General features: G+C 46.3%; 4 protein-coding genes across 5 annotated transcripts; 1 reads left to right on the forward strand and 3 right to left on the reverse strand.

Annotated features, from left to right (window-relative positions):
- Positions 1-29,253: 29,253 nt before the first annotated feature.
- On the reverse strand, positions 29,254-33,418 carry LOC147310812 (uncharacterized). Its single transcript, XM_086266515.1, has 2 exons — positions 32,336-33,418; positions 29,254-30,491 (listed from the first exon to the last, which is right to left on the reverse strand). The coding sequence occupies exons 1-2, from the start codon at positions 33,324-33,326 to the stop codon at positions 29,977-29,979; spliced, it is 1,506 nt and encodes a 501-aa protein (XP_086122641.1). The 5' UTR covers positions 33,327-33,418; the 3' UTR covers positions 29,254-29,976.
- A 2,147-nt stretch (positions 33,419-35,565) lies between these two features.
- LOC147310813 (uncharacterized) lies at positions 35,566-38,430 on the reverse strand. Its single transcript, XM_086266864.1, has one exon. It carries the CDS (start codon positions 38,032-38,034, stop codon positions 35,566-35,568), a length of 2,469 nt encoding a protein of 822 aa, XP_086122990.1. The 5' UTR covers positions 38,035-38,430.
- Positions 38,431-47,207: 8,777 nt separating this feature from the next.
- Positions 47,208-48,425, forward strand: LOC147310814 (trace amine-associated receptor 8a-like). Its single transcript, XM_086267468.1, has 2 exons — positions 47,208-47,374; positions 47,612-48,425. The coding sequence occupies exons 1-2, from the start codon at positions 47,208-47,210 to the stop codon at positions 48,423-48,425; spliced, it is 981 nt and encodes a 326-aa protein (XP_086123594.1).
- Positions 48,426-62,518: 14,093 nt separating this feature from the next.
- LOC147310815 (trace amine-associated receptor 13c-like) lies at positions 62,519-63,702 on the reverse strand. Of its 2 annotated transcripts, none has more exons than XM_086266026.1 (2): positions 63,619-63,702; positions 62,519-63,331 (listed from the first exon to the last, which is right to left on the reverse strand). In XM_086266026.1, the coding sequence occupies exons 1-2, from the start codon at positions 63,700-63,702 to the stop codon at positions 62,519-62,521; spliced, it is 897 nt and encodes a 298-aa protein (XP_086122152.1). The 2 variants fall into 2 exon arrangements, with proteins under 2 accessions (XP_086122152.1, XP_086122151.1); XM_086266025.1 differs by having other exon boundaries at positions 62,519-63,335; positions 63,527-63,702.
- Between the last annotated feature and the right edge of the window lie 8,037 nt (positions 63,703-71,739).

Here is a 71,739-nt window from a genome sequence, read left to right on the forward strand (position 1 = left end):
TTTTTTCCCCTCTTTTCCCCCACTTTGCAGTCTTTGGATTACGGACATATTTCCCCATTACATGAAGCTGGACCCTAAGGAGGAATTCCTTAAAAGCAAACTTTAAAAAAGAAACTTTAACAAAGGACCAAAAGGACACTTAACAAAAGGACTCTTGCACAGAAAAAAATCACAGAATTAATTTATTAATTAATTGTGGGCATTTATTTATGTTGTGTGTTGTTTTAATTATTTTGTTCCATCTCCCCTTTCCCCCATTTATTCAATATATTTTTGGTTTTTCCTCAACAAGATATTGCAGTCTCTGGTCTCGTCATTCACACCATCTAGGCTGCATAAAGAACTATTTCTTCTGCGCGTCAGTCAGTAAACTCTCCCATTGCAATAAAACTAGCCCTTAAATAACTTTGTGTTACAATGGGGTCTAAAAGACACGTTGATGGTTTGGAGGAAGTAATTATTGAAGTTAACTCAGAAAGATCAATTGGAGAGAAAGAGTCTAACTTAACATCAATGGTACTAAGAGTAGCTGTAGATAATATTACATCTGTGGGATGATTATTGGTAAGTTTTTCTCTAATGATAAAAATGTTATTTGTGAAGAAGTTCATGAAGTCATTACTAGTTAACGTTAAAGGGATGGTTGGCTCAACAGAGCTCTGACTGTTTGTCAGCCTGGCTACAGAGCTGAAGAGAACCCTGGGGTTGTTCTTATTTTCTTCAATCAGTGATGAATAGTAAGATGTTCCGGCTTTGCGGAGGGCTTTCTTATAAAGCCACAAACTATTTCTCCAGGCTAAATGATGATCCTCTAAGTTTGTGACACGTCATTTCCTCTCCAGCTTACGAGTCATCTGCTTTAGGCTACGTGTTTGAGAATTATACCACGGAGTCAGGTACTTCTGATTTGAGGCCTTAGTTTTCACAGGAGCTACAGTATCCAAAGTCGTACGTAGTGAGGAGGTAAAAATTATTAACAAGATAATCGACCTCTGTTGGGGTAGCGTTCAGATAGCTGCTCTGCTCTGTGTTGGTACAGGGCATTGAAGATGATAACAGTGGGTGGATTATATTCTTAAACTTAGTTACAGCGCTTTCAGAAAGACATCTACTTTGATAAAGTCTACTCTCCACCGCTGTGTAATCAATTATTGTAAATGTAAATGTTATCAGGAAATGATCAGACAGGAGAGGGTTTTCAGGAAACACTGTTAAATGTTCAGTTTCTATGCCATATGTTAAAACAAGATCTAGAGTGTGATTAAAGTGGTGGGTGGGTTCTTTTACATTTTGAGAGAAGCCAATTGAGTCTAATAACAGATTAAATGCCATGTTGAGGCTGTCATTTTTAGCATCTACATGGATGTTAAAATCACCCACAATAATTATTTTATCTGAGCTCAGAACTAAATTAGATAAAAAGTCTGCGAAATCAGAGAGAAACTCTGTGTAAGGCCCAGGTGGACGATAGATGATAACAAGTAAGACTGGTTTCTGAGTTTTACAACTTGGGTGGACGAGGCATCAGGCTTTCAAATGAATTAAAAGTCTGTCTGGGTCTTTGGTTGATTAATAGGCTGGTGTGAAAAATTGCTGCCACACCGCCCCCTCGGCCAGTGCTTTGAGATTTCTGGTAGTTAGAATGACTCGGGGGTGTTGATTCATTTAAACTAACATAATCATCCTGCTGCAACCAGGTTTCTGTAAGGCAGAGTGAATCGATTTGTTGATCAATTATTAAGTCATGTACTGACAGAGACTTGGAGGAGAGAGACCTAATATTTAATAATCCACATTTCACTGTTTTACTCTTTGGTTAAGATGTGGATACTGTATTGTTCTTTCTTTGTGATTTTTTAAGTTTAAGTTGTTTATTGGTGGTTTTTATTTTGTCTTTTGTCTGTTTGGGAGCTGAAGAATTTAAGAAGATGGCGCCGGTGAGGTCGGCTGCCGTCACGACCGCTCCGACCACTTTTTCTTTGTCTTTGCTTTTTAAGTTAGTTTTCAGCGTTTCTAAATCGGCAAAATCATCACCATTGGGTACATTAGGTATGACAGTGACACTCTTGTTTCTATTGGTATACAATGTACTCACAATTCGAAGTTTTTAACTCCGGATCCGAGCTGGCCGAGTGAGATCTTGAGGGAGAACAAAGGGAAGCAGCGGCGGCCTAGAGGGAAGCGAGCCGGCGTCAGGAACAGGCTGAGAGCTCGTGCACACCGCACACCTCTGCCTAGCATCCTGCTCGCCAACGTCCAGTCACTGGAGAACAAGCTTGACGACCTCAGGGCCAGGATAAAGTTCCAGAGAGACATTCGGGACTGCAATCTCCTCTGCTTCACCAAGACATGGCTGAACCCAGCGGTGCCGGACCACGCCATCCAGCCGGCCGAGTTCTTCTCGGTTCACCGCATGGACAGGACACGGGACTCGGGGAAGTCAAGGGGAGGCGGCGTGTGTTTAATGGTGAACAACAACTGGTGCAACAGTGCGAACGTTGTTCCTCTCACACGCTCCTGCACACCAAATCTGGAACTACTGTCCATCATGTGTCGTCCCTTTTATCTACCTCGGGAATTTACATCGGTCATTATAAGTGCCGTTTATATTCCACCACAAGCGGACACGGTCACCGCCTTATGCGAGCTGCATGAGGCACTCACACAGCACCAGACACAACACCGGGACGCTGCGCTTATTGTGACGGGGGACTTTAATAGCGCCAACCTCAAACGCGCAGCGCCGAACTTTTATCAACACATCACCTGCCCCACCAGAGGTGAAAGGACACTGGACCACTGCTACACTACGGTCGAGGATGGCTACAAGGCACAATCCCGCCCTCCGTTTGGCAAATCTGATCACGCCGCCATCTTCCTCATGCCAAAATACAAACAAAGGCTGAAACAGGAAGTTCCGGTTCAGAGGAAGGTCGCGCGCTGGACGCATCAATCAGTGGCCGCGTTACAGGACGCACTCGATGACGCAGACTGGGGCATGTTCAGAAACAGCTCCGATGATGATGTCAACGTGTTTACGGAAGCGGTTGTGGGATTCATCGGGAAACTAGCGGATGATACCGTGGAGACAAAGACTATCACAACGTTTCCCAACCAGAAGCCGTGGGTGGATAAAACCATCCGCGACGCTCTGAGATCCCGCACCGCTGCCTACAACACGGGACTCACGACGGGGGACATGGACCCGTACAAAGCCGCGTCATATAACGTGCGGAGGGCGGTAAAAGAGGCGAAGCAGCGCTACGGGAGGAAACTAGAGTCACAACTCCAACAGAGTGACTCTAGGAGCCTGTGGCGGGGACTAAGGACAATAACGGACTATAAAGCACCAACAACCGGTATGACGAACGCGGCCGTGACTCTGGCAGACGAGCTGAACACTTTCTATGCTCGCTTCGAGGCTGCAGCTAAGGACTCCAACGATGCTAGTGCTAGCGGCGCTAACGGCTGCAGACAGGAAGCTACTGCCAGCACCGGAAACGTGCTCGTCATCTCCGAGCATGAAGTAAGGAGAGCCTTCAAGAGAGTGAACACCAGGAAAGCAGCAGGACCAGACGGCATCCCAGGTCGTATCCTAAGAGACTGCGCATACCAGCTAGCTCCTGTGTTCACGGAGATATTCAACATCTCTTTATCTCAGTCGGTGATCCCCACATGCTTCAAAGAGTCCATCATTGTTCCTGTCCCGAAGAAACCCCACCCTGCTTCTCTCAATGACTATCGCCCTGTAGCCCTCACCTCAGTAGTGATGAAGTGTTTTGAACGCCTGGTCAGAGACTTCATCATTTCTTCACTACCAGACACACTGGACCCACTACAGTTCGCTTACCGTCCAAATCGTTCCACAGACGATGCCATCTCTCATCTCCTCCACACATCACTCACTCACTTGGACATTAGAAGGGGGAATTATGTTAAAATGCTCTTCATAGACTACAGCTCTGCATTTAACACCATAATTCCCTCCACACTCACCACCAAGCTGGAGCATCTGGGACTCAGCTCATCTATGTGTCAGTGGATCTCCAACTTCCTAACTGGCAGACCACAGGCAGTAAGGATGGGTGGACATGTCTCAGCCTCCACCACTCTCAGCACTGGAGCCCCCCAGGGGTGTGTTCTGAGCCCCCTGCTGTACTCTCTGTACACATATGACTGCGTGGCCACTACCAGCTCCACCACCATCATCAAGTTTGCTGACGACACCGTCGTGGTGGGCCTGATCTCTGATAACAACGAGACGGCCTACCTGAAGGAGATTAGGAATCTGGAGAACTGGTGCCAGAGGAACAACCTCCTTCTAAACGTCAGTAAGACAAAGGAGCTGATAGTGGACTTCAGCACTAAGCAGGAGAGGAACTACCAGACCCCCGTCATCAACGAGTGCCCAGTGGAGAGAGTGGACAGCTTCAAATACCTCGGAGTTCACATCACGCAGGACCTGTCATGGTCCTGTCACATCAACTCCGTGGTGAAAAAGGCTCGTCAGCGTCTCTACCACCTCAGACGCTTGAGAGACTTCCAACTGCCCTCCAAGGTGCTCAGGAACTTTTACTCGTGCACCATAGAGAGCATCCTGACGGGAAACATCTTAACCTGGTTCGGGAACAGCACCATGCAGGACAGACGAGCTCTACAGAGGGTTGTGCGGTCAGCTGAGCGCACCATCCGCTCCGAGCTCCCTGACCTGCACTCAATCTACAGCAGGCGGTGCTGGACCAAGGCCAGGAAGATCGTGAAGGACCTCAGCCATCCCAACAACAGACTGTTCTCTCTGTTGAGGTCAGGAAAGCGATTCCGCTCCCTGAAGACCAACACAGAGAGACTGAGGAGGAGCTTCTTCCCGCAGGCGATACGGTCTCTCAGTCACAATCACACCACCACACAGTACTGACCCACACATATAGTTCTTACACACACACTGGACATTCTGGACATTGTTTTCACTTCATCACTTAAATCACTGCTGCTGTTATTGTGTATATATTTATTTATACTTCTTGTGTATTTTGTTCATACATTCTTATATAGTTCTATATTGTGTATTTTGTTGTACAGTTATTTTATTTTCAATTTAATTTATATATTTTATCTTATTCTTTCCCAGTGTGTTGTACAGTTATTTCATTTTTAACCTTAATTTATATTTTATTCTTTCCTAGTTAAATTTACCCTTTTTAATTTTTCATATTTATTTCCTATCTTATTCATAGCCTTTTCCTTTTTTGTTTTCTTTAGGTCACGAGCAGTTGTCCAAGTATTTCACTACATATCGTACTGTGTATGACTGTGTACGTGACAAATAAAAATTTGAATTTGAATTTGAATTTGAATTTGACACAGTCTCTATGGAGATGGGTTTTGGGGGGGTAGCAGGAGGAGAGAAGCTGCAGAGAGGCGTGTAAGACTGCAACTCTGCTTCCTGGTCCCAAATAATAAATAAATTTTAATAAATTTGTCCATATTTCTAGAAATGAGAGCTGCTCCATCCAAAGTGGGATGGATGCCGTCTCTCCTAACAAGACCAGGTTTCCTCCAGAAGGTTTGCCAATTATCTATGAAGCCCACATCATTTCTGGGACACCACTCAGACAGCCAGCAATTTAAGGAGAACATGCGGCTAAACATGTCACTCCTGGTCTGATTGAAAGTTTCCTGCTTTCCTGCTTTATTGTGAAGGTCTCTGTCTGATGTGAGTGTGTTCAGTTTACGTTTCCCCTGTCCCGTCAGCTCTGATTCCTCCCAGCCGTGTTGCCCTCCTGTCTCTCATCCCCTGATTGCTGGTGTGTTTATTTAAGCCCTGTGTGTTCTCCTGCCTGTTGCCGGTTCGTCTGTGTTACTCCGTATCAGTCTGTGTTACCCTGTGTTCCACAGTGTCCTGTTCCTCATCTGCGTCTCTCTGCTTCTCATCCCTTTGTCGTATGCTCCCAGGTCTGTTATTTTTAGTTCTCCCAGTTTAGGTGTCTTCAGTTATTTGTCATGCCCCACTGCTTGTTTGCCACTAGACCTTGTAAATAAACTTCACTAGCATTTTCATCCACTGCCTGCATCTTGGGTCCTCCTTCCTCCACACCACACGGCTCGCCTTCCCAGCCGTGACAGTACGAACCGGCCACTATGGACCCAGCAGCATTCAACCCGCCCAAGGAGCTCCGGGAGGATATTGTTTACTCTGTGGACAAATTAATTAACGTTTGGCTGGAGCACGAGGGGAGAGAATTTCGCCAAGCCGTGGCTAATCGGCTACAGCGCTTGGTTTCTGGTCTCCCCTGGCTGCTCAGCTCACTTCACCCACTCGCACAGAATTTCATTCTGAACGAGCTCCGTCTTCACCCCCCGGCTGCTACCACCCACCCTGCAACTCATGCTTCACTGCCCGGTCCGACAGAGGATGTTCTGCCCGGCCCGTCGGTCCAGCCTTTAAGGGGGAAACGGCGCTCACGCTACCGACGCTCCTCGCCACAGTCGGACCTGGGGATTTCTGAGCGGCCGGCTGTGGTGAGTGGACAGGACAATATTATTGGTCTGAACTGTGGGACTGTTTACTCAGGGGTAATGTTATGTACGGCACAGGACAAAGACTGTTTATCGCCTCAAGCTCAGTTAGCCACCCGGCCAGAAGCCCAGTTAGCCGCCCGGCCAGAAGCCCAGTTGCCACCTCCACCACATTCAGCCTCACAATCCACAGCTCAATTACAGTCACAGCCAGACTTATTACAAACCATGTTACAATCCATAGCCCAGTCAGTAGCCCAGTTGGCAGAAGAATCATTAGCCTTATCCTCCGTTCAGTCTCCAACTTCCCCACCATTATTGTCTCAACCTTTACTTCAGTCGCCCTCAGCACAGCCACCTGTTCAGCCATCATCTTCACCAACTCCTCCTGTACAACCAGCTAGGCCAGTTCAATCCGAAAGAAACTATTGTTCACCCATTCGTTCCAGGCAGAGATACAAACCAAACAATCTTGCAAACTTTCCTCAAGAGCGGGCTAGTTCTGAGACTGAGATGCACTCCAGGGCCTCCCCAGAGGCTGGGTTTAAGCCCCCAGCAGACTCTGGACCCCTGGAGGTTAAGAAGCCAGCTGAGGACTGCACCCGGCTGTCGCTGCCTGAGCAGCTGCAGTCTGCTATGTGTTTGCCAGAGGCCACCGTGCCTGCTGGTTCTGATCTGTACCTGCCAGAGGCCCGTGTGCCTGCTGGTTTTGTTCTGTCCCTGCCAGAGGCCCATGCTGGAGGGCCCGAGGAGCCCGTCCAGCCTCCTTCTGCTTCCTCGTCAGCTGGAGGGCCCGAGGAGCCCGTCCAGCCTCCTTCCGCTTCCTTGTCAGCTGGAGGGCCCGAGGAGCCCGTCCAGCCTCCTTCCGCTTCCTCGTCAGCTGGAGGGCCCGAGGAGCCCGTCCAGCCTCCTTCCTCTTCCTCGTCAGCTGGAGGGCCCGAGGAGCCCGTCCAGCCTCCTTCCGCTTCCTCGTCAGCTGGAGGGCCCGAGGATCCGGTCCAGCCTCCATCCGCTTCCTCGTCAGCTGGAGGGCCCGAGGAGCCCGTCCAGCCTCCTTCCGCTTCCTCGTCAGCTGGAGGGCCCGAGGAGCACGTCAAGCCTCCTTCCGCTTCCTCGTCAGCTGGAGGGCCCGAGGAGCCCGTCCAGCCTTCTTCCTCGTCAGCCGGAGGGCCCGAAGAGCCCGTCCAGCCACCAGCTGCTCCACCAGCAGCCTCATCCACGCTTGCAGCAGCAGTTTCATCCACGCCGCCGCCTGCTGCAGCGCCTCCGTCTCTAGCTTCCACGCCGCCGCCAGCTGCAGCCTCCGTGTCTTCATCCTCGCCAGCTGCAGCCTCCGTGTCTTCATCCTCGCCAGCTGCAGCCTCCGTGTCTTCACCCACGCCGTCGCCTGGTCCAGCTCCAGCATCATCAGCTTCGCCTGGTCCAGCCTCTGCTTCACCCACGCCGTCGCCTGGTCCAGATTCAGCATCATCAGCGTCGCCTGGCCCAGCCTCTGCTTCAGCCTCGCCTGGCCCAGCCTCCGCTTCAGCCTCGTCTGGTCCAGCCTCCGTCTCACCTGGTGCTGCAGGGGCCACGCAGCCGTCAGGTCCCCAACTGCCGCCTCAACTTCGTCGGTCATCTGCCAGGCCGCATGTTGGGCGTCTTCGCCACCATGGCCGGCCTCCGGACTTGCATTGTCACCGCCGCTGTTGTGCGCACGGTCGGCCCCCAGAACTGTTTCCACGCCGCTGTTGCCGTCCGCACGGTCGGCCCCCGGAACTGTTTCCACGCCGCTGTTGCCGTCCGCACGGTCGGCCCCCGGAACTGTTTCCACGCCACTGCCTACTGCGTGGCCGGCCTCTGGACCTGCCCCACTGCCGCTGCCTTTTACGCGGTCGGCCCCCGGAACTGTGCTGTTTTGGCCTCCGGCGCCGTCGGCCTCCGGGTCGGCCCCCCGAACTTGTCCGTCTGGGCCTTTTTGGACTCTGTCCCTGCCTACAATTAAACACATTCACCTACCAAAAATCGGGGCATCTGCTGTGGCAGCCTTTGACCACAAACTTAGTCACTGCTCGGTGACATTCGTCTATCCTGGCAAACGTGCAAACGTTAGCGCTACTGCTGGGTTGAGATTCACGAGTCCGGAGCGGAATGAAAAATACGACATTCATTTAAGGTTATCACGTGTTTTGTGAGCAAATGCTTTTGCATATTCGTAGTGTTTCCTCCCTTAAATGAAATATCTACTTTGGAAGTATTGCAAGTTGCCCTGTTGTCATCCGTTCTCGTAAAGTATAACCAAACTTTTGAGCATTTGAGCCGCTTAGGCGCCGTGTTTCCTGCCAGGTAAATGACGCTCCGCAACGTGGTCACGTCATTCCGGTCGACTGGAATCGATAAGGGAATCGTTTGCAAAAATGGCAAACAATTCTAAGGAATTGAAACAGTGGGAACCGGTTCTCAACAAGAACCGGGTTTCGATACCCATCCCTAGTTGCTGGTGTCTCTAGCTTCACATGTCCAATTCAGTAATCCTGACCTCCAGAGCTGCAAATATGCTACATTTGTTACAAGTATCGTTACTGCTAAAGGAGGCCGAGGAGTAACTAAACATCTGACACAATGAGGAAGAAAGTGCAGGAGGGACAGGTGAAGTAGCCATGCTGCTCACGAGTCGGCTACCAGCTAAGCTAAGCTAGTGAAACAGTACAGAGACAATGGAAATGGAAAATTGCACTTAGTAGTCAGTATAAGCTTTTAATGATATAAGTTTACATGTGATAGAATACTGCATGATGACCTTTTCCTTGCTTAGAACTGATTGCTCTTTTCATTGTTTAGAACTGATTGTTCTTTATAAAACGTGTTCTGATATTTTTATCTGAATCTTCCCACAGCGATAGTAAGAAGTTGAACAAGCAGTTCTGACCTCGCACACACACACACACACAATCACATATGCATATGCTCACGTATCAACATTCCACTGAACAAATGTTTTCATTTTTCTTGTGTATAAATAAAGACAAGTGCAAGAACAGAGCGCGCACTTCACAGGGCCTCCACTCTGATGTGAGCACTCTGTGACCGCCCTTGCAAGTAAAATCTGCAGCGTGTGTGTCTCCACTCTCTGACTTTCAGCTGAAGAAGTGTCTCTTGAAATAAATCTCATGACAGACAGTGAGTAAATACTTTGGCTATAAATTAGGTAGTGAGTACACGGAAAGTGTGCTTCGGATGAAGCACGTTAAGATTATATGACAAAAGAATGTATTTAAAAGTTTTTTAATTAAATTGCTAAGCAGATAAGCTACTCAGAAACACCCACTGGCTGTATCCCAATTCAGGGTCTGCAGCCTTAAAGGCCGCATTTTAAGGCCAATTACTTCACAGCGACGCGACGAAGGCTGTCCCAATTCAAAGGCTGCTCGAAATGCGGCCCTCAAATGTGTCCTTCATTTCATTGAGTTGTAAGGATGTGGCGGTGTAGACTTCGTGGCCCAACATATCCCAGAATGCATAGTGCGGCAGTGGGTGTGGATAATTTTGCCGGAAAAAAAAACAGCGGAAGAGGGGCGGCTGAAGAGTAAACTTTTAAAAGTAAGTACTGAATATTATGTTACTTATTTATGTGCGAATGTTTAATAACGAAGAACATTAAAACATTACTGTTGGCCACATGTCGGAAAAGTTATGTGACATTACCGATGTTTGTACTAACTTGGTTTTAAAGCCTTTAAAAAAAATAAGCGACGGCATTCTCTAAAATTTTTGATAAAAACGGAAGCTTCGAGATTGGCCTATAATTGGTAGGGTCTTTCTGATCAAAATTACTTTTTTTTAGAACGGGGTGCACTACCGCATGTTAAAAGGCAGTCGGGACACAGTCCACTAACAATGATAAATTCATTAAGAATAAGATGCAAGGCCCAATTTCCTCAAAACCTTCCTTGATAATTCGGGATGGAAGGATATCGTGCACAGAGTTTGAGTTTCTCAGTTGTTCAATTATTCCCAAGTGGGGAGTGATAACAGCTCAAAGTGAGAAAAGGTGGACATGCATCCTAAAACCAGAACAGGATTCAGCACAAGAGAGTGAGAGTGTGAAGCCTTCAGTAATAAAACCTTTCCACTAAAATGATTAAGAAATTGCTCACAGAGAGCCTGAGAGGCCGAACTCGAAGAGTCCGGACAGGGATTTATCACTGAATTAAAAATTGTGAATAACATTCGGGGATTGTGGCTATTAGTCTCAATAATGTTTGATAGGAAAGCTGCTTTAGCTGCCTTTACAGAGTTCTGGTAGAGAAAGCGGCTCCTACAAAGAATGTCATAGGATATCTGAAGCCTGTCTTTTTTCCACCTCCTTTCAGATTGACGGCAGGCACGACGTAAGGCTCGTATAGTGTCATTTAGCCATGGTTTATGAGAAGTTCTGGGACGTTTCATCTTTATAGGGGCCACAGTATCTAAGATGGAACAACAGGTGGATAGCATAGCATTGGCAAAATCATCAACCAATGGAGGTGTGTAACAGTTTGTATCAGTGAAGTCTGGATCAAAAAAGGCAAAGTTTAGAAAGGCCGTAATGAAGTTAGCCACTGTCTCAGAGTTAATGATACGTACAGGGCGATGACAGCCTTTAGAATTTAAATCAATTGCACATAGCTCAACATCAAACACAACCAAAAAATGGTCAGAAATATCAGCATTATCAATGTCCATAGTACAAATATCCAAAGCATATGAGAGGACCAAATCCAAGGTATGACCTTTAAGATGAGTTGGTACCCTGACCCACTGTGTAAGGTTAAAAGAGTCAATTAGGGCAAGAAAATCCTTGGCTAGGGGGTCATCAGCACAACAAATATGTATGTTAAAATCTCCAGTGATAAGAGCTTGATCATAACTTAATAAAAATGAACCTAAGAAGTCAGCAAATTCACAAATAAAATACCTATTATATTTAGGTGGTCGATAAATCACAGCACATAGAGTCGTTGGGGGTCCGGCAAGCTCCAAAAGTTGAACCTCAAAACTAGAATAGGTAGGAGAAGGCAGTTGCCGAACTTTAAGTTTGTTTTTAAAAACAGAGGCCACGCCTCCACCTCTTCCCGAGGGCCTCGGTGAACTGAAGAATGCACAGTCCGGGGGTAGTAGCTCTGAAAAAGAAGAGGACTCACCAGGACGAATCCAAGTTTCAGTCAATAACAGAGCATCAAGCCAAGAGGTGAGGAAGAGGTCATTTAAGATGAAGGTTTTATTCACCAGCGATCTTGCATTTAATAAAGCCATCCGAGAGATCGGCATCGTATCTCTGCTGGAAGCATGTCTTAGCTGGCTTAAATGCCTGAGCCGTACACCATCACTGGGTGACCCAATCCAAACACGAACAGGCAGAGAGACTACCGGAGAAACTGGACAGGCTTGTTTACCGACCGGACAGATCCAGCGATGGTTGAGCAGCCTGAAGGATGATGGATCCCGAGCAGATGGAAGTCGTATAATCCCCGCGGTGGTGAGGGAATTAGCTGCAGCTGATGCTTTAAGGTAAGCCTTTAAGCGAACCTGAAACCCACTCCGTTTGCCCCTCTTCCTATAGCGCTTCTTAGGCGGGTAGCAGAGAGGGGAACCGTATGAACCAGTAGAAGAAATGATACGTGGAAAGATACATCTCCAAAATTCCAGCCTTGATCCAACCCAGCATAGGGGGGAAATGAAGATTTAACAAAGTATCCCGGTCATAGGTGATTAATGCATAACCTCTCAATTTTAAATACACGTAGACACTGAGGGCTATCAGGAGGGGCTATGTGCTTACCTGCTGCTCTCTGGCAGGTAGCTCCATGCCCTCCTGGGTTTGAAATGCACCTTAGAACACACATGCATCAACACTACATATGAGCAGGCGGAGGGAGGTTTGGAGTCTTCTCTCACCCCCGTTCTCTGTGACCTGCTGGAGCGGGGGGGCTAGGAGGAGGAGTTGGCCGTCCGACTGGGGTCTGGAGTGTGGGGCCTCCCTGCTGCTGCGGAGTCGGGGCGGTCTGCTTCTCCCCACCGCAGGGAAAAGGGTAACACTACCTGGGTTTGGGTGCAGTTTCCCCCTCCAGGGGCAAGGGTACCTAGACCCGGAGCTTAGAGTACGCTTGGGTACTGTGATTGTGTGTACAGTGTCTCTCTATGTCTGTCTCCACGTTGGTTGAGTGTGGAGTAAGTGCATATGAGAGCATGAGGGTGAGAATGGATGTCTGTATCTGTGTGTGCCTGTATGTCTGTGTCTATATGTCAGGTTGGGTACCAAACACCACCTCTCTGGGGACATCTCAGGCCCTCCAAGGTTTGGAGGCCTATCTCCCCCACCACTCCCCCTGCCAGTGGCAGACGCCCTCAGACATCGGTGCGTTGGTGGTTCTTTGTGTCTGGGGATGGGCGTCCAGGTACACACCGGCTCACTCCTGGTGGCTGCTTATCGGGGCCTGGAGCCTGGGGCTCGCTCGGGCCACTTCGGGGGTGGGGTGCCCTCAGCCTCTCGGCCTGGGGCTCGGTCACTCTGGCACAGCTGGCTGCCGGTGGAGCTCACGGGCACGTCACTGCAACCCCCCCTGGCTTCTGCTCCGCAGCTGCTGAGTGACCCCTCATCTGGGACTCTCCTCAGCTCTTTCTGGGATAGTGGCGCGGCTGCCCCTCTGTTGGTCTTCCTTGGTCTCTTGTGTTCTGGGGGCCTCTGGATGTCTGGAGTCTTGATCTCCTCCATACCTGCTTCATGCCCTGGAGGACGGGGCTGTGGCCCGTAATTATACATAATTATAATAAAGGTCAATCAAATGGACCAATATGGCAAGGCCATGATGATCCACTTGGTAAAATAAATCCGCTTGGCATCTTTTTTGGCCTTAAGACAACAATTCTGATGGCTAAAGATCCAAACGGGACAACAACAAAAAAAACAAAACAAAAAAAAAGATTCATCATCTGAATCTCAGAAGAGTTAGTTAATTATAGTTGAAAGAAGGGGTCTTCACAAGATGACAGAAAAAGGAGTTTCCAGCAATAACAGCCAGCCCACCTCCACGTCCAGAAAGTTGTGGTGTGGTCAGACAAATACAATCTGCAGGGCACAGTTGATTAAAATGAGCAAATTCCATACTTCGCTACCAGGTTTAAGTTAGGAACATAAAATCCAGGTTATTCCTAATAAAAAGATCATTAAGAACAAATGCCTTGTTTGAGATTGAACACTTTAATAGGGTCATCTTAATTGGCGAGGCTGAAACATCTCTGGTTGGGGCTCAGGGGCCTGGTGCAGGTTTGCCCTGCACACTCCCGAGGACTTGCCGTGGGACAGTAAGACGGTCACTAACATGGGCTGGGAAAACTGGTCTCAAACACGGCATCCTTATGAAACTCGTGAGGAGAAGCCATGCGTTCAGCTAGAAGTCTGTTTTAGCTAAAACATCCAATGTTGGGAGCCACAAGCAGGATGCTAAATCAGCGTTATTCCTAAATTTCCATAATCTCACTCAGATGCCCACTACCTTGCTTCCTCCAGTGACTTTTTGTCGGGGAATGGTGGCTTTGGTTTCTCACACACAGCTGATTGCCCAAGTGGTGGAGGGAAGCCTCCAAAGTGTTTCCCATATTTATCCATCGACTTTATTGCTGATTTGATCTGAAATAAGGTGTTTCGATCATAAACGTAGGAAGCCATAATGTCATCCACAGAGAGCAGAAGAATAGGTAATACAACACAAAACAGAAGAATAGAGACCCTGACAGCAGCATTGCCGAACAAGGGCGCCATCTTGTCTTGTATCTTGAGAAGACTTTTGAATTGATTGCACATCAGGGAGACAGGATCAAGGTTACCATGGTGTATTAGATGTGTGTTGGTGTATTAGATGTGTGTGAGTGTCTGTCTGCAGTCATCTGTAAAGTCTTTGTTGTGGAGTCTGACAGCAGTTGGAAGGAAAGACCTGTGTAATCTGTCTGTCCCACATCGTGGGTGCCGCAGCCTGCCACTGCAGGAGCAGCTCAGTGCTGTCAGAGTCTCCTGCATGGGGTGAGAGTTGTTGTTGTCCAACACGGATTACAGCTTAGCCACCATTCTCCTGTCACTCACCACCTCCACTGGGTCCAGAGGGCATCCTAGAACAGATCTGGCCCTCCGGATCAGCCTGTTAAGTCTCTTTCTGTCCCCAGCAGAGATGCTGCCGCCCCAGCAGACCACTTCACTCCAAAACACCTGAGTCTCTGCAGCAAGTAAAGCCTGCTCTGCCCTTTCCTGTAGTGGGCGTCCGAATTGTGAGTCCAGTCCAGTTTATTGTTCAGATGAACACCAAGGTACCTGTAGCTGTCCACAGTCTCAATGTCCATACCTTGAATGTTTAGTGGTTCCTTGGAGGATGTTTGTGCCTGTGGAAGTCTATCACCAGCTCCTTGGTTTTACTAGTGTTGATCTGCAGGTAGTTCAGCTGGCACCAGTCCACAAAGTCATGGGTCAGTTCTCTGTACTCCCGATCGTCCCCATCAATGATGAAGCCGACTATTGCAGAGTTGTAAGAGAACTTCTGCAGGAACCACTGGGTGGAGTTGTGGGAGAAGTCTGCAGTGTAGATGGTGAAGAGGAATGGAGCCAGAACCGTTCCCTGTGGGGCCCCCGTACTGCAGACGACCCTGTGCGACACACAGCCCTGAGTTCTCACATACTGTGGTTGGTTTTTGAGGTGTCCAGTATCCATGCTGTGAGGTGATGGTCCACTCCTGAGTTCTCCAGCTTGTCCTTCAGGACTGTGGAAAGAATGGTGTTAAAGGCACTGGAGAAATCAAAACACATGATTCTCACAGTGCTCCCGGCGGTCTCCAGGTGAGAGAGGGAACGATGCACGAGGTGAATGACGGCATTATCCACTCCAATTGCAGGCTGGTAGGAAGTGGGTCCAGTGATGAGATCACCAGGGGCCAAAGCTGAACCAGGACCAACCGCTCCAGGGTCTTCATCAGGTGGGATGTAAGAGCCACCGTAGCTGCAGCAAAAAGAGTGCTGCAGTGGTTATTATTATATTTGCATGCTTCCAGCTCCCGTTTCAGCTCGGTGACAGCTCGTAATTTTCCACTCCCCTCTTTCTCGCTCACAGACACATAACGGGTATGTCAGTCCATTCTCCTTGCAGCACAGAATACACTGCCCATGAGGCTACATTCTTTACGGCTGTGCATGTAACACTCTGCCTGTTGCCTTCATATTAAATCATTTAAAAAAAAATATTATACACACACACATATATATATATATATATATATATATATATATATATATATATAAAACACCCAGCACGCCCCTGCGGGCGGTTTATCCTTCAAGCTCGGGTCCTCTACCAGAGGCCTGGGAGCTTGAGGGTCCTGCGCAGTATCTTAGCTGTTCCCAGGACTGCGCTCTTCTGGACAGAGATCTCCGATGTTGTTCCTGGGATCTGCTGGAGCCACTCGCCTAGCTTGGGAGTCACCGCACCTAGTGCTCCGATTACCACGGGGACCACCGTTACCTTCACCCTCCACATCCTCTCGAGCTCTTCTCTGAGCCCTTGGTATTTCTCCAGCTTCTCGTGTTCCTTCTTCCTGATATTGCTGTCATTCGGAACCGCTACATCGATCACTACGGCCATCTTCTTCTGTTTGTCTACCACCACTATGTCCGGTTGGTTAGCCACCACCATTTTGTCCGTCTGTATCTGGAAGTCCCACAGGATCTTAGCTCGGTCATTCTCCACCACCCTTGGGGGCATCTCCCATTTTGACCTCGGGACTTCCAGGTTATACTCGGCACAGATGTTCCTGTACACTATGCCGGCCACTTGGTTATGGCGTTCCATGTATGCCTTGCCTGCTAGCATCTTGCACCCTGCTGTTATGTGCTGGATTGTCTCTGGGGCATCTTTACACAGCCTGCACCTGGGGTCTTGCCTGGTGTGATAGACCCCAGCCTCTATGGATCTTGTGCTCAGAGCTTGTTCTTGTGCTGCCATGATTAGTGCCTCTGTGCTGTCTTTCAGTCCAGCTTTGTCCAGCCACTGGTAGGATTTCTGGATATCAGCCACCTCCTCTATCTGCCGGTGGTACATACCGTGCAGGGGCCTGTCCTTCCATGATGGTTCCTCGTCTCCCTCCTCTTTCTTGGGTTTCTGCTGCCTGAGGTATTCACTGAGCACTCGGTCAGTTGGGGCCATCTTCCTAATGTATTCTTGGATGTTCGTTGTCTCATCCTGGACTGTGGTGCTGACACTCACCAGTCCCCGGCCCCCTTCCTTCCGCTTAGCGTACAGCCTCAGGGTGCTGGATTTGGGGTGAAACCCTCCATGCATGGTAAGGAGCTTTCTTGTCTTTATGTCAGTGGCTTCTATCTCCTCCTTTGGCCAGCCTATTACCCCAGCAGGGTACCTGATCACGGGCAGGGCGTACGTGTTGATGGCCCGGATCTTGTTCTTACCATTCAGCTGACTCCTCAGGACTTGCCTGACCCTCTGCAGGTACTTGGTGGTTGCAGCTTTTCTAGCGGCCTCTTCATGGTTCCCATTCGCCTGTGGGATCCCCAAGTACTTGTAACTGTCCTCTATGTCTGCAATGTTGCCTTCTGGTAGTTCAATCCCCTCAGTTCTGACTACCTTCCCTCTCTTTGTTACCATCCGACTACACTTCTCCAGTCCGAACGACATTCCAATGTCATTGCTGTATAGCCTGGTAGTGTGGATCAGTGAATCGATGTCTCGTTCACTCTTGGCATACAGCTTGATGTCATCCATGTACAGGAGGTGGCTGACAACTGCTCCGTTCTGTAGTCGGTATCCGTAGCCAGTCTTGTTAATGATCTCACTGAGGGGGTTCAGGCCTATGCAGAACAGCAGTGGGGACAGAGCATCTCCTTGGTAGATCCCGCACTTGATGGTGACTTGTGCTATGGGCTTGGAGTTGGCCTCTAGTGTTGTACGCCACATCCCCATTGAGTTCCTGATGAAGGCTCTTAGGGTCCCATTGATCTTGTACAATTCTAGGCATTCCAGTATCCAGCTGTGGGGCATTGAGTCATAGGCCTTCTTGTAATCAATCCAGGCAGTGCACAGGTTGGTCAGTCTGGTCTTGCAGTCTCGGCTGATTGTTCTGTCTACCAGTAGCTGGTGTTTTGCGCCTCTGGTATTCTTGCCAATTCCTTTCTGTGTCCCGCTCATGTATTGACCCATGTGCCTGTTTATCTTAGCCGATATGATGCCTGACAGGAGCTTCCATGTAGTACTGAGGCAGGTTATTGGTCGGTAGTTGGAGGGGACCGGTCCCTTCTTGGGGTCCTTGGGGATCAGGACCGTCCGGCCTTCAGTTAGCCATTCCGGGTGTCTCTCGTTAACTAGCAGCTGGTTCATTTGTGCTGCCAGACGCTCGTGGAGTGCAGTCAGCTTCTTCAGCCAGTAGGCGTGAACCATGTCGGGCCCTGGTGCTGTCCAACTCTTCATACTGGAGACCCTTTCTTGAATATCTGCCACTGTGATGGTTACTGGACCCTGTTCAGGGAGGTCGCTGTGGTCAGCCCTCAGATCCTCTAGCCACTGAGCATTGCCGTTATGGGTTGCATCCTTCTCCCATATGCTCTTCCAGTATTGCTCCGTCTCCAGCCTTGGTGGTGCTGTTCTCTTATTGTTCCCTTGCCACTGAGAGTACACCTTTGCTGGTTCTGTGGAGAACAGCTGGTTTATTCTCCTGCCTTCTATCTCTCTGGTGTACCTCCTCAAGCGGCTGGCCAAGGCTGTGAGTCTTTGCTTGGCAGTTTCCAAGGCCTCAGGTATGGACAGCTTGCTGTATTTCTTAGGCACCTTATTTGTCGCACCTTTCTGCAACTCCGTTAGTTGGCTAACCTCCCTCCGTGCTACTTTGATCTTGCCCTCTAGCCTCCTTCTCCATGGAGGGTACTGCCCCTTGTCGCTGTTCAACTTGTAGCCAAGCATCTCACTGATCACTGTTGCCGTATTGTAGATCAGCTTGTTAGTGTCGGTAATCGTGGTTGTAGGTATTGTCCGTAGTGCTGCATTAACATCATCTAGCAGACCTTCTGAGGGAACTTCACGTAATCTTGGTAACCGGCTACGCGGGATCCAGGTTTCAAGCTTGGCCATGATCCTATTTTTCAGGTCAGTTCCTCTCGCACTCAACGATCCTTCTCCTATCGCACTTGGGGCTATGTACCCAATCTCGGGTGGGGGTGATGATATCTCCCCCCTGACCTGGCGTCCTGACTCCTCCTTGCCGTAGCATTTGTGTTGTACCTCGTCAATCTCTAGCTGTGAGAGCAGTCCCTTCTTTCGAATGTTGGAACACTGAGCTACTAGTTGTTTCGCCGTCATTGTGGATGTTGGGTATCGAAGAATCCATAGGTCCCTCATCCTATTCATGTAGCCCCTTCCGCCGGGGTTACTTGCATAGTAGCATTCCAACAACGCCCTGTTTTCGTCTCTTGCCCACCGATGCCTTCTTGTTCCAGTAGCCCACTTTTCGTCAGGGTGCCCTGGTTCCTCAACACCTGACGCGGACCTTGTTGATCCGGGCGACGTCCGAGCCGGCATGCCTTCATATTTATCTGTCTCGCTCATGTCTGCGGTAGGCTTGCTTAGCATAGGGGGTCTAGCCTTAGGACCCTTACTGGATACAGACGCCCCAGGCAGGAATCGAACTTGCGATCCTCTGTTCCAAAAGCGTGTAGTCTAACCACTACGCTATCCAGCTGCTATATATATATATATATATTTATACACACATATATATGACTGATTGGCGTCAAGATGGCGGCGCACACAGTTGCAGCAGCTCGATGTACCACTGGTCGGTGTGGTGTTTGGTTATCTTTGTACGTTTTGTGTTTTGTTTTGTGTGCGATCAGTCAAGCGAATAACATCTTCAGCAGACATGATCTTCTTAAGATCGGAGTGAGTTACCGTGTGAGCGTGACCATGGAATTTATCCACTCACACAAAATACCAGAGGAAGTAGCGAGGAGACCAGGTGCTCCTTGGATTACTATCCCGGCGGGAGGAAGACGCAGACGGCGACGAGAGAGAAGGAGGAAGCGAGGATGCCGGGCTGGCGTGCTAACCAGGCTAAGGAGGAAGCCTTTTAGACCACCACTCCCGAGTCTATATCTCTCGAATGTCAGATCCTTGGCGAACAAGATGGACGAACTAAGGTTACAAATAACAATGGACAATCACATCAAAAACTCATGTATTCTTCTGATCACTGAGTCCTGGCTGCATCAGTCCATTCCGGACTCTGCTATTGAGCTAGCAGGCTACACCGCACAGCGCCAGGACACAACAAACAATTCCGGTAAGAGAAAAGGAGGGGGAATCTGTATATACGTGAATAACAGCTGGTGTACTAATACAGTGATCATAGACCGTCACTGTTCTCCGGACATAGAATATCTGACTATCAAATGCAGGCCCATCTATCTTCCACGGGAGTTCACTGTTGTGGTAATAACAACTGTTTACATACCGCCAGATGCAAATACTAATGTGGCACTAGCGCTTTTGCACACGAACATCAACAATAGACTCAATAAATACCCTGACGCAGTGCACATTATAGCGGGTGATTTTAATCAGGTGGATTTAAAAACAGCTATCCCTAATTTTCACCAGCATGTGAAGTGTGCCACGAGAGGGGCTAACACCTTAGATAAAGTCTATTCCAACATCAAGAAGGGCTACAGGGCAAGACCCTTACCACATCTGGGCCAATCTGACCATTTATCCCTGCTCCTAATTCCTGCATATGCCCCAATCAGGAAAACTGCGTCGGCCATCACTAAAACTGTAACAACATGGCCAGAGGGCGCTCCTCAACAGCTACAGGACTGCTTTGACAGAACCAACTGGAATATCTTCCAACATCAAGACCTGGAAATGTTCACAAACAGTGTTCTCTGTTACATCAAACACTGTATAGATACTGTCACAGTGGACAAGCAGATCCGGGTTTACACCAACCAAAAGCCATGGATGACCCGGGAAGTCCAGCAGCTGTTAAAAGAGAGGAACAGCGCCTTCAGGTCCGGAAGCAGGGAGAGCTACAGCAGAGCTAGAGCCAACCTGAGAAAAGGCATTAAGAAGGCCAAGGCGGACTATAGGAAGAAGATCGAGAACCACCTGGAGAGTAAGAACAGCCGGCTGGTGTGGCAGGGTGTTCAGCAGCTGACAAACTACAAGTCCAAATCAGGTATGGCTGAAGGTGACCCAGCGTTGGCGGAGGAGCTGAACATCTTCTTCACACGCTTTGAGGCCACTGCACCCTATGTCTCAGAGGAACAGCTGGATCATACAGCCCACAGCAGCAGTACCATCTTCACTCTGGAGGAGCATGAAGTGAGGCGCACCCTGCGGGCTGTTAACCCGAGGAAGGCAGCTGGCCCAGATGGTGTACCAGGACGTGTGCTGAGAGACTGCGCAGACCAGCTTGCCTATATTTTCACCAGGATTTTTAACCAATCCCTTGAACAGTCAAACGTCCCACCCTGCCTCAAGACCTCCACCATAATACCCTTGCCCAAGAAATCTCATATCTCTAGCCTAAATGACTATAGACCAGTGGCATTAACCCCGGTTGTGATGAAGTGCTTTGAGAAACTGGTGCGTTACCACATCACAGCAGCCCTACCCAGCAGCCTTGACCCACACCAGTTTGCCTACAGAGCAAATCGATCGACAGAGGACGCCATAGCAACAGCACTCAATGTAGCATTAACACATCTGGAGAGACAAGGAAGCTATGTGCGCATGCTCTTTGTGGATTATAGCTCGGCATTTAACACCATTCTTCCATACAAACTGGACGCCAAGCTAAAAGACCTGGGGCTTCCTCACAGCACTTGTAAGTGGATTAATAGCTTCCTCACCGACCGCAGACAGAGAGTGAGAGTGGGACGTTATACATCTCCAGCCCTAAATCTAAGCACTGGGTCGCCACAGGGCTGCGTGCTTAGTCCACTGCTCTACTCGCTTTATACACACGACTGCACCCCCGCCCACCAGAGCAACACCATTGTAAAGTTCGCAGATGACACTACTGTGGTGGGGCTCATATCTGGGGGTGATGAGTCTGCCTACAGAGATGAGGTGGAGAGGCTGTCTTCATGGTGCAAGGATAACAACCTTCTCCTAAACACGAAAAAGACTAAAGAACTCATAATTGACTACAGAAGACATAAGACAGAAATCCAACCACTAATCATCAGCGACGACTATGTGGAGAGGGTGGCGGACTTCCGCTTCTTGGGAGTCAGCATAGAGGGAAACCTATCCTGGAGTGTGAATACCTCTGAGCTACTGAAAAAGACACAACAGAGACTGTACTTTTTGAGAGTGCTTAGGAAGAACAACATCACACAGAGACTGATGGTGTCTTTCTATAGAGCCTCCATCGAAAGTATACTAACGTACTGCATAGGCATATGGTACGCTAGCTGCACAGTGGCTCAGAGGAAAGCACTCCAGGGGGTAATCAACGCTGCCCAAAGGACAATCGGTTGCCCTCTCCTCAAACTGAAAGACCTACACAGTTCCCGCTGCCTCAAAAGAGCCCATAACATCATAAAGGACACCACACACCCTGGACACTCCATGTTAAAACTGCTGCCTTCAGGTAAACGGTATAGAACAACATACACAAGGACTAACAGACTCAAACACAGTTTCTACCCAATTGCAATATCATGTCTCAATGCTACTAAAAGTAGATGACTTTCATTGCCCCTGCTGTCATTTGTGCCCTTGATGTTGGAATGTTTTCAAACATGTTTTGTTGGATGCCCTAACAGATTGACTGAGTGATTGATTGTCTGAGTGATACATCAACTAGGTTGTATGTTGAGTGTATGTATGGGGCCTGAGGCCTGGATTGCTTGGGTGTATTCATGAGAATACTGTATTTTTTTATATATACATATGTATTTTTATCTTTTATATCCTATCTATTATAGTTTTTAAGTATCTATCTTTCGTGATGTTGCATTGACCAGAGACATCTTTCAATTTCATTGTACTTGTGACAATGACAATAAAGAATATTCATTCATATATATATACACATAAAAAAAAACACCCAGCACGCCCCTGCGGGCGGTTTATCCTTCAAGCTCGGGTCCTCTACCAGAGGCCTGGGAGCTTGAGGGTCCTGCGCAGTATCTTAGCTGTTCCCAGGACTGCGCTCTTCTGGACAGAGATCTCCGATGTTATTCCCGGGATCTGCTGGAGCCACTCACCTAGCTTGGGAGTCACCGCACCTAGTGCTCCGATTACCATGGGGACCACCGTTACCTTCACCCTCCACATCCTCTCGAGCTCTTCTCTGAGCCCTTGGTATTTCTCCAGCTTCTCGTGTTCCTTCTTCCTGATGTTGCTGTCATTCGGAACCGCTACATCGATCACTACGGCCGTCTTCTTCTGTTTGTCTACCACCACTATGTCCGGTTGGTTAGCCACCACCATTTTGTCCGTCTGTATCCGGAAGTCCAACAGGATCTTAGCTTGGTCATTCTCCATCACCCTTGGGGGCATCTCCCATTTTGACCTTGGGACTTCCAGGTTATACTCGGCACAGATGTTCCTGTACACTATGCCGGCCACGTGGTTATGGCGTTCCATGTATGCCTTGCCTGCTAGCATCTTGCACCCTGCTGTTATGTGTTGGATTGTCTCTGGGGCATCTTTACACAGCCTGCACCTGGGGTCTTGCCTGGTGTGATAGACCCCAGCCTCTATGGATCTTGTACTCAGAGCTTGTTCTTGTGCTGCCATGATTAGTGCCTCTGTGCTGTCTTTCAGTCCAGCTTTGTCCAGCCACTGGTAGGATTTCTGGATATCAGCCACCTCCTCTATCTGCCGGTGGTACATACTGTGCAGGGGCCTGTCCTTCCATGATGGTTCCTCGTCTCCCTCCTCTTTCTTGGGTTTCTGCTGCCTGAGGTATTCACTGAGCACTCGGTCAGTTGGGGCCATCTTCCCAATGTATTCTTGGATGTTCGTTGTCTCATCCTGGACTGTGGTGCTGACACTCACCAGTCCCCGGCCCCCTTCCTTCCGCTTAGCGTACAGCCTCAGGGTGCTGGACTTGGGGTGAAACCCTCCATGCATGGTAAGGAGCTTTCTTGTCTTTATGTCAGTGGCTTCTATCTCCTCCTTTGGCCAGCCTATTACCCCAGCAGGGTACCTGATCACGGGCAGGGCGTACGTGTTGATGGCCCGGATCTTGTTCTTACCATTCAGCTGACTCCTCAGGACTTGCCTGACCCTCTGCAGGTACTTGGTGGTTGCAGCCTTTCTAGCGGCCTCTTCATGGTTCCCATTTGCCTGCGGGATCCACAGGTACTTGTAACTGTCCTCTATGTCTGCAATGTTGCCTTCTGGTAGTACAATCCCCTCAGTTCTGACTACCTTCCCTCTCTTTGTTACCATTCGACTACACTTCTCCAGTCCGAACGACATTCCAATGTCATTGCTGTATAGCCTGGTAGTGTGGATCAGTGAATCGATGTCTCGTTCACTCTTGGCATACAGCTTTATGTCATCCATGTACAGGAGGTGGCTGACAACTGCTCCATTCCGTAGTCGGTATCCGTAGCCAGTCTTGTTAATGATCTCACTGAGGGGGTTCAGGCCTATGCAGAACAGCAGTGGGGACAGAGCATCTCCTTGGTAGATCCCGCACTTGATGGTGACTTGTGCTATGGGCTTGGAGTTGGCCTCTAGTGTTGTACGCCACATCCCCATTGAGTTCCTGATGAAGGCTCTTAGGGTCCTGTTGATCTTGTACAACTCTTCATACTGGAGACCCTTTCTTGGATATCTGCCACTGTGATGGTTACTGGACCCTGTTCAGGGAGGTCGCTATGGTCTGCCCTCAGATCCACTAGCCACTGAGCATTGCCGTTATGGGTTGCGTCCTTCTCCCATATGCTCTTCCAGTATTGCTCCGTCTCCAGCCTTGGTGGTGCTCTTATTGTTCCCTTGCCACTGAGAGTACACCTTTGCTGGTTCTGTGGAGAACAGCTGGTTTATTCTCCTGCCTTCTATCTCTCTGGTGTACCTCCTCAAGCGGCTGGCCAAGGCTGTGAGTCTTTGCTTGGCAGTTTCCAAGGCCTCAGGTATGGACAGTTTGCTGTATTTCTTATGCACCTTCTTTGCCGCACCTTTCTGCAACTCCGTTAGTTGGCTAACCTCCCTCCGTGCTACTTTGATCTTCCCCTCTAGCCTCCTTCTCCATGGAGGGTACTGCCCCTTGTGGCTGTTCAACTTGTAGCCAAGCATCTCACAGATCACTGCTGCCGTAATGTAGATCAGCTTGAAAGAAGGGACTGCTTTTAAATCAAAGGAACTGTAAAAATTATGAAGTTAAAAGCACCAAAGATTCAGAAATAATGCAGATATATTCCTCTAGTGATAACCTGCGAACACTTTCACTGTCCCTCTGGAGGTGTGCAGGTTTGCGTTTAAATTAGCTCATGCATATTTGTGAGAAACTTTATAGTTATCTCAGTGAGTTTCTCCTAGACTCGAAATAGTCTACCTGTCTCTTTATTTACCTTTAATTTTTTTTTCATTTTGACTTGCCTGAATGTTTGAATCAGAGTTCAAATTTTTCTCTGCTTTCATCTTCCGAGAGTTTACCCCTCTGAGATCTGAACAGTCTCATTGCTGTTCTTCTTTTTGAGGCAAGCAATGATGTCAGTTACTGAAAGAGGATCAGATTTTATAGCTCTCATACTGCTTCATCAGTACCCAGCACATATTCTTCAATTGAAGAACAACATGGCACTCACTCCGCAGAGGCTCGTACATAATGAAAAATATGCAGCAGTTGAGCATCAAGGTCATTGTCGAATAGGATTTCTCAAGAGGGCTGAAAAGTCATCTAAAGAGTGAGCAAATAAGGCCAGGTGGCTGATGAACTCCAGGAATAGTTTGACAAACCCTATCGCCAGTGACAAATTAAAGTGTCAGCGGCCGGCCTGTGTGGCATCACATTACCTGTGTTATTCTGTGATAAGTCTCATTGCCAAGCCAGCAGCACATGGTCGTCTGGAAAACAGCCTGAGACAGCTATGAAGACAGAGGTACAGTAACAGGAGACCTGGGCAGATGCTTGTCGCTGAGTATTGATTGGACCAGACGTCCAGACGACTTTAACAGCCACTGACGCAGGCTGTCGAGCTAGAGTGGAAGCTACCTCTTCTTAGCTCCCACGTCAAACTGAAAAGAAACTTGAATAAAATGTGCAGTTATGTATTGTTACATAGCATCAGCTAATATGCTAATGTTTCCTGGGGACATATAGCCTATTTACACATTCATATTCAAAGGTACTGAGCAGCCATTATGTTAGTTTGTGACACAGGCAGCTTTTACAATACATTTTCATGTAGTACTATTGCACATACTGTGTTTTCTAGATAACAGCTAACTGCTATCATTATACCAAAGAAGCTGGAAGAGTTATTATCCTATGTGTACCACTTAAGGTTGTTTGGAAGTAACATTCACGATTACTCATAGGAAAAGTAGTTTATCATACACCGTGGTCTTTAAACACAGTTTAAAGTTTAACGAGTCAGCTGTTGTTACACTTGCTGTTGTAATAAGTTAACACGTAGCCTCAGATTTTGAGATGTTTGTGATTGGACTGATCCTGTGTCTTCATTTATGTTATAGGAGAATTGTGAGTAGGGCTGAGAATGCTCCCAGGGATGTTAGTGGTGTGATTGCATGGAAAATGTAAGACTGATGCAAATGTTGACATGGTACCTCAAACTACATTGATTTAAATTCTAATGTCTTGTTCTTTATCTCTGAAATGATATGGAGAGTCATCACACCACTTATCTCTATGGACCATGCCAGTGATTTTCTCTTTAGTCTTCATAAAACACCAGAAATGGTGAATGTAGCGTGTCTACTCTAAATCTAGTTCAAAAAAATTAAACGGGGAACATAGAAAATATTTTAAATCGCAAGCTTCTATTTCTGCTGTTTCTTTGCTGACTTGCATTATGAGACTTTGTAAAATTATAAGACATGAAAAGAAATTTGTATCACCTTTAACATAGTATTAAGGTGACACAAAATACAGGGAGTGCAGAATTATTAGGCAAGTTGTATTTTTGAGGAATAATTTTATTATTGAACAACAACCATGTTCTCAGTGAACCCAAAAAACTCATTAATATCAAAGCTGAATGTTCTTGGAAGTAGTTTTTAGTTTGTTTTTAGTTTTAGCTATTTTAGGGGGATATCTGTGTGTGCAGGTGACTATTACTTTGCATAATTATTAGGCAACTTAACAAAAAACAAATATATACTGTTATGGTTCAAAAATATTGGAGATGGACACCAGAGGAAAAACCCACAATAACAACACTGGTCCGGTCGGGTTGAGTCAAACGATGATTTAATGATCACACACGTGGGAGATGGACACTGTATGCAGACAGTCTCAGATCTCATCTCAAAAAACACATCTCCATAGTTTTATGAAATCAGGGTATTAGAACGCCCCCTCATGCGTAGTGACAGGTGTAATACAATCAATGTTGACAATTTTATTTAACACAAAGAATAACATTGTCTCCTTCCCGAGGGCAGACGCTAACTGCCACCCTTCTCCTGGAACCGTCTGTACCCTGCTGAGACACAACATGGCAACTACAAGGACTCTTTCATTTATTAAGACCATCAGTGTGTATTGCTCTAAATCAAGTATATAATATTAAATGAATATTGCTGGATCAGCTACTTCTACTTAAAACATATTAAAACATGACTAAGCACAAAATCACCAAGAATGACATCTTATAAGTGCTGTGTAAGCGCGTGCGGCCTTCCAAGCTCAAAGCCTTTGCCCTCCATAGATCAGCCAGACTCGCGCTGGCTGTAGCTTTTAACCTTTAATTACCTTGAGCACAACTCTAAAATGAGCAACAAACTGCAATGTGTATGGAATGATCATGGTTACATCTGCAATGGAAAATCATGTTATTATTCTGGTACCTGTAAGAAAGATCTTCTAATGAACTAATAATGACATATTAAAATATTAAATGATAATGAGAAAAACATCCCCTCCTTATTCTACAATTCCCTCTGTTGACCTCTGGAGAATCCAGAGGTCACAACCAGCTGTGTCCCTCCTTGGCCTACACATTCAGTTCCACATGCATCATTGGCATCATGGACATTGGAGTAATGACTCCAGGGTCCACTGCCCTCACAGACATACTTTTGAACATTCTTCTGGCACAAGGGATGAGACAACAACAAATAACCATAATACCCACCACAACAGACAAAGAAAACATGACCGAAGCGATGACCCCCTTCCACCGTCCGAACACTGAGGTCAGCCAGCCTTCTAACGGATTACCAACACCGGAGTGATCATGCATAGTTTCAGAAAGGCTCTTTAGGCCCTCCAGAGCCTTGGTTACCGACCCATCTGGAGCAGTATTGTTTGGAATAAAGGTGCAACACTGGTCGGCAAACATAGCACACACGCCCCCCTTTTCCGCTAACAACATGTCAAGGGCCATTCTATTCTGCACTCCCATTAACGAGGTCGGACCCACCTGCTCCGCTAGCCCCTCCAATCCGTCTCTGGTCAGGTTAGAGAGCCTCAGTACATTGTAATGAACATAATTAATCCTATCTACATTCTTGTTTGGAGTCACTGGAAAGAAAGCAGAAATTATTGGAATATTTTCAAACCCGGCTGCTATTTGGTCAACAAGTTTAAACTCATTTGGAACCCCCCTGGGCACTCCAATGGAGTCGATCCAGGTGGGGGAATTCATTCTAGGGTCATAAACATTTGTGTCTTGTATTCCTCTCTTTCTCAAAATGTGTCTTTTGCGCCTGGCTGCCAAAGTGCGCGTATTGTGTGAGGGAATTGATTTTACCTTATTTCCGATTAGCATAAGTGGCGCTCCTAGTCTCACCATCGCGCACGTCCCCACGCTCCCAAGAGGAACACGTACCAGTAGAGTCCTGTGCCCGCAATAGTAATACAGCCCGCTCCTAGCCCAAGTCCCAATTAGGGTGGCTGCATCACTCACATTGTTGGTGGTCCTCCCAATCTGGGTGACCGAACACCAACTGGGGTCAATTTCCCCCAACCGATATTTAACTTTCTCTGTGGTAAACTTAAAGCACGTATAATTATCTTTCCGGGGCATAAACGGCCCTACTTGCGTGAGCTTGCCAATAGGGGGAAATAGACTGGACAACACAGTGCAGTTCCCCGTATTCACAGCTCCTCTAGTTATTTGCAACATACAATTATAGCCCCACTGATCCTCTGGATGCAGAGGTGCAGGCTCTATAAATAAACGCGGCCTTGCTGAAGCGCAGGCTACACAATTAGCCACTTTTTGTTCTCTAGCATTTTGGGCTATCCAGTCCAGCCAGATGTTACTGTCACTGAACCCGGTAGCGCGTTCAATCAAATCCTGAGGTTTCAGGGTGGTGTAGTCCACCGACACTACTCGCCTCTCCCTTGGTTCGTGCTCCTCTGGTATAGCTTCCGATGACCCGCTCCCCTCCTGCCCTGTAAAAGATGCAACAGAGCTGGTGGGAGTAGAAATCACACGAGTTGTTATGTCTTCTCTACCTGACGGTACTCGATTAGTTTTTTCTAGGAAATTAACTTTAATTAACCCTTTTGGATCAACCCCCGCTATTTCCACCCCCAAAATTAAATACATAGATTGTTTGCGATGCCAATTCCCCAATGATAAAGTTAACGCGTTTCCAGAGGGGCTAAAATCCCTCTGTAGTTTAAGCCCGTTTTCTGATCCTGATTCTAACGGTTCCCAATTTTGCCCAGTGTAACCCCTTACCTGGTCCCAATTACGGCACCAGCTGTCATAAGGACGATTTCCCCTCTCACAGTGCGTACTCACTGAATAATCCCAACAGACCCACACATTGTATCCCCTCCAAGCACTGCCGACGTCCCTGCAATTAACAACATCACACAGATCAAACGTAAAGGAAGTTGTGGAGCCAATAACATAATCTAATTCTAAACCACCATATGTGCTGAGACACTCATCCTTTTTACCAGAGACCTCGCGCTTCACTCTTGCCCGCAATCTTAAATCACTATGGACCACGTGTGATGTACTTGGTGTATCAAACAACGCCGGACTGGCATGGCCTCCGTGCTCAGACTGGTTTCCCGGGTCGGTCTGCAACAAACAAATCAAAAAACAAATAGCCATGATTAGCAACATAGTTAACATCAAACTCATAATAATTTTAAACATTGTGATGGCTTTTGAGACTCTTCTTTCATCACCAGTGTCTAATTGTTGTGATGGCATGGTGGTATGTGAATGTTATGGTGTAGTAAAAAGTTCAAAGCCCTTTATCAGAGCCTCTCTCTTGTTTTAGGTGTTCAGTGTGGTACCGCTCCTTTTCGTTGGCGCGGCGATCTCCTCCTTGGCTGCTCTTCTTTCTTCGACCTTCCGGGTAGACTACCGGTCGGTCCGTTGCACAGGTGTGAGGGATTATTGTGCCGCTCAATTTCACCTGCGTCGGGTTGAGATTGATCCTTCCTCACCAAGCCCTCGTGCGCAGCTGCGCACTGCGTCCAGTGATACCAGGTGTCGCCTTTCCCCTTCAGTTGGACCGCTGTCGCCGTCCGAGCCGATACCTCATATGGACCAGTCCAGCGGGGCTCCTTCCACTTTCGTTTGATGACTCTCAGCCACACTGTTTTCGCGTCCGGGACCTCTCCTTCTCCTGTGGGCCCTTTACAAGCCGCCTGTTTCGTGAAACTGGACACTAGCGGCTTTAGCTCGTTCCAGTAGTCTGCGTGGGACCGGTTCCCCTTTTTGTCCCGTTCACCCGAGCCCACCGTCCAAGGTGCCGGAAACTGTCTCCCGGTTTGCAGCTCGTATGGTGTAAAACCTGTGGATTGATTAACAGAACATCTTATGGTCATCAACGCAACCGGCAGGGCTGCGACCCAATTTAGCCCTGTTTGCGCGCAGATTTTTGCCAATTTCCATCCATCCATCCATCTTCATCCGCTTATCCGAGGTCGGGTCGCGGGGGTAGCAGCCTAAGCAAAGAGGTCCAGACCTCCCTCTCCCCAGCCACCTCCTCCAGCTTGTCCGGGGGAATACCAAGGCGTTCCCAGGCCAGCCGAGAGATATAATCTCTCCAGCGTGTCCTGGGTCTGCCCCGGGGCCTCCTCCCGGTGGGACATGCCTGGAACACCTCGCCCAGGAGGCGCCCAGGGGGCATCCTTGCTAGATGCCCGAACCACCTCAGCTGGCTCCTTTCGATGTGGAGCAGCAGCTGCTCTACTCTAAGCCCCTCCCGGATGGCCGAACTTCTCACCCTATCTCTAAGGGAGAGGCCAGCCACCCTTCGGAGGAAGCTCATTTCCGCCGCTTGTATCCGCGATCTCGTTCTTTCGGTCACTACCCACAGCTCGTGGCCATAGGTGAGGGTAGGGACGTAGATCGACCGGTAAATTGAGAGCTTCGCTTTTACACTCAGCTCCCTCTTCACCACGACTGACCGGTGCAGCGTCCGCATTACTGCAGCCGCAGCCCCAATCCGTCTGTCGATCTCCAGCTCCCTTCTCCCATCACTCGCGAACAAGACCCCGAGATACTTGAACTCCTCCACTTGGGGCAGGAACTCATCCCCGACCCGGAGTGGGCACTCCACCCTTTTCCGGCTGAGAACCATGGCCTCAGATTTGGAGGTGCTGATCCTCATTCCCGCTGCGTTACACTCGGCTGCGAACCGCTCCAGTGCGAGCTGGAGGCCCTCACCCGATGAAGCCAACAGAACCACATCATCCGCAAAAATCAGAGATGAGATTCTGAGGCCACCAAAGCGAAAGCCCTCCGCCACTTGGCTGCGCCTAGAAATCCTGTCCATAAAAATTATGAACAGAACCGGAGACAAAGGGCAGCCCTGGCGGAGCCCATCACCCACCGGGAACGAGTCCGACTTATTGCCGGCAATGCGAACCAAGCTCTTGCAACGGTTGTATAGGGATTGAATGGCCCGTAGCAATGGGCCAGACACCCCATACTCGCGCAACACCTCCCACAGGACGCCCCGAGGGACACGGTCGAATGCCTTCTCCAGGTCCACAAAACACATGTAGACTGGTTGGGCAAACTCCCATGCACCCTCAAGTATCCTCGAGAGGACAAAGAGCTGGTCCAGTGTTCCGCGACCAGGACGAAAACCGCATTGTTCCTCCTGTATCCGAGGTTCGACTAGCGGACGAACCCTCCTCTCCAGCACCCTGGCATAGACTTTCCCGGGGAGGCTGAGGAGTGTGATCCCCCTGTAGTTGGAACACACCCTCCGGTCCCCCTTCTTGAAGATGGGGACCACCACCCCGGTCTGCCAAATTTTTGCCAATTTGTTTTTCAAATTTAGGTTCATTCTTTCTACTTTCCCCTGAGACTGAGGATGATAGACCGTTCCAAATTTATGCTGGACGCCCAACATTTTTTCTACTTTTTCCAAATCTTGATTTTTAAAATGGGTTCCATTATCTGATCTAATTCTTTTCGGGAACCCATGACGGGGAATGTAATGATTGATTAAACACTTAATGACAGTCTTAGCATCCTCCTTTTTTGTAGCCCAGGCCTCTGGCCAGCCGGTCAAAGCGTCAACACACACTAGCAAATATCTTACACCGCCCGGCCCGGAATCAATCATATCAGTGAAATCAATAACAATCTCCTCTCCCGGCCTCTCAGGGGGCCGAAACTTACCCACTTCCGGTTTTACTGCTGGCTTAGGATTGTGTGCCCCACAGATTAAGCACATCCTGGCCTTCTCCCTTATCATTCCTCGCAGCTCAGGATGCCACCAATGACACAAATTTCTTTCCATCTGGGCTCTCCCCACGTGGGCAAGTCCGTGGGCTTCATCCACCTTCTGTTCTGCCATTTTGGCTGTCAGCACGGGGCGCCCGTCTGGCCCCCTCCACAAATGTCCATCCTGCCAGGCTCCTTTGTTTTTCCACACCCCCTTTTCCTCTGGGGATGCCTCCTCCTGGGCCCGTTTAACTTCCTCAATCAGGTCAACAGGTATCTCTTCTTCTGATGTTACCTGTATCATTTGTCTCTGTCCTTTGTAGCCTGCGGCCTCCTTTGCGGCTTCGTCTGCTCTCTGGTTTCCTTTTTCCACCATACTGGTTCCTTGGGAGTGAGCTTTGCATTTTATAATGCTCACCTCCTCTGGGTCAGCCAAGGCCTTTTCCAGTTCCTCCATTTCATGTTTGTGGGAAATAGGTGCATTGGTTGCTGTTCTGAATCCTGCTCTTTTCCACTGAGGCAGCTCCACATGCGCTGCTCCAAACGCATATGCCGAATCGGTGTAGATGTTCACTCTCCTGTTCTTGGCTAGTCTCAAAGCTCGAGCTAAGGCTATCACTTCAGCTCTCTGGGCCGACTGCTTTCCCTCAATCCTTCCTGACTCTCTGACCTGATAATCTCCTTCTACTCTGCAAACCACCGCATACCCTGCTTTCAGTCCTCCTTCGTCTCGGTGGCAACATCCATCGGTGAACCAGTCCTCAGCTCCCGGTATGGGTTCGGCCTTCAGGTCCTCTCTAATCTTTTCCTCGATCTGTGCTCTTTTGGCGCAGTCATGTGGTTCCCCTACACCCATTAAATCTGCCATGTTAATTCCTTCATGTGTGAATGTCAAATTTGGGGCCTCTAAGACTTTGCTCAGTCTCTGTTGTGCCCGTGGTGACATACAAAATGCTTGTGAATTTACGTATGCCACTATGCTATGTGTAGTGAGTATTTTTAGTGGGTGTTCTCTCACTACATGTGCTGTTTTTTGGATAATTCTAGCGACCCCTGCTGCATGTTGTGTACATGTAGGATGCTTTGCTTCTGTTGGATGTAGTTTTACACTAACATACATGAGCACTTCTCTACCCCCCCCCTTTTTTCTGAAACAACACTCCATTTACAATTGAGTTTGTTTCAGAAACATCTAAATAGAATGGCTCATCATAATTGGGTGTGGCTAAATCTGAGGCCCTTGACAAATCCTGTTTTACCCTAATAAATGCGGCTTCAGCTTCAGGCGTCCAAGGCAACTCAGCCTTAAAGTTTCGAACACCAACTTGCTTCATTAGGCCCCTTAGAGGGGCAGTTTTTCCTGCATAATCTGGAATGAACTGTCTGCTGTAACCTGTTAAACCAAGAAAAGAAAGCATTTCTCTCACAGTTCGCGGTTTTGGGTGTGTCAAAATTTGGTCTCTGTGTGTGTTCATCAAACCCACTGATTTGTGTGCGATTACCCGGCCCAAAAAGGTCACTTCAGGGCGAACTAACTGCAGCTTGTCTTTACTTACTTTAAAGCCACATTCCGCCAACCTATTCAACACAACGAACGATGCCGCTGAACAATCCGCTGCTGACGGGGCTGCAATGAGAAGATCATCAACATATTGTATTAATGTACAATCATTAGGCAAATTACATGACGACAGGGCTTCTTTAAGCACCTGATTGAAAATGCCTGGAGAAAGTTCAAAGCCTTGTGGCAAACGTGTGTATCTAAGTTGTTGGCCTCTGTATGTGAATGAAAAAATGTCTCTGAGTGACTCATGCAGAGGAAGACAAAAGAATGCATTTGCCAGGTCAATGCACGTGAACCACTTTTGGTCACATGTGATAGCTGATAAAGCTGTGTACGGATTTGGTACCGGTGCAGTAGTAGAGAGCAATATTTCATTAATGGCTCTCAAATCATGTGCCATACGGTATTTTCCTGTTCCATGTTTCTCCACTGGTAGAATTGGTGTGTTCCACAGTGAGTGAGAGGGCTCTAACACCCCGGCCCTTAGCAGGCCTTCTATTGTTTCTGTAATTCCTGCCTCTGCTTCAGGTTTGTGTTTATACTGTGGTCTATTGATTGGTGTGTGTGACTTGAGCTGGAACAAGACAGGAGGACACTTAGCTAGGCCAACATCCGTGGGCCCTTTTGACCATAGACTGTCAGGCAGATTCGACAGTCCAGCAACTGCGTGAGGATGATCTACACACTCCTCACCATGTGTTTTTGAAATTTCTTTATGTTCCAAGATCACTGTATCCTCACAGGCACAAGTTATGCGATAGGTTTTACAATTTGGAGCATAAGATAAGTTAGGAATTTGGGTTCTTTGCCACCCTGTGTCGTCCAGTGCTCGCCTGACCATTGGACCTAGATCACCTGCACCATGACCTTGGTGGACCGCCAATGTAATGTGAGGGGTTGAATTTTCTTCCACATTGTACCAAGGCAGTTGTTCATCAGTTAATTTCACAGCCGCGGCTACACCTTCTGGTCCGATGTAGATGTCATGTGTTTGCACATTCCACGTCTGACCTTCAAGATCAGATTGAAATAATTCACGATAGGTGTCGTCATTCTCTTTATCATAAAACAGGGTAACGTGGTAAGGGTCGCGCGGAGGGGAGTAAACTGCCAAGCTCATTATCCAGGGTCTCCACAGCTGAAATTGCCTCAGAACATCCTCTTTCACTAGTCTCCCCCAGTAGATATTGACTTTTGCTCTTTCACAGTCTTGGAGCAGGTATTGAGTCTTTGAACTTGTTCCCAGGCACGGAAAATGCTGGCCCCCTGGCAGAGTCACAGATAATCCATCTGCTGAACATGTGATTGTGGCGCCCAACTTCACGAGCAGGTCCCTGCCCATAAGATTTACTGGCGCTTGCGATGACACCACATAGTTGTGTTTCAAAGTCTGCTTGCCCAGCTTTGTCAAAGCTGGGTCAGTCACTGGCAGAGTTGTCGGGATCCCGGAAAAACCCACCACGTTCACTGTGTGGCAGGACAACGTTGCACTGTCTGGTGCTGATCTCAAGGTTGAATATGTTGCTCCAGTGTCTACTAAGAAGGGCAATTCTGTCCCTTCTATAGTCATTAACAGCATGGGATCTGCCACCACCATACTGTTTGGTCCCTCCGGGTCCCTTCAGTACTGGTCCTCCCTCCAGTCAGCCACTGGATACTGCGCGGCTGGTGCTGCACTCGGGTTTGGGGCCTGATATGCTCCCCTAGAGCCATCTCTTGCTCTCGGAGCTCCACGTGCCTGGGATTGGTAGCCTCTTCTTTGATTGTTCTGACGACGTTCTGGGCAATTTCTGCTCCAATGACCCTCTGCTCCACACCTCCAACAGACATTCCAAGGCACACTGCTGAGATTCCCCGTGTCACGAGCTCTTTGTACTCCCCCCGCTGAGCCACCACGCCCTCTGTACGATCCACCGGTTCCCCAATTCCCTGTGGGTTGGTTCTGCCTTGGTGCATTGGCGGGCCATCCGTCATTAGTACAGGGACCCGGGCCACTATCTGGCCATTCAGGCCCAGGACCAGGCTGGGTCGCAACTATCATAATTTTTTCTGTTTTTTCTTTTTCCTCTTTTTTCTTTTCGCTGGCTTTGTTTCTGGCCTCCACCAACTGTAGTTTGAGTAGAGACGCTTGTGCCTCCTCCAACTCTTTTTTCTGCTTGTTCGCCCTGTCCTGCTCCAGCTGCAAACGATGTGAGACGTGTCTTTCCCACTGCACCGAATCTGCTACGGCAAAATCTGGGTTTTTCTGTAGATCTTCTGTGACCTGGTTTGGCAGCCCTGCCAGCATCGCTGAACGAAACCATGCCCGATGTTCACCTTCTCTACCCGGATGGGTACCTGTTTCTAACAACCACTGATCTCTGGCTTTTTCTAAAAACTCTCTAGGTGTGTTTTGGGGGTCCCAAATTATTTTAGGTATGGCTCCTGTATTAGGGGTTGGGTACTTTTCACGGACTGCGTCAGACAAAGCACATTGCACTTCATGATAAGGCAAATCATTTGCATGGCGAGTTGTGCGAGCTATAGCCTCTACATCTGCTAGCCCACCACCGAGCATACACCGCGCAGAAATGGCGCGAAAATCGCCAATCGCAAGCTCCTCTCCTTCTGTTAGTCTGCCTAATTCACGCAACCACCTTGCTCCGCCCCCAGTTATAGGTGGAAGCTGTTTAACCAATGCCTCCAAATCTCTTACTTTGTATGCGCGGTACACTGGTTCATTTTTTGCACCAGCCACTAAAGGCAAATTATAATGAGTGCCCGCAGCTTTTTCTGCTTTGGTCACAGTTTTACACTGTCCCAATTTTCCCTTGCCTTTTGAACTCTTAAAAATAGGCCTTCTCTGTCCCTGCTCTTTTTTCACCTGTCTTGACCTAAGATTCCTGGCTATACTTGGCTCTGACGCGACTCCTCCTCTGTCGTTATCTTCATCATCTTCTTCCTCCTCTGTGGTAGATGAATCATTGTCGCTCTCCTCTTCTGCCATGCTTTTGGTCATTTTGTCCTTTACGGTCTTCAGTGTATTTAATACTTCCAATAGCCCTTGCGGGGTTTCAAGCATTTGTCCAAATACTTCTCCTGCCCATGTGTCTGACTTGGCCATTGCTTTGGAGTGTTTTGACCTGGTTTGGGCCTGCTCTTCTCTTGCTGGTGTTGGCAGTCCGATGAAAGCCGGTTGTGCCATCCTTTCCACCGGTGAAATCATTTCCTCGTTTGTTGGGGTCCAATCCGCTTCTCCAGTCTGGTCTGGCAGGCTTTCTCTTGATGCTTCGGCTTTTGGCCTGTCTCCTCCCTCATGTGAACAAGAAGGCAAAGGCAAGCCTTCCTCTGCGGCTGATGTTATCTCTTTCCCTTCCCCATTCAGGGACTGACATTTAACTGTCATAGGCCCTTCATTATGAACCACCCGTGGTGCTCTGGTATATTCAACATCAGCTACTCCTCCCACAACCACTGCCGTCTGTCCATCGGGGCCTTGAACTTGTCCTCCTCTGAGGGTCATTACAGGCATGACATATTGTCGTCCTACGGCATTAGATGTTAATGTGGCCCAAGGAAGAATCTCTGCTGTGTGATACTTGTTAGCATCTCCTGGTTTTGGAATCCAGTTCTTCATTTGGTTTTCCAGCTTCTTATTTTGGTCTTTCAGTTGTTTCAAAGCCTCCATTATGCTTTCCATATCTTCTGTTTCAGGTGTGTCATCCTCCTCCATCCAGGAAGATGCTCCATTCCACAAGAACATCCACTTGCAACACTTTGCATGAGTTTGCTGTAGTTTCTTGATTTGTTGTTTAATCTTCCAGTTAATTGAACGTTTCTCTGCCTCGGCTTGCAGTTGTTCCAATTGCTGCTCACATCTCTCTCCTTCTATTTTGAGCACAAGACTTAGGGCTATTTTGTCATCCAGCCCTCTCTGTTGGGAAGCAATAAGCTTGTTTAGCTCAGCTTCCATTGCTTTGGCTTCCTTCTCAGCTAACTTTGTTGATCCAGGGGAAGCTAAGCGAATAGCTTTTTTTAACTGTTGCTGCTGCTCCTTTAGAGGCTTATAGCCTCTGTGCCCAGTAGGTGTCGTGTTCGGGCCGTCAGCCATTATCCTAGAACACAAGCTTACCTCCCTTTTTTGTGACGTTATACGGCTCCTCCTTCTGGATCACTCCGCAATGTCTGCCTGTTAGCTTTCAGAAATACTTTCGCTCCTCCCAGGGTCACTGTCTCCTTGTGATCTGCTTGGTAAGACACACAGCCAACGCAGTGTGTCAAGACTTAACCAAGCCTCTTTCATTATTCACTTTTAATAACTACTTTTCACTCTGTAACATAAATGTTATAAACTCATACACACTGCATGTTAACTTTGGGGCACAAAACAATAACACAGCTCAAATGCATTCACACAGCCTTAAATTTTTCACAGAAAATTGCTCCAAAGCAATATCATGTTTGCTCACAAACTAACAAATTCACTGTGTTGTTTACCGAGCGAGGGAGCAATGGACCAATTAATTCCAAACTCTTCAATATTTAGCTGTATAGCTCGCTCTACTTCAATGCCAAACCATAGTACTGTGATTAGCTTTATTCAAATCAAATCTATGTTTCAAAGCCTTTCAAACGCACACCCACACACACAATTTCAACCACGCACTCTCAAGCACACATTTGTCTCCTTTAAATCTACTAATCGCTTGGAGACATCTCCACAGATAATTACATTATTTCCCAAGCAAGCATATCAAAATCAAAACCGTCCAGTACCGACTCTATCATAGCCTGAGCAAAGTGGGCAGCCTCTGTGGGCTCCCAATTTGGATCATTTTCATGCTCAGTCATCTCCTTTAAGCCTTGAAATAAAAATAGGCAACGTTGTATATAGGCATTTAGCTCATGCAGCTCAATCACGGACCACACTGTCATCTCATAAGGTGAAACACCTTCCTCAGTCACTATGTGACATTTACAGGTCACCTCCAGTCGACCCTCTTCCTCTGCTATTTGTATGTTACAGGTTGCAAAATAAAGCACAGGCATGTTTGCTTATTCTATTTAAACAACGATTTAACAGTATTAAATGGGACTGTTTAGTGCATGGGACACAATATAATCATTTATTGTTGAAGGGACAAATGTCAAAGGGGTTCTAACAGGTCCACTTTATTGCGTGCTCATAAATTATTGTTATCTGGGTCACTCACCCAATATGCTTTATTGTTTGAAATTATTAATTATGTCACGCTTATTAGTGGCTCATATTTATTTAAGGCCTATGTTTGAACTTGACAACAAAGGCAGAGCATCATTTCATCCTTTCAGGGTGAAACACTCCACTTTCTCTGTGTCATGGCAGCTCAGAAAAGTTCATGAACTTTACTTATTTAAAGATATGGCTTAAAATCAGTTGTGTTATCAGTATAAAATGTTTAAGATTTAATTAAATTGTTTTCAATTGACTTACAGCAGCTTACTCTTATCTAGGAACACTCTCTTATGCTCCTCAAAAACTGAAGTTACTCAGCCTTAAATGAATTTTTACATTACATAAATCAACCAACAAGTGAGATCATAAAGCACATATTCACAACAATAAATCAAAAGCCATTTATATTGTTATAACATCAAAACCAGCAGCTTCTTTACAGGCTTTCAGCAATAAAAGGCCTTCTGCTTCTAAGGCTCACACACACTCTGGGCAGGAAGTGAAAAGCTCTGTTCTCCTCCCAGCCACACGCTCATTTGCATGTTCACACCGTCTAAAAATAGCTCTCAGCGCTGCAGCTGCGCTCTCATCACACACAGGGTCACACAAAGCTCAGACAAAACTCTATTTTATCTCACAAAGACGTCTTATATTTACAACCACTGACAGGCCTGACAAATTCAGCACCTAACAAATTTCGACAAATTTAAATTAACGGGTCCAACCGAAGAAAGCTTCACTTTTTTGTAATCAATTAACCAGTATCTGTTTCCTCCAGAACAGCCTATGGCCTGATTTCTAAAATCCCTAACTCAATTTAACTTTGTCCAAACAAGCACATGACACCGTTTTAAACGATGAGGAGTCTCGGTAACTCCTAGCTTATTTCGGGATGCCCTGTACCCCACAGTTAAACCAAAACTGAACTACCCCTGTTCGCCGACAGGTCAAGACCGCGCGTCCACGGCCAGGAGGGAGCGTAACCTCCGGGCTATGTGCTTCTTAGCATCTTCCAGTGCCGTCCTATAATAATTTTAACCTAACCGATTTTGAAAAATTTTACCATAACGGGTCCCACCGAAGAAAGATAACTTTTTTACGACCAATTAAACAGTCTCTGTTACTTCTGGGAACAGTTTCTGTCCTAATTTGTAAAACTATTAAACAGTATCTGTTACTTCTGGAACAGTTTCTGTCCTAATTTCCCTACCAAACTACCTGAGCCTTTAGCTCAATATCCAGGGACTCAAACCCAACATTATTACTTTCATATTTCTTCAACTTCATTAAATACTCTTAAACAACTTTAACTGCATAACACACGGTGATTCTCATCAAAATCAAAACAGACACCCACCAGCAACGTCAGTGAGCAAACTTTTAATTTAATGCAGCCCAATTTGGCACAATTTGGGAATCAACTCAACAGGCAGTGCCTTACCTTTAGAAGCACCCGCGGAGCTCACTCACATCAGATCCCTGGTCCGTGCCTGTCCGCTCGACAACCTCAGACCGTCCACACCTCGCACGTCCACCCCAATACCACAGGACGAGCCCCCAAAATGTTATGGTTCAAAAATATTGGAGATGGACACCAGAGGAAAAACCCACAATAACAACACTGGTCCGGTCGGGTTGAGTCAAACGATGATTTAATGATCACACACGTGGGAGATGGACACTGTATGCAGACAGTCTCAGATCTCATCTCAAAAAACACATCTCCATAGTTTTATGAAATCAGGGTATTAGAACGCCCCCTCATGCGTAGTGACAGGTGTAATACAATCAATGTTGACAATTTTATTTAACACAAAGAATAACATTGTCTCCTTCCCGAGGGCAGACGCTAACTGCCCCCCTTCTCCTGGAACCGTCTGTACCCTGCTGAGACACAACATGGCAACTACAAGGACTCTTTCATTTATTAAGACCATCAGTGTGTATTGCTCTAAATCAAGTATATAATATTAAATGAATATTGCTGGATCAGCTACTTCTACTTAAAACATATTAAAACATGACTAAGCACAAAATCACCAAGAATGACATCTTATAAGTGCTGTGTAAGCGCGTGCGGCCTTCCAAGCTCAAAGCCTTTGCCCTCCATAGATCAGCCAGACTCGCGCTGGCTGTAGCTTTTAACCTTTAATTACCTTGAGCACAACTCTAAAATGAGCAACAAACTGCAATGTGTATGGAATGATCATGGTTACATCTGCAATGGAAAATCATGTTATTATTCTGGTACCTGTAAGAAAGATCTTCTAATGAACTAATAATGACATATTAAAATATTAAATGATAATGAGAAAAACATCCCCTCCTTATTCTACAATACCCATTTCAATTATTTATTTTTACCAGTGAAACCAATATAACATCTCCACATTCACAAATATACATTTCTGACATTAAAAAACAAAAAAACAAATCAGCGACCAATATAGCCACCTTTCTTTGCAAGGACACTCAAAAGCCTGCCATCCATGGATTCTGTCAGTTCCTTTGATTTAAAAGTTTGTACATTTTTAAGCTGTGACATATTAACAAACACAAGTGTTATAAATGCATTTTCATGATTTGCATGTAATTAGAGCAAAGTCCATCCAAAGTCCAACCGTTCCCTGAAACAGTGCAACAATTCCCTGAAAGTGACTTGAAAGTATAAAACAAAAGCCTGAGACAAATGCAAGCACTCTTGATGAACTCTTATGTGTATATGAGGAAGAACAGTTGTCATTTGTCTTTTTATGTTTGTTTATAAGTCTTTGACATAGATTCACAGTATGGACCCAAACCTATAAACACTCTCTACAATGTGAAAACTGTGAGAGTTTTTTTTTTGTACACTGAATTTTCAAACTTTGCCTGGCCTCCATCCATTGTCCAGAGGTTTGCAAACAAAAACGTCTTTAAAGAAATTGCAAAAGCGGTCCATATTTACTTTCCCTAAAAGGATCCATTAGCCAACCTGAGAGTTGTAATACACACTTCCCTAAAGCTTAAACTTGGACCAGGGGTCAGTTGAGGGCCGTAGGCTGCAGGGCTCGAAGGTATACAAGAAAGAAACATGCCTGCTTCACCAAAGGGCATTCTGAAATTATTAAACTCTAACCTGTGTCAGGGTTCCTGGGTCGTTGACCCAGTGATTTCAGTTTGTTCATGTTCAGTTTAGTTCGCCACATTAATGTTCTCACTTCCTGTTTTTCCCCCGTGTCAGCTTGTCTCCCATGTCATTAGTCAGATTATGTTCAGCCCTGTACTCACCTGTTTCCAATCATTGTCATCATTCAACCTGTGTATTTAAGTTCCTCGGTTTCACCAGTTCTCTGTCGTGTCATTGATGTTATGTCGTCGTCTCCGTCTGTATGTTCAGCTAGTCAGCCAGCCATTCTTCCAGTCTTTCAGCCAGCCAGCCACTCCATCGTTCCTGCTTTATTCATTCACCCTCCAATAAATCTTCTTCATTTCTGCACCGTGAGTCCAGCGTTTGGGTCATCTCTTCCACGCCTCCACACACAACCTCTGACAACCTGAAGTCATCTAGCATAGCTTTAAATTCCAATTTAACATGTTCAGTCATTTTTTGATTGCAGTGCAGTGCTATGTGTTGCACCCCAATCGACAGCTAAAAGCCTATACACAAATGAGGACTTTCTGTAGCAGAGGAATGAGGAAGATTCACTTTAATCTCCATGACTTTACTTCCTTGCTTCTGTCCCAGGGATTTGGTACTACAGATCTCTGTTTTCTATACAAAAGAAAAAAAAAAAAAAAAAAAGAAAGAAAGAAGGGACTGCTATCACAGCTAGAGATTGACGAGGTACACACACACACACACACACACACACACACACACACACACACACACACACACACACATATATATATATATATATATATATATATATATATATATATATATATATATATATATATATATATATACCAGAGGCGCAAAACACCAGCTACTGGTAGACAGAACAATCAGCCGAGACTGCAAGACCAGACTGACCAACCTGTGCACTGCCTGGATTGATTACAAGAAGGCCTATGACTCAATGCCCCACAGCTGGATACTGGAATGCCTAGAATTGTACAAGATCAATGGGACCCTAAGAGCCTTCATCAGGAACTCAATGGGGATGTGGCGTACAACACTAGAGGCCAACTCCAAGCCCATAGCACAAGTCACCATCAAGTGCGGGATCTACCAAGGAGATGCTCTGTCCCCACTGCTGTTCTGCATAGGCCTGAACCCCCTCAGTGAGATCATTAACAAGACTGGCTACGGATACCGACTACAGAACGGAGCAGTTGTCAGCCACCTCCTGTACATGGATGACATCAAGCTGTATGCCAAGAGTGAACGAGACATCGATTCACTGATCCACACTACCAGGCTATACAGCAATGACATTGGAATGTCGTTCGGACTGGAGAAGTGTAGTCGGATGGTAACAAAGAGAGGGAAGGTAGTCAGAACTGAGGGGATTGAACTACCAGAAGGCAACATTGCAGACATAGAGGACAGTTACAAGTACTTGGGGATCCCACAGGTGAATGGGAACCATGAAGAGGCCGCTAGAAAAGCTGCAACCACCAAGTACCTGCAGAGGGTCAGGCAAGTCCTGAGGAGTCAGCTGAATGGTAAGAACAAGATCCGGGCCATCAACACGTACGCCCTGCCCGTGATCAGGTACCCTGCTGGGGTAATAGGCTGGCCAAAGGAGGAGATAGAAGCCACTGACATAAAGACAAGAAAGCTCCTTACCATGCATGGAGGGTTTCACCCCAAATCCAGCACCCTGAGGCTGTACGCTAAGCGGAAGGAAGGGGGCCAGGGACTGGTGAGTGTCAGCACCACAGTCCAGGATGAGACAACGAACATCCAAGAATACATTAGGAAGATGGCCCCAACTGACCGAGTGCTCAGTGAATACCTCAGGCAGCAGAAACCCAAGAAAGAGGAGGGAGACGAGGAACCATCATGGAAGGACAGGCCCCTGCACGGTATGTACCACCGGCAGATAGAGGAGGTGGCTGATATCCAGAAATCCTACCAGTGGCTGGACAAAGCTGGACTGAAAGACAGCACAGAGGCACTAATCATGGCAGCACAAGAACAAGCTCTGAGCACAAGATCCATAGAGGCTGGGGTCTATCACACCAGGCAAGACCCCAGGTGCAGGCTGTGTAAAGATGCCCCAGAGACAATCCAGCACATAACAGCAGGGTGCAAGATGCTAGCAGGCAAGGCATACATGGAACGCCATAACCAAGTGGCCGGCATAGTGTACAGGAACATCTGTGCCGAGTATAACCTGGAAGTCCCGAGGTCAAAATGGGAGATGCCCCCAAGGGTGGTGGAGAATGACCGAGCTAAGATCCTGTGGGACTTCCAGATACAGACGGACAAAATGGTGGTGGCTAACCAACCGGACATAGTGGTGGTAGACAAACAGAAGAAGATGGCCGTAGTGATCGATGTAGCGGTTCCGAATGACAGCAATATCAGGAAGAAGGAACACGAGAAGCTGGAGAAATACCAAGGGCTCAGAGAAGAGCTCGAGAGGATGTGGAGGGTGAAGGTAACGGTGGTCCCCGTGGTAATCGGAGCACTAGGTGCGGTGACTCCCAAGCTAGGCGAGTGGCTCCAGCAGATCCCAGGAACAACATCGGAGATCTCTGTCCAGAAGAGCGCAGTCCTGGGAACAGCTAAGATACTGCGCAGGACCCTCAAGCTCCCAGGCCTCTGGTAGAGGACCCGAGCTTGAAGGATAAACCGCCCGCAGGGGCGTGCTGGGTGTTTTATATATATATATATATATTCATGTCATTATGAGACATGAGATTGAGAACCAGTAGTGATGTGCGATACCACTGATTTCCTGATCCGATACCAAGTAATATTCAGGGTGGTATCGACGATACTGATCCGATACCAATACTTTGTACAAAAACCTTAATATTTCATTGTATTTCATATATAATTGCATTATGTAATTGTAATAATAATATAATAATATAGCTTCATAATGATTACAGGACATCAGACTACTTGTTCTTATTGCTTAATAATGCAGAATAATCATATAGAAATAAAAAACCTGAAGGTGTGCGCTATTTGAACACGTTTCCTGCCTGCAGCACTAAAGGACTCCGTGAGAGACGTCTGTCTCGCCGTAGCAGCACCTGTCCCTCTCCTCCTGTTCAGTTCACCTCAACATACGCTCATCATATTCTGTGATATGATTTACTCTGAGCACGCTAATGGCGCATGCGCACTCACAAAGGAACCTTCTGACCAACTTTACACAAACATCACATTGGGGAGACATGTCAGAAAGGTAGGCTGATAGGAAAAAAACGACGAAAATACATAACATGAGTTGAGAGGAGGAGAACAAAAACTCCACTCAGACTGAGCTCCTAGTGGGAGAACAGTTTGATAACAGAAAAAACACCTCAGCACAAAAAGCACATGACTATCAATACACCATAGAAACACAAGACAAGCAACAGGGGCGGGTAAAGGGTAAGATAGAGCCGGTGTAGACAGCGCATCCGGTCCTGCAGCATGTCTGCGCTGGTCCAGTCGACCGCCATCTTCCCCGGGAGGGGACAAGCATCGAAGGCGTTTGGAAAGGGAGGGGGGATGAGTGTGTGCATATCAGTGTATGTGTGTGTGTGTGTCCAGAGTGCAGCTGAGACAGTGTCCTTCGCCCTGCCAGGCTAAGTAAACACTCTGCCAGCCAACCCAGGTGGCCTTGCATGGAATGGGGGGAACAGTCTAAACACAGTCGTTATCAGGGTGTTGTTGTTCAGCTCCAGCCTTGAGGCCGCAGCTGGCGCCGAAGGGGTCTCCGCATGAAGTGATGATGGCTTTTACTTTAGTGCGAACAACTCATATGAATTTCAAAGCTGTTCTAACAGTCCAACACTGGTCTCTCAATCTCCCGTTGGAGAGCCGCCAGCTTTCTATGATGTTATCCAAACTTACGTTCTGTGATGTTGTCATTCTTTTTGCCCAAAGAGCAGGTTCTGAGAATTCACGACCGCAGTGCACTTCCCCAAGATGTGATCGAATTTGCACTCAAAGGTGTTGTTCCAGCGAGCCCCTCCAGATGTAATCCAGTTTTTCACTCAGAGGTCTTGTTCTGAGTATTCACGGCAACTGTGCGTTCTCCAAGATCTTCTCCGTGCTGCACGCCTCATCCCATCATTTCAATCCCAGCGGGCAGCCTTGTGGGGGGTTTGAACAGCCGGTTCCACTTGATTAATTCTTTGATAAGTCAGGGCCAAGCCAGCGCCGATCAGCAAGAACCCTGTTACCATGGTTCCGAATAGGTAGATATCTTCAGCGCTCAGGCTCACCCGAGCCCCGACTTCTCGTTGAGAAGGGGGTGTCAATTGCATTTAGGGACCAGTTGATCAAATCCATAATTCCTCTTTTAGGTTTTAGAGAACAGACTGTGAGAGAGTGTTCCAGGGAAAAGTAAGTACAAGTTAGCTTGGCGAAACTCCAAAAGCTGGCCACTGTCCTTGACCCATGCAGGTAAATAAAACTATTTTTTAACTTATTGTTACTGTTTCTTCAAAAAGCTCTATAGTTGACAATTATTGTGGAGATTAATATAGACTTTCCTGAACTGTCTACTACAGGTTTGTGACTGAGCTTCTTGGAGGTGAGACATACTTTTTATATTCAGTGGTCTTACCTGCTTTCTGCCACCTGCATCACACCTTGGAGTTGTCCCACCCCCCATGTCCATGTCTATTATTTGATTCTGTCACCCACTAAAATCCTTTTGAATAAAAAAAAAAAGGATTTGTGTTTTGAGGCAATTTTTTTTGAGCGATTAACTGCGATTAATCAAGATTAATTCATTACGAAGCCTGTAATTAATAAGATTGTTTTTTAATTGAGTCCCACCCCTGCTTTTTACATATTTCTATCACTTAGTACTATTTCTGCTTCTGAAGGTGTGGCATTTAATAAAAAGGGGAGGACAAAGATATATGCTGTATGACACAGAATATGATTAGCAGCTCGCCTCACTGTGATGATGGAGGAACCTGAACTCTGCTTTCCAAAACTCCTTAATATCTCCTGCAGGAGGCCAAAGCGTCCTCACTTTGAGATCATGCTAACTTACATTCTGCTCTCCTTCATTTCTTTGCTTACTGTGATTCTTAACCTGCTGGTCATTATCTCCATCTCACACTTCAGGTATGAAAATGTTTCATTATCTCCAAATATTGAATAATTATTTTAATAGTTTAGTTAATTGTGCTGTGTAGCAACATAGCAGTAATAGTAATTAAAACCATAATATGATCTGTATCTACAAGTAAGAGTAGACCTTTTTTTAATGAAGTGCATTTCTATTTCAGTTTTTGTTGTATGTGCATCCACATGCATTTTTTGATGCAGGAAACTAAATATGATGCTCCTTTTTCTCTCCAGGCAGCTCCACACCCCCACCAACTTCCTCCTTCTCTCTCTGGCTGTCGCTGATTTCTTTGTAGGTCTCCTTATGTTCTTTCAAATAGTGCTCATCGATGGATGCTGGTTCCTCGGTGACATCATGTGCACTCTGTATCAGTATCTAGCATTCATTATTACTTCAGCCTCAGTAGGAACCATGGTGATCATATCTGCTGATAGGTATTTGGCTATTTGTTACCCTCTGCATTACTCCACCCAAATCACACAACAAAGAGTTAATATATGTATAAGTTTGTGTTGGTTTTTTTCTGTGATCTTTCAGAGTTTGATTGTGAAGGATAACTTGAAACAACCAGGAAGGTATAACTCCTGCATTGGAGAGTGTGTCTTTGTCGTTAACTACATTGCTGGGCTTTTTGATCTTTTGTTTTCCTTCATTGTTCCCATTACTGTGATTGTAGTTCTGTATCTGAGAGTGTTTGTGGTGGCTGTGTCTCAGGCTCGTGCCATGAGGTGTCAACTTGCAGTCACTCACCAGCGATCAGTTACAGTAACTGTTACGAAATCGGAGCTGAAAGCAGCCTGGACTCTTGGTGTTGTTGTAGTTGTGTTTCTTATATGCATGTGCCCATATTACTGCGTTGCTCTCACAGGCCAAGATAACTTCCTAAATGCTTCATCTGCTGCCTTTGTAATTTGTTTGGTGTACTTTAACTCTTGCCTAAACCCTATCATTTATGTCTTTTTTTATCCCTGGTTCAGAAAGTCAATCAAACTTATTGCTGCTCTTCAAATACTGCAGCCTGACTCCCGTGAGACTAACATGCATTAAGAACACTTTTTAAAACCGTACCCATAAACAGGACAATGTACTTAGTCACAATGAAGACTTGAAAGTTCAGATAAAGCAATATGTTGGCAAACATATTTATATATGTATCTGCTTCCACATGAGTACTTGCAATTACAAAAAAACAGTTTCCTGGTACTTTGTACTCTAAATTAAGATAAAATACTTTCTCGAGCACTTTCTGTGACCGCAGACATTAGCATATACATTTTATTTTGTAATGTTTTCATAGGCTTGAAGGACAGCCATCAACAATATTAGGAAGTAATGTTTTAAAAAACAAGTAAAAAAAAAAACAGTTAAACAATGTTTTTTCTTGCATTTCTTGCATTTTAGATTCTTAAAAATAGCCACTTTTGCCTGCTCACTGCCGGTCAAAAGTTTTTGCACGTAATTTTTCCTTTTTTGTTATTGAATATTATGCAGTTTAATGTCTCATTGCACTCTGAAATGAAAGCATGGTACAACTAAGTTATTGGGATTAAAAAAGAAATCATGGAATTAGTTTATAGACCAAAATGTATTCTAAACTTTTGACTCATTAAAGTACCCCCCTTTGGCAAATATAACAGCTGAACACACCCGTTGCTGTAGGATGAAACCCCGATTAACTAGGTGTATATTGCGGGTATTGCATGGCGCTGCAGAATGCTGTGGTAGCTGTTTTGGTTCAGGGTGCTTCTCACTCTGTAAATCACCAACCCTAGATGGAGCAAATAGCCCCAAACCATCCATTTGCAGCATTCCAACGGTGGTGTTTCATGGCTGAGACAAGCCTCTTTGTCTTATCCTGACATCATACCAGTGGTTTTCTTGCTGCAACTTGTCCTGTCAAATCTGCAGCTCAGTCTTCTCTTCACAGTTGAAACTGAGACTTGCTCATGTTGGGATTCAGAGATTCTTTTATTGCTACCATATAATTTGCCTTATGAAGAATGTATTAATAACATGTTTCACAGTATCATTTATCAGTAATATTTCCTACAGGGTTTATATTGCATTGAATATGTCTGTCATCACATTGACCTTTCTATTCTTACAGGTTGAGTTTATTTTATACACAATGCATAAATGTGCTTGGTTAGAGTTGATGTTCCATTCTAGAAGGTTTTAAGCTTCACTGGCGTGACTGTCCAGATGATACATGTTGAGAGGAGATGAGAACATAGCAGGTTAATTGCATGCACGCTTACGATACACATATTAATCTAGTAGCAGGTCTGAGTGAAGGCCTAAGCGTCTTCTACTTCAGTTTGAGACTGGCTGCAAAGTACTCTACTTAGTGATTAATGACGAGGGTCCATTATTAGCTCTCAGAGATGCTAAGACCTGAAGTTATTACCTTAAAAGGCAAGCAATGTAGAAAAGAGAAGTTATATGTCGGTTTATGGTTATTAGAAGTGTACGTGATGTACCCTTGTCTGTACAAGTTGAACTTTTGCCCGTCTGTCACCATGTATTTTTGAACTGTATTGACGTAGGTGTGATATTTTATCCTATAAAACCAGAACCCATTGTATTCTTGTCAGAGCAACCCATTCCGTATGCTGATGGTTGGTTGTTCTCCTGTAATAATAAAACTCATCGTTTGATTGCACTTTTCCGGAGCCTCCGTCGTTTGTTGTCTGGTCTAAAGTTGATCGATTTCGCAGCACTCACTACGACCACTATTAAGCTGTGCTTGAAGCTGTTGTTCTGTGAGACGCCATCAAACAAGCTGTTAGCTCTCTGAAACTGTCCTCTGATTCAGTTGTGTCTTTGGGTCTGCAGACCTCTTCCTGTCAAAGTTTGTTTCTGAGACTTTGGATGGTGAAGGAAACTGTACTCACCAACACCTTTATTTTCTTTGCAATTTCTCTGTAGGACAGACCTACATTTATAAGTGTTATGATGGTCCGTCTCTCTTCCCTTGTTAATTGGATTTTTCTTGCAAAACACTACTTTCTGCAGTACAATACTGTTCAACTGATGCTGACAAGGGTATGGTACCACAGTGTGTTCCAGCACTGCTTTTATGCAGACAGAGGGGGCTGTAAGTCATCCAGAAAAGTTGGAATACCTGTTGGAGTTAGTAGCAGCAGCTTTCAAGGCCTCATCAACCTCCATTGCACACACACACACACCCACACACACACACACATGCTCGCACATGTATACACACACACCACACGCAGTGCTTTTAACTGTTATGATACACACCATCTATGGTTTTGCAATGGGTGTTTGTGTAACTGTTTGTCACTGAATAAGAGGCAGCATGGGGACACTGGTAGTTGAAGTTGACTGGGATCAGGTGAGGAGCTTTCAGGTCCAAGAGCTGACCAGGCTTCCCTTGTGCAGCAAGTGTAAACTGACTGAGAAGAATTGTCTTGCTTTGTTCACGGTGATAAGTCTCTGAAACAGTGGGGCCTGCGAGTGCAGACCCAACATTTATTTGGTCCTTCAGAGCTGGATCCCAAGAACTGGCCTTCCACCGAGGAGGGGGGAGGACACACCAAAGTCTGTCGACAGCCAGGACACCCAGGGCGTCTGATGAAAGCCCCGGAATATGAATTTGTGGCCAGGATTGCACAGGACCAAGCTGAAGAGGAGAACTGCCACAAGACTGCTGCAAGGTGGAGAGGAAACCAGAGTGGAAGGAGCAGGTGAGGTTGTTTAGTGTGGGAAATCAAAATTGGGTTAGCAAACCTGGGAGAAAAACTGACTGCTGTAAGTGGGAAAATTGAGAAGGTGTCTGAAGCACTGCAAAGAGAAAGGTACAGAAAGTCACACACACAAACAGAAAATGCATTAATCCTACTAACACATACACACATACAATAAAGCTCATGAAGACCAGACAGCATCATAAGCATGTGTTTCTGTTTTATCATCTTGTCCGGTTCACGTAGTGAGATGAAAAGTGATATGTAGACTAGTGGACTAGTATTATATTAGTAAAAATGACTGAATTATAGTAGGGGTGAACAGAATGCTGGAGAGGGGTTCTGAATGAGTGAAACTAATAGATCATTGAGTTTCTTGTTTCTCATGTGTGGCGAAAGTTTTAACATAGCACGCATCTGGTAAGATGGGAAGAAACTCATTGTGTCTCTGAAACTCACTGTTTCAGAGACTTTGAGACAGCTATCCATGCCTTCATTTTATCTCGCCTCAATTTTTGTAATAGTCTTTACTCAGGTGTCAGTCTGTCATCATAGTCAACTGTAACTGGTCCAAAATGCTGCAGCACGGTTACTAACTGGCACACACAAGTGACACCACATATCCCCCATACTGGCATCCTTACACTGGCTGCCAGTTAGTTTTCCAATTGATTTTAAGCTTTTGTTATTCATTTTTAAGGCGTTGCGCAGGTTAGCACCCACATACCTTTCTGCTTTTTTGAATGGAAACACTCTTGCATGATCAATGAGGTCTGCAGATCAATTGCTCCTGGCTGTCCTGAGGTCCAGATTCAAGCACAGAGGAAATCGGACCTTTGCTGTGACTGCTCCTTCAAATCAGGACCACCCCAACATTAAACACTTTCACAACCTGTTTGAAAACCCACTTTAATTCCTTGGATTTTAAATCAGAATGAGTTTGTACTACATTTGTCTTTTTTATTACTCAGACTTTCTCATTTTATGCTTCTTTTCTTAAATTTTGTCATGTCTTCTTATGTTTTTTTCTCTTTTGATTGTTTTAAATGTACAGCACTTCAGTCAACAGTTGTTGTTTTAAATGTGCTGTATAAATAAATTTGACTTTAGCTTTATATAGCGCTTTTCTACTGTACTTGAGCTTTCGATTGGTTGTATACAACATGTCTTATTCACCCTTTCACAGCCAGTCATAAAGGCATTTTTTAATGCTTTTCTACCTAAGTGCTTTCTATTTAAAATGAACTTGCATTCATAATCCAGTGAACACAAGAGAGCAACTTGGGGTTCAGTATCTTGTAGACTGTAGCAACTAAGGATCAAGCCACCAACTTTTCTATTAGTAGATGACCTGGTGACTGACCTACCTATCTACAGGCATCTCTGCAGAACCATCTTTAGCTGCAAGAACTTGAAGACTTCTTGCAGTAGTAGGTGCAGTTGTGAAGTAGGTACAGGTGGTAGTGCTAGGGAGGCGACAGGGCAGATTGGGCTGATTGGATAATCAGGCTTTCACCTATATCAAGAAGTGGCAGGGACCAGAGAAGAAAGCTGTGCTGGAAGCTAAACAGTTGAAAAGTTGCACAAAACAGACTAAAAACAACTGACTGCAAATAAAAAATCCCCAACCCTGCACCTGTGTATGTCACGATTCGGCTGTGTGGCAGGCAGGAGAGGACCCAAACGCACACTCACGGGGACACGGGGAATAAACTCAGAGAGCACAGCTTTATTGCTGGAAAGGCAGATCACGGGTAATACAAAACTAAACTGGGAAAAACTAAATATAAAGCTCACCAAGAAACACAGGGAGAATCACACACAGCATGAGGGAGAACGCGACACCGAACTGAGGGAGACACAGACAGAAATACACAGAGGGTTAACGAGGGAAGTGGGAACACACGGGGAACACAGCTGACACAGATAACCATAACGAGACAGGGCAGGAGTGAACACAACATGACGCATACTGACGAGAGACTGTCAAAGTAAAACAGTAAGTACACGGAGGTTCAGACAGGAGGAGAGAGAGCACGGGGAGAACACAGACATAACGGGCTGGGGAAAAAACGGAATAAAACACAAGGAGAGACGAGGGCTCACAGATACACAGGGGCACACAGGAGGTAACCAAATAAGGAACATCTTAACTAAATAACCTAGGAACCAAGGCATAAATAGGGAACAAAACACAAAACACACAAAAACTAAGAATACTGGGCCAACATGGCCCAGGACCATGACATCACCCCCCCCTCAAGGGCTGGCTCCCGACAGCCCAAACCCGAGAACCAAAACAAGACAAACAGAAAACAACCCACCCAGGGTGGGAGGCGGGGGACCCGGACGGAGGGAACGAAACCAAACAAAAGACGAGGAGCATGAACCGAAACTGAGTCCACAAAGACACAAAAACAGTTCAAAACAGGGAGATAAATGTCCAAAGAGGTCAGGTCGACCCGGAGGAGCGACAGCACAAAAGTTCACAGTTCGGCTGTTCCGGGGACCCTCCAGCGGAGACAGGTGGCTGAACGGGCTCGCCAGAACCCCCAGTGGAAGAGGCGTGAGGCTGAACGGGCTCCTCGGGCCCTCCAGTTGACGTGGCGTGAGGCTGAACGCGCCCCTCGGACCCTCCAGCGGAGACAGGAGGCTGAACGGGCCCCTCGGACCCTCCAGCGGAGACTGGTGGCTGAACGGGCCCCTCAGACCCTCCAGCGGAGACAGGTGGCTGAACGGGCCCCTCGGACCCTCCAGCGGAGACAGGTGGCTGAACGGGCTCGTCAGAACCCCCAGCGGAAGAGGCGTGAGGCTGAACGGGCTCCTCGGGCCCTCCAGTTGACGTGGCATGAGGCTGAACGGGCCCCTCGGACCCTCCAGCGGAGACAGGAGGCTGAACGGGCTCGCCAGAACCCCCAGCTGACGTGGCGTGAGGCTGGACGGGCTCCTCGGGCCCTCCAGCTGACGAGGCGTGAGGCTGGTGCGGTTCTCCTGAACCCCCAGCTGACGTGGCGTGAGGCTGGACGGGCTCCTCGGGCCCTCCAGCTGACGAGGCGTGAGGCTGGTGCGGTTCTCCTGAACCCCCAGCTGACGTGGCGTGAGGCTGGACGGGCTCCTCGGGCCCTCCAGCTGACGTGGCGTGAGGCTGGACGGGCTCCTCGGGCCCTCCAGCTGATGTGGCGTGAGGCTGAACGGGCTCCTCGGGCCCTCCAGCTGGAGCAGTGGCAGGACCAGTAGGTGCAGAGACTTCTGGCTGAGGGGACGCTAACTGTAGCTGCACAGGGCACGCAGTCGGCTTGGGATGCAACGGCTGGGGCTGTGCAGGGCAAACAGTCTTATGCTTAGCAGGCAAGAGCGAAGCGGAGTTTACACAGGCAGCGTCTGAGTTAGCTTTTTCGAGTTGTGGCACAGAAAAAACCACAGCCTGAGAAAGTGACGAAGCAACATTGGGAGTCACAGATACAGGGCTGGTGTAATGAGTAAACTGTTCATAGCAGAGGAATGGATAATGGTCTCTGTGTCGCCTGGCTCAGGCAGAACACTAGGAGTGGATGTTACATTGGCTTGCTCAGCAACACAGGTCTCGTTCTCAGTAACTATTTGAGAAGCTGAGAGAGCAATGGCTGGTTGAGGAGTTGGCTGGGAAACATCAGAAATGTCTAAAGACAAAACAGGCTGGAACATGAAACAGTCACTAGAAGGAGCATCAGCTATGGAACACACAGTTTCAGGGGGTTTGTGCTCCTCAGCATGCACTCTTACATCCTGAGCTGATGATGGTGGTGTGTGGCTGAGCTCAGACTGAGAAACCTCAGAACCTACAGGCTGAGTAAAACGGTTCTGCGGTGCTGCAATGCTGGTAGCAGTATGTCGGTGAGTCTGGTGTAGAATAACAGTCTTTGGTTCCGCTAACTCTACGGGTGAAACATTCATACTGGCTAACTCAGAGGAAATGCTGCGAGCGTTACAAGAATCTGATTGCTCTGGAACACAAAGATCGCTAGGTAGGATGGTCGGTGAATAACTTGGCACCGAGGTGTCACTCGGAATAACGTCTTCAGAGTCCAAACACACAGTGGCGGAGTTATCCAAGTCAGGCAACACAATGGCAGGCAAAACAGAGTTACTCACAGTGGTGGAACAGTCATGGGGTCCGGGATCAGACAACTTGGGCTGAGTGTGTGGCTCACAGTCACTCTCTCCCACGGGTGCAGCCAGCTCAGCTGTACTGCGGCGCTGAACCACTACAGGGGACTGCACTGAAGTCTGCACAGGGGGCTGCACTGAAGTCTGCACAGGGGGCTGCACTGATGGCTGTAGCAATGGTTGTGGTGAGAGTGGAGTAGGTGACTGCACAGGAGAATGAACTAGAGGTGACTGCGCAGGAAACCGAGCTAATGGTTCTGTTGCAAACGTAGCTGCTGCTGATGGAGCAAATGGCTGTGCTACAGGGAGCTGGGACACAGGAAACTGAGCTAGTGGTGGTGGTGGTGAGAGAGGAGACTGGGCTGACCGGACGGGAGGAGACTGGGCTATGGGCGACAGAGTGGCACACTGAACTGAGGGCGACGGAGCTACAGAGGACTGGAGAACAGGAGACTGAATCACAGGGGAGTGGAGGACTGGACTGCAAACTGAACAGTAGGAGAGTTAACTGACTGGGCTGGCGAAGCTAATGGCTGAGCAGGGGTTGGTGAGGCTAATGGCTGAGCTGAGGGCAGATTGTAATCCACAGAGGAAAATACGGCTTTACTCTCGATGGGTATGTTATCATGATGTCTGGGATCTGAACGCTCGAGCGGAACGAGAAAAAGACAGTCGCTCTCGCCAACGGATGAAAGCTGCTCCGCTTCTCGGGAACGCCGGCGACGTGAACGCCGTTTTCTCCGGGAAGGGGGAGGAGACGAGCCGGGCCGCGAATCCTCCAGCGAACCGGGCTGAACGCCCTCTGACTCTTCGTACTGGAGAGGCAGCTCCGGGCAGATGCGTACGGTGGAGACGAGGAAGTCCTGGATGTGGGGGTGTAGTGCACCGAATAGCCATGGGAGTCCGGACACCATCCTCTGTAGACGGATGGCTACGGTCTCCCGGTATTCTTCCCCTGGCAGCGCTACCCACTCCTGACAGTGATACTCCACTGTATAGATTAGATCCTCACGGAGCTCAGCGGAGGGGTTGTGAGCTGCTGGGTCCATGTCGTGGTCGCGTTCTTCTGTCATGATTCGGCTGTGTGGCAGGCAGGAGAGGACCCAAACGCACACTCACGGGGACACGGGGAATAAACTCAGAGAGCACAGCTTTATTGCTGGAAAGGCAGATCACGGGTAATACAAAACTAAACTGGGAAAAACTAAATATAAAGCTCACCAAGAAACACAGGGAGAATCACACACAGCATGAGGGAGAACGCAACACCGAACTGAGGGAGACGCAGACAGAAATACACAGAGGGTTAACGAGGGAAGTGGGAACACACGGGGAACACAGCTGACACAGATAACCATAACGAGACAGGGCAGGAGTGAACACAACATGACGCATACTGACGAGAGACTGTCAAAGTAAAACAGGAAGTACACGGAGGTTCAGACAGGAGGAGAGAGAGCACGGGGAGAACACAGACATAACGGGCTGGGGAAAAAACGGAATAAAACACAAGGAGAGACGAGGGCTCACAGATACACAGGGGCACACAGGAGGTAACCAAATAAGGAACATCTTAACTAAATAACCTAGGAACCAAGGCATAAATAGGGAACAAAATACAAAACACACAAAAACTAAGAATACTGGGCCAACATGGCCCAGGACCATGACAGTGTACAAATAAAGAACTGAAGTAGTGGCAGTCAGCTGGTTCAGGTGGAGCAAGAGGGGATGAGTGACAGAAAAACTCAGATTAATCATAGAATCATTGAGTTAAAGACATGACAGAATATGTAAATGGACTGATTCTTATTTAGCGATTTTCTACTCTTTTGGACCACTCAAAGCACTTTATACAAAATGCCATATTCACCCATTCATACAAGCACGTTTTTCTAAGCTTGTATGCTATCCTGTGCTTTCTATTGTTATGAAATATAATTGAAGAGCCTATTTGCTGAGTATATATTAAAGTATATATTAAAGTGTAATGTCTGTGAAGGTTCTCAGTATTCCAGGTCATTGCACTCCAAGGTGCTTGGAAAGAAAACCGTCTGGACTTCTTTAAGTTGCTTGAAGATGTTTCACCTCTCATCCGAGAAGCTTCTTCAATTTTAGTGTAATATTAAAGTGTAATGTTAAAGGCCAGATTTGAGGGTTTATATTCTGTGCTCTAGGTCATTAGACTGCTTGGCAACATTAAACTGTGATAAACAGGATCTTTTAGTGCAGACTTCCCAGAGAGTGTTACCTATGTTTGTGCTGCTAGATGATAACAACAGGAGACAACCTTCGGGTGGTGGAAGCGAGACGTGAGGAGCGGGGGTGTAGGGTATATCACACACATCCTGTCGGTAATGCATTAGATTTGCAGGAGGCTTTGTGCGGTGCACATCTCCCTTCCATTGTGCACATTTGCAATCAGGTTTTGTTGAATAAAGCATATATTTTGAATACACTGAGTTTGCGTCTTCTCTGACAAGCCTGAGGAAAAAAGAATCGGGTCAATAATTGGTGCCGTGACCCGGATCCAAAACAGGGTGCAATTTGGATGAACTAACGATTATCTGTTGGCTAGTTGGCAAGTTAAATTACATTCGTGAAAAATTCTTCCAGTGTCTGGACTTTAGAGCAAGATACTTTTTTTTTTTGTTTTGGTTTGGTTTGGGGTTTTTTTGCAAGTTGATGTCTAACGTGTCGAGTTTGTCCTGGTTCCCCCCCCCCCCCCCCGGCGTCTGGATGCAGCGTTGGACCAGCGGCGTCTGGAGGTCTAGGTTTATAACCTGAGAACTGAGGACACCCAAACCATTCTAGAATAGTGCAGAGCAAGAGACGTTTGCTAAGAACTGCAGGTTGATGCTTGCTGGCCATAAAGTGTAAAACCCGTTTAAATTAAAAGGACTTTAGGAGTCCCATGTAATGTGACCCGTCCCACAGGCAAATTTTTACTTTGTAGTTTGAGTTGTTGCCTTCCGGCCGCCGTTTTAGAGTGCCTGTGAGGAAGACTAAAAGACTCCAGGTTTCTTTTCTCCATACTGCATTTTGTCTCCTTAATGGCAAATAACCGTTCTTGGACTTTGTATCACTATTATTGCCATTATTATTTTATATTATTGTTCTGTTTATTTTTATCCTGCTGCTAAACTAATTTCCCCTTGTGGGACAATAAATAAATTGAATTGAATTGAACTGAACTGAATTGAATTGAATGAAATTGATAATCATTAAGTAAAATCATTATGGTTGTGGAAGCCAGACGTGAGGAGTGGGGGTGTAGCGTATATCACACACATCCTGTCGGTAATGCATTGGATTTGCTGTATTTTGAATACACTGAGTTTGAGTCTTCTCTGACAAGCCTGAGGACAAAAGAATTGTGTCATTACTATCTAACATTCACACAAATTCATACTACCATAAAGTCAGCAACTGGGGGTTCAGTATATCTTGCCCAGTGATATTTGGCATGCAGTCTGGGGCAGCATGAGATCAAACATCGAACCTTCTGATGAGTAGACTATCTGTTCTACTTCCTGAGTTACAGCCACCTGATGTGGAGTGGAGAGATGTGTGGAGCGACATAGGCCAGAAGTAATTCCTAGTTAAAGGTTTGCACAGTACATCCTGAGGCTATGAAGATGACTTCATTTCTCTATGTTTTTATCCATTATTGTACCAGAAGTGTGAGAAGATTTAAAGATACATATTTCAGCTTAGTCTAATAATAACAATGATCACGTGTACATTCAGAAGTCACTGGGTATTGAATTCTTTTCTTTTCTTCTTTTTTTGTTTAGACATTTCCTATAAAAACCTAGAGACAGCTGTCTGGAAAAAATCCATGCAGACCACCAGCCTGTCTGGCACCTAAAACCAAATTCAGGGTAACACGTTTCCCCTTCCCCTTCTGGTGCTCAGTTTTAACTTTAGCAGGTCATCTTCACCATCTCCACATGCCCAAATGCACTGAGCTGATGCCATGTAGTTGGCTTATAAGATAGTTGCCTTAGTAAGCAGTGGAATATGTGTACATAACAAAATGGTATTTCTAATTTAAATTCTTGTTCTATGATTTGTGTTCCTGAATGTATAAGAAGAATGAACATACATGTGCAGTACATTTCTCCCCGATTTGTGTTTCATTTCTTTACTTGTAGGTGCCACTTTTTTCATTACATAGAGTGGGGCAAAAAAGTATTTAGTCAGCCACCGATTGTGCAAGTTCCATCCATCCATCCATCCATCTTCATCCGCTTATCCGAGGTCGGGTCGCGGGGGTAGCAGCCTAAGCAAAGAGGTCCAGACCTCCCTCTCCCCAGCCACCTCCTCCAGCTTGTCCGGGGGAATACCAAGGCGTTCCCAGGCCAGCCGAGAGATATAATCTCTCCAGCGTGTCCTGGGTCTGCCCCGGGGCCTCCTCCCGGTGGGACATGCCTGGAACACCTCGCCCAGGAGGCGCCCAGGGGGCATCCTTGCCAGATGCCCGAACCACCTCAGCTGGCTCCTTTCGATGTGGAGCAGCAGCTGCTCTACTCTAAGCCCCTCCCGGATGGCCGAACTTCTCACCCTATCTCTAAGGGAGAGGCCAGCCACCCTTCGGAGGAAGCTCATTTCCGCCGCTTGTATCCGCGATCTCGTTCTTTCGGTCACTACCCACAGCTCGTGGCCATAGGTGAGGGTAGGGACGTAGATCGACCAGTAAATTGAGAGCTTCGCTTTTACACTCAGCTCCCTCTTCACCACGACTGACCGGTGCAGCGTCCGCATTACTGCAGCCGCAGCCCCAATCCGTCTGTCGATCTCCAGCTCCCTTCTCCCATCACTCGCGAACAAGACCCCGAGATACTTGAACTCCTCCACTTGGGGCAGGAACTCATCCCCGACCCGGAGTGGGCACTCCACCCTTTTCCGGCTGAGAACCATGGCCTCAGATTTGGAGGTGCTGATCCTCATTCCCGCTGCGTTACACTCGGCTGCGAACCGCTCCAGTGCGAGCTGGAGGCCCTCACCCGATGAAGCCAACAGAACCACATCATCCGCAAAAATCAGAGATGAGATTCTGAGGCCACCAAAGCGAAAGCCCTCCGCCACTTGGCTGCGCCTAGAAATCCTGTCCATAAAAATTATGAACAGAACCGGAGACAAAGGGCAGCCCTGGCGGAGCCCATCACCCACCGGGAACGAGTCCGACTTATTGCCGGCAATGCGAACCAAGCTCTTGCAACGGTTGTATAGGGATTGAATGGCCCGTAGCAATGGGCCAGACACCCCATACTCGCGCAACACCTCCCACAGGACGCCCCGAGGGACACGGTCGAATGCCTTCTCCAGGTCCACAAAACACATGTAGACTGGTTGGGCAAACTCCCATGCACCCTCAAGTATCCTCGAGAGGACAAAGAGCTGGTCCAGTGTTCCGCGACCAGGACGAAAACCGCATTGTTCCTCCTGTATCCGAGGTTCGACTAGCGGACGAACCCTCCTCTCCAGCACCCTGGCATAGACTTTCCCGGGGAGGCTGAGGAGTGTGATCCCCCTGTAGTTGGAACACACCCTCCGGTCCCCCCTTCTTGAAGATGGGGACCACCACCCCGGTCTGCCAGTCCACAGGTACTGCCCCTGATTGTGCAAGTTCCCCCACTTAAAATGATGACAGAGGTCAGTAATTTGCACCAGAGGTACACTTCAACTGTGAGAGACAGAATGTGAAAAAAAAATCCATGAATTCACATGGTAGGATTTGTAAAGAATTTAACCGTAAATCAGGGTGGCAAATAAGTATTTGGTCACCTCAAACATGGAAAATCTCTGGCTCTCACAGACCTGTAACGTCTTCTGTAAGACGCTTTTCTGTCTCCCACTCGTTACCTGTATGAATGGCACCTGTTTGAACTCATCATCTGTATAAAAGACACCTGTCCACAGCCTCAAACAGTCAGACTCCAAACTCCGCCATGGCCAAGACCAAAGAGCTCTCGAAGGACACCAGGAAAAGTATTGTAGACCTGCACCAGACTGGGAAGAGTGAATCTACAATAGGCAAGCAGCTTGGTGTGAAAAAATCAACTGTGGGAGCAATCATCAGAAAATGGAAGACATACAAGACCACTGATAATCTCTCACGATCTGGGGCTCCACGCAAGATCTCATCCCGTGGGGTCAAAATGATCATGAGAACGGTGAGCAAAGATCCCAGAACCACACGGGGGGACCTGGTGAATGACCTGCAGAGAGCTGGGACCAAAGTAACAAAGGTCACCATCAGTAACACACTAAAACGGCAGGGAATCAAATCCCGCAGTGCCAGACGTGTTCCGCTGCTGAAGCCAGTGCATGTCCAGGCCCGTCTGAAGTTTGCCAGACAGCACATGGATGATACAGCAGAGGATTGGGAGAATGTCATGTGGTCAGATGAAACCAAAGTAGAACTTTTTGGTATAAACTCAACTCGTCGTGTTTGGAGGACGAAGAATACCGAGTTGCATCCCAAGAACACCATACCTACTGTGAAGCATGGGGGTAGAAACATCATGCTATGGGGCTGTTTTTCTGCCAAGGGGACAGGACGACTGATCCGTGTTAAGGACAGAATGAATGGGGCCATGTATCGTGAGATTTTGAGCCAAAACCTCCTTCCATCAGTGAGAACTTTGAAGATGAAACGCGGCTGGGTCTTCCAACATGACAATGATCCAAAACACACCGCCCGGGCAACAAAGGAGTGGCTCCGTAAGAAGCATTTGAAAGTCCTGGAGTGGCCTAGCCAGTCTCCAGACCTCAACCCCATAGAAAATCTGTGGCGGGAGTTGATAGTCCATGTTGCTCGGCGACAGCCCCAAAACATCACTGCTCTCGAGAAGATCTGCATGGAGGAATGGGCCAAAATACCAGCTACTGTGTGTGCAAACCTGGTAAAGACCTATAGTAAACGTTTGACCTCTGTTATTGCCAACAAAGGTTATGTTACAAAGTATTGAGTTGTATTTTTGTTATTGACCAAATACTTATTTGCCACCCTAATTTACGAATAAATTCTTTACAAATCCTACCATGTGAATTCATGGATTTTTTCTTCACATTCTGTCTCTCACAGTTGAAGTGTACCTCTGGTGCAAATTACTGACCTCTGTCATCATTTTAAGTGGGGCAACTTGCACAATCGGTGGCTGACTAAATACTTTTTTGCCCCACTGTATTTCAGTTACACCAAGCGTATGTTTGAATTGACTGTCCCTTTTTTTAGTTGGTAAACATTTTGGTAGTGTGTCATTTCTTTCATTCTGTTTACATGATATTGGTGTCACAGGAGCCAGACTTCAATATTTTAAGTGTAACAATTTGTTTAACAGATTTTCTGAACCAGGGGTAAAATAAAGCATAGATTAGAGGGTTTAGACAGGAGTTTAAATAGAACAAACACATTACAAATGCAACAGATGAAGCACTGAGCATGGCATCTTGACCTGAGAGTGTGACACAGTAATATGGGCAGAGACATATTAGAAACACAATGATAACAACACTGATGGTCCTTACTGCTTTCATTTCAGACTTCTTAACATTTGTACTTACTGACCCCTCGTGTGTCAGAGCTGCAATATGTGACCGCAGGGCACGAGCTTGAGTCATAGCCACAACAAATATGTTTAGATAAAGAACTACAATCACAATGACAGGACCAATAAAGGACAACAATAGATCTGCAACTCCAAAAGCATGGCCAACAACAACCACACACTCCCCATAGCAGGAATTATACCTGCCAGGTTGCACCAGGTTTTCTTTTAGCACAAGACAGTGGAAGACTGAAGAACAAATCCAACACAGATAAACACATGCTTTTGTTCTTTTTGGGGTGACTTTGGTAGAGTAATGGAGAGGGTAACAAATAGCCACATAACGGTCAATTGATATGAGAACCATGGTTCCTACTGACGCAGAGGTAATAATGTAGTCTAAGAGAAAATACATACTACACATGAATTCACCAAGAAACCAGCAACCATCTATAATTATAATTTGAAATAAAATCAGGAGACCCACCAGGCAATCAGAGACAGCCAAAGAGAGGAGGAGGAGATTGGTGGGGGTGTGCAGCTTCCTGAAGACAAAAGACAGCGACACAGTTATTATTATTATTATTTGTAGCAACAAGTGCAATTTTATACAGATATATATATAAGAGAAAAACAGACATTACTACCGACACACATTTCACTTATACTCTAATATGTTATCTTCATTTTACTGATCCACAAAACCTGATAACCTTATCTATGACAAAATTATTACTTGAAATGTGAGATGGAGATGATGACCAGCAGATTAAGAGTCACAGTCAGTAAAGAGATGGAGGACAATGTAATATAAATGAGTATAGATACTGAGTGAGGTCGTATGGGCTTCCTGCAGGAGAAGTTAAGAAGCTGTGGAAAGCAGAGTTCAGTTTCTTCAAACATTTCCATCATTAGTAAAAAGGAAGAGATAGCTTGCTGTGGAGTTCCACCACCTTTCTGTCTGAAGCTCTTTGCCATATCCTGACTTATTTACTTTCCTGCTTCACATTGCTCCTCCTCCCTTACCTCTGGTGGTAGCTGTTGTTGGAGTGAATAGCTAAATGTTGTCATTGTTGTGTTTAAATTTGTACACCTTGTCTTAAACTGCATGTTTAAATGTTTTTCTGTATAGCTGATGCTATAGCTATAGCTATAGTGTTTAACTGCAGGCACATTCTAAGTAAGGTTCTGGTTTCCTTATTTAGTGAGGAATGTTTACTTCCTGCCCTTTATGGCCTCACCTGTGTTTGTATATGGTGGACCGTTAAAGGAGATGAGCCATATACAGGGGTGAGGGGAGATGACCCTTTTATGACCAGCAAGAAGTCACGTATACACACACATGCATACACACACACACACACACACACCTATACACACACACACACACACACACGCACGCACACACGTATACACACGCACCCACACACACACACACACACATGCTCACACATGCATACACACACACCACACACAGTGCTTTTAACTGTTATGATACACACCATCTATGGTTTTGCAATGGGTGTTTGTGTAAATGTTTGTCACTGAATAAGAGGCAGCATGGGGACACTGGTAGTTGAAGTTGACTGGGATCAGGTGAGGAGCTTTCAGGTCCAAGAGCTGACCAGGCTTCCCTTGTGCAGCAAGTGTAAACTGACTGAGAAGAATTGTCTTGCTTTGTTCACGGTGATAAGTCTCTGAAACAGCGGGGCCTGCGAGTGCAGACCCAACATTTATTTGGTCCTTCAGAGCTGGATCCCAAGAACTGGCCTTCCACCGAGGAGGGGGGAGGACACACCAAAGTCTGTCGACAGCCAGGACACCCAGGGCGCCTGATGAAAGCCCCGGAATATGAATTTGTGGCCAGGATTGCACAGGACCAAGCTGAAGAGGAGAACTGCCACAAGACTGCTGCAAGGTGGAGAGGAAACCAGAGTGGAAGGAGCAGGTGAGGTTGTTTAGTGTGGGAAATCAAAATTGGGTTAGCAAACCTGGGAGAAAAACTGACTGCTGTAAGTGGGAAAATTGAGAAGGTGTCTGAAGCACTGCAAAGAGAAAGGTACAGAAAGTCACACACACAAACAGAAAATGCATTAATCCTACTAACACATACACACATACAATAAAGCTCATGAAGACCAGACAGCATCATAAGCATGTGTTTCTGTTTTATCATCTTGTCCGGTTCACGTAGTGAGATGAAAAGTGATATGTAGACTAGTGGACTAGTATTATATTAGTAAAAATGACTGAATTATAGTAGGGGTGAACAGAATGCTGGAGAGGGGTTCTGAATGAGTGAAACTAATAGATCATTGAGTTTCTTGTTTCTCATGTGTGGCGAAAGTTTTAACATAGCACGCATCTGGTAACATGGGAAGAAACTCATTGTGTAAGAGAACAACAGGGTTGTGTGGTGTGTGTGGCTGATGGATGGATAAATGTTTTGGGGATTAATCTGGCTGATGCATTTTTCTTTTGTTGCAAAGTTGAACCTTTTTACTTTCATGTTACACTAAAAGTTTTCTTTGATGATCTCTGTTATTTAAGCAGATCTGCATGATTGGAACTGAAAGAGCTACACAACATGTTGTCGGAGGAATGGTCGCAAAGTAAGCTTCTCCACATTAACATGGGCTCTGGAGAAAGTCATTTATTTGGGACACAATCAGAAAGTGAGGCTGTCTCTCATAGAAAATCTGTGGCGGGAGTTGAAAGTCCGTGTTGCTCAGCGACAGCCCCAAAACATCACTGCTCTCGAGAAGATCTGCATGGAGGAATGGGCCAAAATACCAGCTACTGTGTGTGCAAACCTGGTAAAGACCTATAGTAAACGTTTGACCTCTGTTATTGCCAACAAAGGTTATGTTACAAAGTATTGAGTTGTATTTTTGTTATTGACCACATACTTATTTGCCACCCTGATTTACCAATAAATTCTTTACAAATCCTACCATGTGAATTCATGGATTTTTTCTTCACATTCTGTCTCTCACAGTTGACGTGTACCTCTGGTGCAAATTACTGACCTCTGTCATCATTTTAAGTGGGGGAACTTGCACAATCGGTGGCTGACTAAATACTTTTTTGCCCCACTGTATAATCCAGTTTTGAGTTCCCTCCCCAGACGCCTTAACGCCCACTCACATCCTGGGCCATCTGACCTCAGGAATTCGCATGATAAGGTGGGGCCAGGTTTCACAATGAGCTCACCCGAAACCCTGGTTGATTGGGACCCAGTTTCACACCCTGGCTCAGGCGATTAGAGGATCACCAGGCGGTCCTTTTGTCCCTCTGTGGGGGGATACTCCCACTAGGTTTAAATCTGGGACTCTCCCCCATTTGACCTTAGAACTGAAGAAGCTTCTCGGATGAGAGGTGAAACGTCTTCAAGCAACTTAAAGAAGTCCAGACGCTTTTCTTTGCAAGCTCCTTTGACTACGATGACCTGGATGACTGAGAACCTTCACAGACACGGTGACAGAGCGTCTTTCACCACTTGGTTAAAAATGCCAGGAGACAGAGCAAAGCCTTACGGTAGGCGCGTGTACCTGAGTTACTGGCCTTATACGTAAATGAAAAGATGTCCCTCAGGGACTCGTGTAAAGCGAGACAGAAAAACACGTTAGCAAGCTCGATGCACGTGAACCACTTCTGGTCCGTTGTTATTGCCGTCAGCGCTGTATAGGGATTTGGAACAGGTACAGTGTCAGTACGGAGAATGGCGTTAATGGCCCTGAGGTCATACACCATCTGCACTTCCCTTTCCGATGCTTCTCCACTAGCAAAAAGGGTGTGTTCCAAAATGATTGTGAGGGCTCAAGCACTCGTACTTTCAGTAGCCCTTCAATGGTTTCTGCAATCCCCTCTGCTTCTGGCTTGTGTCTGTACTGTGGTCTCCAGATTGGTGCCTCAGACTTCAGCTGGAACAGCACGCGCAAACAGGTCGCCAGGCCCACGTGAGTGGGCTCCGCGGACCACAGAGTGTCAGGGAGTGTTGAGAGTGCGGCCACTGCATCAGGATGATCAGTTCTCTCCCTGCCATGTGTTCTTAAAATTTGCTGATGTTCTAGTACCACTGTTTGAAAGATAGGTGATACGATATATTTTACATGTAGGTACGTACCAAACATTTGGAATCTGTGTGGCCTGCCACCAAGCACTGTCCAATGCTCACTTGACCATTGACCCCATCTCCTTCGCCTGATGACCTTCATGGACCGCCAATGTGATATGGGGTGCAGAATCAGACCCCATTTTGTAAAAATAAACCTGGTTGACCTCCAGGTTGGATTATTGTAACTCTTTGTACTATGGTCTTCCCTCTTCTCTTCTTCTTAGACTGCAAACAGTCCAAAATGCAGCAGCCCGCCTTCTGACTGGTACCAGGAAATTTTGCCATATTTCTCCTGTCCTAGCTAGCCTGCATTGGCTGCCCATAAAGTACCGTATTAAATTTAAAATATTACTCCTTACTTTCAAAACTATTAATAAATTAGCGCCAAGTTATCTTAGTGAACTTCTCAAACCACATACTCCTGCTAGAACACTCAGATCTGCTACTCAACTACTTCTGACCCAACCCATATCTCGACTGAAGTCCCGGGTGACCGTGCGTTTGCTCTGGCTGCCCCTGTACTGTGGAATACCCTTCCTCTCGACCTCCGCGCATCTGATTCCATTGCACTTTTCAAATCACGATTAAAAACCCACTTATTCAATCTTGCCTTTCCCTCTAGTTAATATTTCTTTTATGATTTTATATCATGCACTTTTATGCTCATTTAAATTCTTGTTTGCTCTGTACCTGTTGCTTTCCTATGTATCAGTGACAGTTATCTGCTTGCATACTTAGTACTTGCTTTGGTCCTATTTCTATTATCCTCCTCCTATACTCTATCTTACTTGTTAAGCACCTTGGCATACCCTTGGTTTTTAAGTGTGCTTTATAAATAAAGTTTATTATTATTATTATTTTGTACCAAGGCAGTTGTTCGTCCGTAAATTTTACTGCTACCGCGACCACCTCTGGGCCTACATAGATGTTGTGTGAACATACATTCCAGGTCTGACTTTCAAGAACAGACGAGAATTGTTCTCGGTAGATGTCATCATCTATGGAACGCCAGGACTGCCATAATGAATTAATTAAATACACCATTAAATAATTAATTAAATGTGGCAATAATTAATTAAAATTGGAATTAATTAATTAAATAAATAGTTATGACACATGTAATTAATTAATTATTGACACATTTAATTAATTATTTATGTATTTCACATTTTTATTAATTATTGACACATTTAATTAATTAATTATTGACACATTTAATTAATTATTTATGTATTTCACATTTTAATTAATTATTGACACATGTAATTAATTATTGACACATTTAATTAATTATTTAATGATATATTTATTTATTTCATTTTGGCAGTCCTGACGCCTGGCTCTCATCATGAAATAATTTTATCTGTCAGCCTCACCCATCAAACTCAGGGGGCGGGGTTAACGCTGATCGAGTCAAAACCATTGCTTTGGCCTGGTGGCCATTGTTTCTAGCACACAACAACCGGCATGTGGAAGCTAACAGAACTGAGCTTTGAAAAACCCTGTTTGTGTGTTACCAAATACCGTTTTAATATTTTTTTAGCCGAGAATGTAGTGGTTTAATCTTCATGTGTCTGGTCGGTTTGTCAAGATACAGCCTCTTTGCAAAAGTGTTTCGATGATTTCGGAGATGTCTGCCCAGTCTCACGGCAAAGCGTGGGATAGACCCGCTCGCCTCGCAAGCAATCCCACCGACAAAGCGCAGGCCCCGGTACACAGCTGTAGTAACCCCCGCTGACTTCTTTTACTGAGGTTATATTTATCGATGTTTTATTTCCTGATGTTCTTATGTGTCCTACGTGTTTCAGTCGCCAATTCTGAATTATAACTAACATTAAAAACATGTTTAAGGAGGAGAGAGAGCAAATAAATCTGTTTAACATCTGATCTTTGGGTTTTTGTTCAGTAATCAGCGTGACCTGTGTATAAACACATAAAAGAGATAACGTTGGTGTTTCCGTCATGCAGTAACTGCTGGCTTTAACTGTACAAAGGTTGTTCGACACTATGAAACACATACAGACTTCATGATGTTCGGCTAATATTTTTATTGTGAATATTAATCATGCTGACCTCGCTCTGTACACCACGCAGCGAGGTCAGCATATCCACGATATCCTCAGCTCCATGAGTTAACACAAAGTTTCCCAGCTGACTATCTAACTGCCAACTATTCCAGAGACGTGAAAATATACAGCATAAAGAAAAGTGTAAGAGACTCAGCAGCAGATTAGAATAACAGTTATACATTTAATAAATCACCAAATGAATCCAAGAAACGAGCAAACCTGTTCCGACAATTTGAATTTGTATTCCCTCAGCTGCAGACTCGCTGCTGTTTAAATGTTTGAAAAGGAAGATTAGATATAAAAAACGTCAAACATAGACTCAGTCTGCCTTCACATTTGATATGAGGCCAGCACGTATAGTGGCCTCAGCAGGCTATTACTGAAATACACGTGCTATATCATAAACTATGATATAAACAGGGAGGTCCTATTAACATGTTTAGTTTTAAAGGACACCTTCCTGCCTTTAGTCTCATTCATGAGCAGTGTTAGTTTTCTTCTAACATCCAGAAGTCTGCACAATGTGTTTCATAGTTTGTAACAAGCCTTTGACAGGTAAACATAACATGACCAAAAAAGCAAAAAAAAAGAAAAAAAAAAGAGAGAGAGTGTTGACATAAGAAGAGAAAATTCTCTCAATTATGGAGACAGACAAATGGTTCATTTATGTTTGATGTGTGTTTATTCCTCCCTAAATATCGTCGGTGAAGTTCGCCATGCATGTCAGATTTTCCTGCGCATTTTTATACCTCTGCCAACAGAGAGAGAAAAAAAATCACATTCTAACAGACAGCTGGTGCTTAGAATACAGTTGAATAACTATTAAAAAACAGATGATATTTAGATGATAGTTCAGTCTAACACATGTGCCAGTGAACCATTAAAGTGCTCTGTAAGGAAACGAGCTCCAGCAGCTCTGCGCTCGGGGAAAACACTATATTTACTTATCTTGTGCAGAAAAATGCGCTGACATTGCGTTATATCGAGCACCGGCTGCCCAGTTAAACTGTGACTATCACCAGGTAACTAGGCGTGTTTCTTGAATTAGCAGCAGGTGTTAAACAGCTGACAGATGAGGAGGAGGATGCATGCAGGTAAACTGAGGGTCTGTTGAGCTGATCGCTGGTTTCGTGAGAAAAATGTCAGCTCGTTCTTTATGTTACAGAAGCACAGAGACACAAGACCAGGCGGAAAGAGACGATCGTTCGGTGAAAATGAGAATCTGCGAATGCAACATGTGGAACACGGAGAGTGGAATATGTAAACAAACCGGTTAACGTAACCCCCTCGGTGCACTCTGCATGCTAACTGTTAGCAGAGCTAGTGAAATCTCTGAAAACATCTGAGCACTTTTGCAAACATGTTCTATGTTGACAACCTGACCAGACATACGTCGCGACATTCGCGGCTAAAACACTGTTAAAAGTGTAGCTGGTGACAGAAAAACGGGGTATTTTAAAACTACACCACCACCATTGCTGCTTGTGATTTGATCTGCATTCTGGGATAACTGGCTGCCCCAAGTCTACACAAGCAATCGATTTTCTAGGATCGACCTGTTTTGACTTACTTTGCACGGCAACCAATCAAATGTTAGAGAAGCTGCATGGGCAGCGTTAACCCCGCCCCCTGAGTTTGATGGGTGAGGCTGACAGATAAAATTATTTCATGACGAGAGCCAGGCGTCAGGACTGCCAAAATGAAATAAATAAATATATCATTAAATAATTAATTAAATGTGTCAATAATTAATTAAATGTGTCAATAATTAATTAATTACATGTGTCAATAATTAATTAAAATGTGAAATACATAAATAATTAATTAAATGTGTCAATAATTAATTAATTACATGTGTCATAACTATTTATTTAATTAATTAATTCCAATTTTAATTAATTATTGCCACATTTAATTAATTATTTAATGGTGTATTTAATTAATTCATTATGGCAGTCCTGGCGTTCCATAATCATCGTCCCTATCGTAAAAGAGAGCAAAATCGCGGGGTGGGGAGTAGATGGCCAGACTCTTGATCCAAGGCCTCCACAGCTGGTATTGTCTCAAAATGCCTTCCTCCACCAGCTGTCCCCAGTATATATCGGCTGTAGGTTGTGCACAGTCTTGTACCAGGTATTGGTTTTTTGAGTACATCCCCAAGCACAGGAACTGTGTTCCTCTTGGAAGGGTAACAGTTAGTCCATCTGCAGAGCACATGATAGTAGCTCCCAGCTTAATGAGCAGATCCCTGCCCATCAGATTTACAGGCACTTGAGGAGACACCACATATCTGTGTTTCAAAGTCTGTTTCCCCAGCTTGATCAGAGCTGGATCGGTTACTGGCAGTCATTGGAACCCCAGAGAAACCCACCACACACACTGTGTGGGCTGCTTGGTGTAGCTTTCAGCATTGAGTAAGTCGCTCCAGTGTCAGAATCATCAGAATCAGAATACTTTATTAATCCACCAGGAAGGTCATCTCTGTGCCTTCCACTGTCATGGATAACAGAGGATCTGCCATTCCTATGTTGTCTTGTCTCTCTGGGTCCCTTCAGTACTACTCCTCCCCCAGCCCCAGTCAACCACTAGTTACTGAGTGAAGGGCGCTGCACCTGGATTTGGGGCCTGGTGTCTGCCCCTGTAGACTCCTCTGCCTCTGAAACCTCCACGTGCCTGGGGTCCATAGTCTTGTTCTTGTGGTCCCTGGCCGACTCAGTGCAGTCCCGAGCCCAGTGTTCTTCACCTCCACATCTTAAACAGGCA

This window comes from Aulonocara sp. 'chitande type north' Nkhata Bay, linkage group LG16 (genome assembly GCF_057382095.1).
Source record: "Aulonocara sp. 'chitande type north' Nkhata Bay isolate Kocher_YH1m ecotype deep benthic linkage group LG16, A_spYH_male_GT1.1, whole genome shotgun sequence".
Lineage (NCBI taxonomy): Eukaryota > Metazoa > Chordata > Actinopteri > Cichliformes > Cichlidae > Aulonocara > Aulonocara sp. 'chitande type north' Nkhata Bay.

Bases quoted from the DNA above. Each gene is read 5' to 3' on its own strand.
- LOC147310814 (XM_086267468.1), top strand. From the start codon at position 47,208: ATGATGGAGGAACCTGAACTCTGCTTTCCAAAACTCCTTAATATCTCC. The intron at 47,375-47,611 runs GTATGAAAATGT...TTTTCTCTCCAG, and splicing joins ATCTCCATCTCACACTTCAG to GCAGCTCCACACCCCCACCA.
- LOC147310812 (XM_086266515.1), bottom strand. From the start codon at position 33,326: ATGTCACCACGGGCACAACAGAGACTGAGCAAAGTCTTAGAGGCCCCA. The intron at 30,492-32,335 runs GTAAGTTTCGGC...ATCAATCCACAG, and splicing joins AGCAGTAAAACCGGAAGTGG to GTTTTACACCATACGAGCTG.
- LOC147310813 (XM_086266864.1), bottom strand. From the start codon at position 38,034: ATGGCTGACGGCCCGAACACGACACCTACTGGGCACAGAGGCTATAAG.
- LOC147310815 (XM_086266025.1), bottom strand. From the start codon at position 63,702: ATGATGGAAATGTTTGAAGAAACTGAACTCTGCTTTCCACAGCTTCTT. The intron at 63,336-63,526 runs GTAATAATTTTG...TTTTGTCTTCAG, and splicing joins ATCTCCATCTCACATTTCAA to GAAGCTGCACACCCCCACCA.